This window comes from Clarias gariepinus, chromosome 4, assembly GCF_024256425.1.
Source record: "Clarias gariepinus isolate MV-2021 ecotype Netherlands chromosome 4, CGAR_prim_01v2, whole genome shotgun sequence".
NCBI classification, from domain to species: domain Eukaryota; kingdom Metazoa; phylum Chordata; class Actinopteri; order Siluriformes; family Clariidae; genus Clarias; species Clarias gariepinus.
Genome location: NC_071103.1, coordinates 12,376,044 through 12,435,495, shown reverse-complemented (window position 1 = coordinate 12,435,495; position 59,452 = coordinate 12,376,044). Strand labels below are relative to the sequence as shown.

Genomic DNA, 59,452 nt, shown 5'->3' with positions numbered 1-59,452 from the left:
CACACCACTGTATACACTCAACAAAAATATAAACACAACACCTTTGTTTCTGCTCCTATTTTTCATGAGATGGACTTAAAGATCTAAAATTCATTCCAGATACACAATATTACCATTTCTCTCAAACATTGTTCACAAATCAGTCTAAATGTGTGATAGTGAGCACTTCTGCTTTGCTGAGATAATCCATCCCACCTCACAGGTGTGCCACATCAAGATGCTGATCTGACATCATGAGTAGTGCACAGGTGTACCTTATACTGCCCACAATAAAAGGCCACCCTGGAATGTGCAGTTTTTTGCTTTATTGGGGGTCTGGGGACTCAGAACCGGTCAGTATCTGGTGTGACCACCATTTGCCTCATGCAGTACAACACATTTTCTTCGCATAGAGTTTATCAGATTGTCAATTGTGGCCTGTGAAATGTTGGTCCACTCCTCTTCAATGGCTGTGCGAAGTTGTTGGATATTAGTGGGAACTGGTACACGCTTTCGTATACGCCGGTCAAGCACATCCCAAACATGCTCAATGGGTGACATGTCCGGTGAGTATGCTGGCCATGCAAGAACTGGGACATTTTCAGCTTCCAAGAACTGTGTACAGATCCTTGCAACATGGGGACATGCATTATCTTGCTGAAACATGAGGTGATGTTCATGGATGTATGGCACAACAATGGGCCTCAGGATCTCATCACGGTATCTCTGTGCATTCAAAATGCCATCAATAAAATGTACCTGTGTTCTTCGTCCATAACAGATGCCTGCCCATACCATAACCCCACCACCACCATGGGCCACTCGATCCACAACATTGACATCAGCAAAGCGCTCACCCACACGACGCCACACACGCTGTCTGCCATCTGCCCTGAACAATGTAAACTGAGATTTATCCGTGAAGAGAACACCTCTCCAACGTGCCAGACGCCATCGAATGTGAGCATTTGCCCACTCAAGTCTGTTACGGCGACGAGCTGGAGTCAGGTCAAGACCCCGATGAGGACGATGAGCATGCAGTTGAGCTTCCCTGAGACTGTTTCTGACAGTTTGTGCAGAAATTGTTTGGTTATGCAAACCAATTGTTTCAGCAGCTGTCTGAGTGGCTGGTCTCAGACGATCTTGGAGGTGAACCTGCTGGATGTGAAGGTCCTGGGCTGGTGTGGTTACACGTGGTCTGCAGTTGTGAGGCCGGTTGGATGTACTGCCATATTCTCTGAAACGCCTTTGGAGACGGCTTATGGTGGAGAAATGAGCATTCAATGCACGAGCAACTGATTTGGTTGACATTCCTGCTGTCAGCATGCCAATTGCACGCTCCCTCAATGCTAGTGGCATCTGTGGCATTTTGCTGTGAGACAAAACTGCACATTCCAGAATGACCTTTAATTGTTGGCAGTATAAGGTACACCTGTGCACTACTCATGAAGTCAGATCAGCATCTTGATGTGGCACACCTGTGAGGTGGGATGGATTATCTCAGCAAAGCAGAAGTGCTCACTATCACACATTTAGACTGATTTGTGAACAATGTTTGAGAGAAATGGTAATATTGTGTATCTGGAATGAATTTTAGATCTTTAAATCCATCTCATGAAAAATCGGAGCAGAAACAAAGGTGTTGCGTTTATGTTTTTGTTGAGTGTATATGGGTAATTGAAGCATAAGACTTTTTAATAGGCCAATTTGAAAATACCAAAAATATGCATATGTTTGGCCTTTTTCTAAACATTTGGAATGTAGTGTACACATGCCTTTATAAAGAAAAGTTAAAAAATTGTCATTTTAGTGTTTTTACACTTAAGTTAATAAAACATAGCCTTAAAAAAAGGTCATCTGGGGCGACCGTAATATATCTCAGAATTCACATTTTTATGTATCATTAAGACTAGTTGAACTCATATCAGTAAGTAGAAAAGATAAACTTTAGTGCCCTTTCATTTTATGAAAACCATTATTTCACAAGTTTATTCTATAATATCAGAGTCTCCTTCATTATCCAGTTAAAATAAATGTTTCTCCCTATAAAAGGAATGGAAAATGGCTGAATTTAGAAAAAAATATATAAAATATACAAATAATAATACTTAAATAATTAACTCTGTATATAATTGATGTATAGAATATGAAAACTACAAATATAAGACATATATCTATCATTTAAAACACTCAGCAGTGGTCGCCCCACATGATACTCGGTCGCCCCATATGATGTTTTCAAGTTTACTCAAGTATAACAGGCTAACAGTTAGCCTCAGAAACCAAACTAGCTTCTTCTAGTGACAAAGCACTATCAAATTTATCATCAAAATGTAGATTTGTGGAAAAAAATTATAATTCACAGTTTTGGGGTGGTCGCCCCACATGATGACCAAAAGTGACTACGACATTACAGCAGTTAAAAAACAGCTTTTTCTTACTATATGAGAGAGACTGATTTACTTTAAAGTTGTTTCCAGGGGGTCTTCACTTGTGTCTGGCTGATGCAGTATCCCATCCTTGAGATGTTTTTTAAAATAAAGGTCCCAAAATTGTGGTTTGTTGATGGTCGCCCCGGATGAAATCGATAGAATCAACATAATTCGGACAACATTCGTTTGTATATCATGATAGAAATATATGAGCAAATGCTTTATAGTTTTGTCAATGGATGTAAAACATGTTTAAAATTATGCCAACTAGGAAAAGGGATATATTTAAGTTGATTTAAAGTGTTTTTAAACCAGTTGTCCTAACTAAAGTCAAGGCCGGACGGTCACCCCATATGGTGTTTTGGCACTTCGGATAGCAGAAAAATGATGAAAAACTTAAAAATTTGGAGAAGTTAGAGTGGTTTAGTAGGTAAAGAAGGTATAACAAGTAGATTAAAATTTTTATTTATTTTTTATTTTTTTCTGCAAAATAAAATTAACCCGGACAGAAAAAGGGGGCGTCACGTCATTGACCCATATACACACACGTACTGTATATATATACACTTATAATGTTAACTATGATATTCAATCATGATGGCGACACATTTTTACGTTTTTAATAAGATATGTTGCCATATTCACATCAGGTCATTCGCATAGTTAACATTATCAGATTATAAAGTAGCCTACTATTATGCAACCAGGGGGGGGCGCAATCCAGTGTCTTCTTGTGCCAGTCCCAAGTCTGGATAAATGCAGAGGGTTGTGTCAGGAAGGGCATCCGACGTAAAACATTTGCCAAATCAATGATGCGAATCAAGAATATAATTCCCATACCGGATCGGTCGTGGCCCGGGTTAACAACGACCACCACTGGTGCTGTTGACCTACAGGGTGCTGGTGAAAATTGAGCTACAGTTGGTCAAAGAAGGAGAGGAGGAAGGCGTGTCGAAAGCAGAGAGAGAAGAAGAAAGGCAAGAGTTTAGGAGTGATAGTAGGGACTTTGAATGTTGGGACCATGACAGGAAAGGGAAGAGAGTTAGTTGATATGATGCAGAGAAGAAAGGTGGATATACTGTGTGTAATGAGTGTACACCTTTAAGAAAACGTCATTACGTCATAACGTAGGTGGTTAGTAAGTCAGAGACATGACTAGCCTTTCTGTTCACATGTGCTCATGGCCGAATGTAAATAAAGTGTGTCCTGAGCTCTGTTAAGACGAGTGTGTGTTCATTCAAAATCATTACATGGTGTCAGAAGTGCTTAACGAGCGCATTGCCCCGAAAATATGGTTAAGTTCAATCCTCCGGAGTGTTTTTCATTTGATCGTCCGAATGAATGGGCTGACTGGAAGTTACGTTTTCAGCGCTTTAGGAGTGCTACCAAACTGGATAAAGAAGACGGTGAAGTCCAGGTCAGTTCATTAATCTACGCCATGGGTAACGAAGCCGAACACATATTTAAATCGTTCGCCTTTGATGAGGAAGGTGACAAGAAGAGATTCGACGTTGTGTTAAGAAAATATGACGAGTACTTCTTCCCTAAACGCAATGTGATTCATGAGCGAGCCTGTTTCTATCAAAGAGTACAATTGTGACTTCGGAGAATACAGAGATGAACACATTCGGGATCGGATAGTCGTGGGCATTCTTGATAAAGAGCTGTCGCCACACTGCAGTTAATGTCCGACCTCACGTTAGCTCAAACCATTCAAAGCGTGCGCCAATGTGAAGAAGTAGCACTCCAAGTTCACCAGCAGGGGGAGGCGAACGCTGCAGTACAAGAGATAGCACAAGGGAAAGCAGCAGACAAAGGAAACCAGAAATGGAAACCTAAAAGAAAATCTGACAAAGAGCAAGGAGAACCAAAATGTGGAAGATGAGGGAAGATTAAACACAGGTATCAGGAAAAATGCCCAGCAATAAAATCAGCATGCAATAAATGTAAAAAAATGGGTCATTAAGAAAGAATGTGCCACAGTAAATCAGTGAGAGAAGTGACAGAAACTGTTGCACAGACACCATATTTCCTGGGAGCTGTTACAAATTCACAAAATAATGATGAGCAGTGGACTGTGCAAATTCCCATTGGAAAGACACCAGTTACATTTAAGATTTATACTGGTGCAGACGCAAACATCATGTGTGAAGAAATATTTTGCACACTTAATCCCAGGAGAACGCTGGAGTGGTCTAGTGTTACACTGTGTAGTCCTGGAGGACGCCTCAAGTGCTTGGGGAAATTTCAAGCTAGTACCACATGTAAAGAAAGTGTGTACACATTTCCAGTGTATGTTATCCATGGACAAAATGTGAACAATTTGTTAAGCCGATCCACTGCATCCTCAATAGGAGTGGTGAAACGCATTGAGGAAATTCACAATGCATTTGGGGAGCATGGAACTCTCAAAACAGAACCTGTTAGAATCCAGCTTAAGGACAATGCTCAGCCATATGCGGTACACATAGCACGCAGAGTTCCACTGCCTCTTATACAAAAAGTAAAAGAGGAGCTTCAGCGCATGGAAGTAAATGGGGTCATTGAGCCAGTGACAGACCCTACAGACTGGTGCGCACCTATGGTGCCAGTGCTTAAACAGAACGGGAGAGTTCGCATCTGTGTAGATCTGAAAAAGCTGAATGAAGCTGTAAAAAGGTAAAGATATGTTCTTCCAACCGCAGAGGAGATAATGGCAAAACTAAGTGGTGCAACAGTCTTCTCATCTTTGGATGCTGCCTCAGGTTTTTGGCAGATACCATTAAACCCAGAAAGCAGTAAACTAACCACTTTTATAACACCATTTGGAAGGTACTCCTTTAAACGTCTTCCTTTCGGCATCACCAGTGCTCCAGAAATATTTCAGCGGAGGATGATGGAAACTCTACAAGGGCTTGAAGGAGTACTGGTGTACATGAATGATATATTGGTGCATGGAGACGCCATGGAACAGCATGATAAACGGCTTACCAATGTGTTGGAGAGAATTGAGTCTGCTGGGTTGAAGTTGAATCGTGAAAAGTGTCTGCTGAGACAACATCAGCTTCACTTCCTTGGTCACTTGATCGACAAATCAGGTGTGAGACCTGATCCTGAGAAGGTCAGAGCAGTCCGTGAGCTGTCTCCTCCACACAATGTTCAGGAGCTAAAACGGGTACTGGGGATGTTTAATTACCTAGGCAAGTACATTCCTAATTTGTCAACAGAAGGCAAACCACTGTATGACTTGTTAAGGTCAACAGCTACGTGGACCTGGGCCAGTCCCCAGGAGACAGCATTTCAGCGCATTAAAGACATCCTTTCTACTTCTCCAGTTTTGAAGTTCTATGATGTGACTCTACCTACTGCTGTATCAGCTGATGCCAGCAGTTACAACATAGGTGGCGTACTATTGCAACTGCATGAGAAAGACTGGAAACCGGTAGCATACTGCTCACGCAGTTTGTCTGAGGCAGAATCCAGATATGCCCAGATTGAGAAAGAATGTCTGGCGAGTGTCTGGGCTTGTGAAAAATTCGAAAAGTACCTAATAGGCCTTGAAAACTTCAAGTTGGTAACAGATCACAAACCGTTAGTGCCTCTTATGAATAAGAAGGACTTGGACAGTGTTCCGTTGAGATGTCAGAGACTACTCATGAGGCTAATGAGATTTAAACTGATAGCAGAATATTCTCCAGGAAACACTTTGGTGGTGGCTGATACACTATCCCGAAGCCCACTAGCCTACAAGGAAAAAGATCTTAACACACACACCAACGTGGAGTGTTACATTGCTGCTGTTGCTGAATGCATGCCTGCAAGCCCACCCAAACTCGAAGCCATTAGGGCTGCTACAAAGGCTGACAATAACCTGCAACTCCTACTAAAGTATATCAGGTCAGGATGGCCAAAACATATAGACAACGTTCCAGTGGCAGTTCGACAGTTTTTCCATTTCAAGAACGAGCTGTCTGAGCACAATGGAATACTGACAAGAGGAAGCTGTATGCTAATTCCAAACCTCTTGAGAGCAGATATTCTAAACAGGATACATGATGGACATCAAGGCCTGATAAAGTGTAGGGAGCGGGCCAGAATATCGGTGTGGTGGCCAGGCATCTTGTTAGAAATAAAAAAAAAGGTCCAGTCCTATCGAATATGCCTTGAGATGAAACAGACACAGCAAAAGGAGCCTCTCATCTCAACGCCTCTTCCAGACAGACCTTGGAAAAGGCTAGCTATGGACTTGTGTGAGTATAATAAGCACACTTATCTTGTTGTGTCAGACTATTTCTCTCGATTTCTTGAGATCCTTCACATGCCAGCAACCACTACCTCAGAAATAGTGTTAAAACTGAAGGCCTTATTTGCCAGGTTTGGCTGCCCTGATAAAATAGTTTCGGACAATGGTCCCCAGTTTGTGAGTGCTGAGTTCCAGGAATTTGCAAAGTAATTTGACTTTTTGCACATCACATCCAGTCCACACCACTCTCAAGTAAATGGACATGCAGAGAGAGGGGTGCAGATAGCGAAGAAAATTCTGCAACAAAAAGACCCTCTTTTGGCTCTGATGAGTTATAGGGCCACACCTTGCATCACAACGGGTGTAAGTCCGGCTGAACTTCCTATGGGCAGAAAGATTAAAACAACACTTCCATTGCATGAGACACATCTTCAGCCTCAGTGGCCAGATTTTAAAGATGTGAGGAGAAAAGATTCCATGGAAAAGCAAAAGCCAGCTTTCTACTTTAATCATCACAATGGGGCTAGACCTTTGCCATCGCTAAGGTCAGGTGATACGGTGCTCACAAAGTTGGATCATCAAAAGACCTGAGGAAAAGCTGCTGTGGTCAGAGGCGAAAGTACAACTCCTCGATCTTTTGTTATAGACACACATCAAGGAGCAACGTTGCGATGCAACCGTCATCACTTGCAGCTCTGCCCTTCCCCAGCAGAGGGAGAACAAATTCCGGTTCAACCAGAACAAATATATTGTGGCGTGGGTGGGGTTTGAGTAACAACCATCATGCTTTGCGGGAGGGATTGTTATGTGTTCACCGTGTTGGGGAAAGGTGTCTGGGGTAGTGGCTTCGGCCAGTGTGTGTGTGTATTGGGTGATACGTGAATGTGCTGTTTGTGTGACTTTTGGTGCTATGCTAAATAAAATACTCCCAGCCATTTGCATTGGGCAGCAAGGAAGCTCACTCGTCTCTCCACGCTCATTGGTAGCTGTGAAAAACGCTACAATTGGTGTCAGAAGTGGGATGGAGAGTAGCGGGTTACAGCGGCGACCGGAGCGGAGCTGCGCGTTCCAGGTTCCGGCACTGGACCTCGGAGGGCATTCCTCCAGTGACGCAGCACCGGAGCAAGCTACAGCTCCGTGCCCCGCCCGCCAGCGAAGCGACCTGCAGCTGCGCCTGCCGGCCTACAACGGCGCCGTCGATCCGCACGCGTTCCTCGCCCAGGTAGAGCTAGCCGCCGACTTCGCGGGCTGGTCCTCGGCGGAAACAGCCGTCCGGGTGGCCCTCTCGTTGGAGGGTGACGCGCTGCGGGCGTTGGAAGACCTCCGGGCTGATGAGCGGAAGGACTGGGCGAAGCTGCGGGAGTCGCTCCGCTTCCGGTTCAGCGCAGGTGACCGTAAGGAGGCCGCGTGCGAGGAGCTGGCAACCCGCGTGCGGAGCGCCTCCGAGCCACTGGGGGCGTTCGCCATGGACCTGAGGTCTCTCGCGCGCAGAGGCTACCCGGAATTCGGGTCCGTCCAGCAGGAGGAGCTAGCGCGCCGTGCGTTCCTGCGGGGAATCTGTCCGTGGTGGCTGCGCGAGCACATCCGGCACCGGCTTCCTTGGCTGAGGCGCTGCGCGAGGCTGAGCGCGCCGAACCCATCATGGCAGAACGCCACGGCGAAAGAGCCGAGCGACCTCCCGTGACTCAGGGCCGCTTGGTAGGTGAACCTAGCCGGGGACAGGGCAACCAGTCGCGGCTAGGCCCCGACCCAGCTTCCAAGATTCCGCGACGTCGCCGAGGCCAGGGACCGCCGGATTACCGCTGCAGTGTTTTCAGGCCTGAGGACAACGTACCCCAGCAGCCGTTAAAACTAGCTTCGGGGGGCGCCGAGGGAAAGCCGCCTCCCACAGCCTTCCTTGTTTCCCCAACTACCGGGTTCAACCTCCGGTCAGGACGTGCAGGAAATCGCGCGGGGGTCTACGTTGACTGTGGCCTGGACAACGTTTCGCTGCGGGCGCTTGTGGACACTGGCTCCACAGTTTCGCTGCTGCGCTGGGGAGTACTAGGACAAGGCGATCGCGGTTGTATGCTGCCGGCCCCAGCCGTGAGCATTCGCACCATGTCGGGGAGCTATCTAGAGATACGGGCCTGTCGCACAGTGCGAATACAAGTAGGTGCAATCATTCTTTTTCATCCATTCTTGGTGGCCGACATTGAGGATGATTGTATCTTGGGGTTGGATATTTTGGAAAGGTGGGGTGCAGTACTTAATCTCGTTGACGGAACGTTGCGTGGTAGCTTCGGGTTAGCCAGGTTGCTAGTGCCCAAAGCGCAGCCGGACATGTTAGTGGAGCACACCAGGGGGGCGGAACTTCCGGCGGGCGCGCCATGTAAACATCCGGTAGCAGACCGAACGAGAATAATGGCCGAGCTTATGCAGCGTAGTAGCGTAGGGCTCAGTCAGATACAGGCCGACACTGTGAAATCCCTGCTACACGAGTTCGCAGACATTTTCGCGGTTGATGAGCGCGAGTGCACACATACCAATTTGGTGCAGCACACGATTAATACGGGTAACGCGGCTCCTGTTCGGTTACATCCGAGACGTCTTCCCTTAGCTAAACGAGTTATCGCCGAACAAAAGCTACGTGAGATGGCCGACTCGGGCGTCATAGAGCCAGCGTCCGGACCGTGGTCTTCACCGGTTGTGTTGGTGCGCAAAAAGGACGAATCGTGGCGGTTTTGTGTCGATTACCGGCGGTTAAACGAGGTGACGCGCAAAGATTCCTATCCGTTGCCGCGTATAGATGACGCGCTGGAACACGTTGCGGGCTCGGCGTGGTTTAGCTCGTTAGATCTGCGAAGCGGGTACTGGCAAGTAGAGCTCGCCCCGGAAGCGCGACCTAAAACTGCGTTCTCGATCGGGCAAGGGCTATGGCAATTCCAGCGCATGCCGTTCGGCCTGTGTAACGCTCCAGCTACCTTCGAACGGCTGATGGAGAAGGTATTAGCCGATATTCCTCGCAACCGTTGTGTCGTTTACCTGGACGATTTACTGGTGCACGGCAGGGAGTTTGAGGTCGCTCTAGCTAACCTACGGGAAGTATTTCTGGCTATCCGGCGGGCGAATTTGCGACTCAACCCTAAAAAGTGTCAGCTACTGCGGCGAGAAACCGGCTTCCTAGGACATGTAATTAGTGCTAGAGGGATTGCCACCGATCCAACAAAAATAGCGGCGGTACAGAATTGGCCTGAACCGCTAAATGTGTCCCAGCTACGCACCTTCCTCGGGTTAGCTTCTTACTATCGCCGGTTCGTCGCTGGTTAGAGCGGTTGCAGGACTACGACTTTACTGTCCAGCACCGAGCTGGAAAACTGCATGGTAACGCGGACGCTTTATCCCGCCGGCCGTGTATCAAAGAGCGTTGTCGGCACTGCGAGCGGGTTGAAGAGCGCGTGCATGGTCGTGACATCGAACACTCCCCGACCCCCGTGAATCGGAACATTCTCCCTGCGCAATCCTCCGGAGTCTCCGTCGGTAATCCGCCATCTGAGCCAGTGTGCAGCCGAGTTACCGCGTCGCCTACAGCTTCGCCTGTAGTCGTTCCGCCTGTGCCACAGATGGACCGTGATCAGCTCATTGCCGAGCAGGAGAAGGATCCGGCACTGCAACGGGTACTGGGTTGGGTTAACGCGGGCCAGAGACCGGGATTATGCCGCGGTTGCTCACTTGGGACAGGAGGAAAAAGCTCTCCACTCGCAGTTTAATTGATTAGCGTTGCGGGGGGGTTTACTATACCGCCACTGGGAACGGCCGTGTGGCGCTGGCGAATCTTTTCAGCTGCTGGTGACTCTGCGGGCACGAGTGTTGGAAATGATTCACGGGCATGCGGGTGCGGGACACTTCGGAGTCACCAAAACGCTGCAGCGGTTGCGCGCCCGCTTCTACTGGCCGAGCTGTCACACTGATAGTGAACTCTTTGTTCACAGATGCGACGTCTGCACGGCAAAGAAGGGCCCTACCCAGCGCTCGCGAGCACCTTTGCAAGACTTTCGGGTGGGGGCAACTATGGAGCGTATGGGCGTGGACATTCTTGGGCCTTTTCCCATCTCCGATCGCGGGAACCGGTATGTGCTGGTAGCCATGGATTATTTCACCAAGTGGCCGGAGGCGTTTGCTGTTCCTGACCAGAGCGCTTCCACCACGGCCCGAGTGTTGGTGGATGAGGTGTTCAGCCGATTCGGCGCCCCGGAGCAGTTGCACAGCGACCAGGGGCGTAACTTCGAGACGGAGGTATTCGCAGCGGTGTGCGAGCGCCTCGGGGTGAAAAAGACCCGCACCACGCCCCTTCATCCGCAAAGTGACGGCCTTGTGGAACGCTTTAATCGAACGCTCACGACCCAACTCGCCGTGCTTACCAGCGACCGGCAAAAGGACTGGGACGAACATTTGCCTCTCGTGCTTTGGGCTTATCGCACAGCGGTGCAGGAGTCCTCACAGCTCACGCCAGCTGCGTTAATGTTCGGGCGCGAGTTGCGCACGCCCGTGGACCTTGTGTTCGGGCCTCCTCCACAAGTGGATTTACCCGCGAAGCCGGGGATGGATTACTTTTGTTCCTTAAAAGACAAATTGTTTCGTGTCCACGAGCTGGCGCGTAGACCCTTGGCGAACGCCGGGGTGAAGCAGCGCCGCTTGTATGATACTCACAGCCGGGGGCGAGACTTTGCTGCTGGGGAGCAGGTTTGGGTCTATTCCCCCGGAAGAAAAAGGGGGCTCTCGCCTAAGCTTATGTCGCACTGGGTGGGCCCCTGCACGGTCGTTGCCCAGCTCTCCGACGTAGTCTACCGGGTGCGGTTGATGGGGCGGTCGCGATTGGTCATGCTCCACCGGGACCGGCTCGCTCCCTACCAGCCCCACGTCAGCAAAACATCGAGCTCTGTGGAGGCCGGTCCGCCTTAAGAAGAGGGCTGCACCCCGCCTTCCCCCGCAAAAAGACTCCGGCGTTCACAACGCCAGCGCCGACCACCGTCACGCCTGCTAGACTGAGTTCGCCATGGTGACCGGGGACGGTCACAGCTCGGGTGGGGGCAGTGTGGCGTGGGTGGGGTTTGAGTAACAACCATCATGCTTTGCGGGAGGGATTGTTATGTGTTCACCGTGTTGGGGAAAGGTGTCTGGGGTAGTGGCTTCGGCCAGTGTGTGTGTGTGTTGGGTGATACGTGAATGTGCTGTTTGTGTGACTTTTGGTGCTATGCTAAATAAAATACTCCCAGCCATTTGCATTGGGCAGCAAGGAAGCTCACTCGTCTCTCCACGCTCATTGGTAGCTGTGAAAAACGCTACAATATGAACAGCTGAAAAAATTAAAATAAAAAAATCAATAAATATATGGTGAAAGGTGAAGGGCAATATATTGGTCTTAAGGGTTCATAGATTTAAGTAACAATGTTCTTTTATGGGTATAAAGTAAGCAGTAAGAAAACTGGAAATAAGGTTTTGTTGGAAGGTGTTGATAATTTATAAGATATTAGGAGCCAGGAATGTTAATGTTTAACTCCGTACTGTTAAAAAAAAAAAATAATAAAATAAAAGGGGAGATGTAATGAGTGTACACCTTTAAGAAAACGTCATTACGTCATAACATAGGTGGTTAGTAAGTCAGAGACATGACTAGCTGTTCTGTTCACATGTGCTCATGGCCGAATGTAAATAAAGTGTGTCCTGAGCTCTGTTAAGACGAGTGTGTGTTCATTCAAAATCATTACACTGTGTGTCCAGGAGACCAGGTGGAAAGGTAGCAAGGCTAGAAGCTTAGGATCAGGGTTCAAATTGTTTTACCATGGTGTGGATAGGAAAAGAAATGGAGTAGGAGTTATTCTAAAAGAGGAGTTTGTAAGGAATGTTCTAGAGGTGAAGAGAGTATCAGATAGAGTGATGAGTCTGAAGCTGGAAATTGAAGGGATAATGTTCAATGTTGTTAGTGGTTATGCCCCACAGGTAGGATGTGAGTTAAAAGAGAAGGAGAAATTCTGGAGTGAGTTAGATGAAGTGATGCAGAGCATCCCCAGAGGTGAAAGAGTGGTGATTGGTGCAGACTTCAATGCTCATGTTGGGGAAGGGAACAGAGGTGATGAAAATGTGATGGGCAGGTTTGGTCTTCAGGACAGGAATGTAGAAGGACAGATGGTGGTGGACTTTGCAAAGAGGATGGAAATGGCAGTAGTAATTACTTTCTTCCAGAAGAGGCAGGAACATAGGGTGACATATAAGAGTGGAGGCAGAAGCACTCAGGTTGACTACATCTTGTGTCGACATTGTAACCTGAAAGAGATCAGTGACTGCAAAGTGTTGGTAGGGGAGAGTGTAGCCAGACAACACAGAATGGTGGTGTGTAAAATAACCCTGGTGATAAGGAAGGCGAAGAGGACAAAGGCAGAGCAGAGGACAAAGTGGTGGAAGCTGAGAAAGGAAGAATGTTGTGAAGTCTTTAGGGAGGAGTTGAGACAGGCTATGGGTGGTCAGGAGGTGCTTTCAGTTGACTGGACAACTACAGCCAATGTGATTAGGGAGACAGGTAGGAGGGTACTTGGTTTATCATCAGGTAAGGGGAAAGTGGACAAGGAGACTTGGTGGTGGAATGAGGAAGTCCAGGAGTGTATACAGGGAAAGAGGCTAGCTAAGAAGAAGTGGCACACTGAGAGGACTGAAGAGAGTAGACAGGAGTACAGGGAGATGCAGAGTAAGGTGAAGGTAGAGGTGGCAAAGGCCAAACAAAAAGCATATGAGGACTTGTATGCTAGGCTAGACAGTAAGGAGGGAGAGGGGGATCTGTACAGGTTGGCAAGGCAGAGAGATAGAGATGGGAAGGATGTGCAGCAGGTTAGAGTGATTTAAGATAGAGATGGAAATGTACTGACAGACGCCAGGAGGGTGATGGGAAGATAGAAGGAGTCCTTTAAGGAGTTGATGAATGAGGAAAACAAAAGAGAACAAAGAGTAGAAGAGGTGACTGTTGTGGAACAGGAAGTAGCAAATATTGGTAGAAGTGAGGTGAGAAGGGTGTTGATGAGGATGAAGAGTGGAAAGGCTGTTGGTCCTGATGACATAACTGTGGAGGTATGGAAGTGCTTAGGAGAGGTGGCAGTAGAGTTTTTTGACAAGTTTGTTTAACAAGATCTTGGAGAGTGAGAGGATTTCAGAGGAATGGAGGAGAAGTGTATTGGTGCCAATTTTTAAGAACAAGGGAGATGTGCAAAGCTGTGGCAATTATAGAGGTATAAAGCTAATGAGCCAGACAATGAAGCTGTGGGAAAGAGTAGTGGAAGCTAGGTTAAGGGCAGAGGTGAGCATTTGTGAGCAGCAATATGGTTTTATGCCTAGAAAGAGTACATCAGATGCAGTATTTGCTTTGAGGATGCTGGCGGAGATGTACAGAGAAGGTAACAGGGAGTTGCATTGTGTCTTTTTAGATTTAGAGAAAGCGTATGACGAGGTGCCAAGAGAGGAGCTGTGGTATTGTATGAGGAAGTCTGGAGTGGCAGAGAAGTATGTTAGAGTGGTGCAGGACATGTTTGAGAGCTGTAAGACAGTGGTAAGATGTGCTGTAGGTGTGACAGAAGAGTTCAAGGTGAAGGTGGGTCTGCATCAAGGATCGGCTCTAAGCCCCTTTTTGTTTGCTCTGGTGATGGACAGGATGACCGATGAGGTAAGACAGGAGTCCCCATGGACTATGATGTTTGCAGATGACATTGTGCTCTGTAGCGAGAGCAGGGAACAGGTGGAGGAAAGTTTGGAGAGGTGGAGGTATGCTCTGGAAAGCAGAGGAATGAAGGTTAGCCGCAGCAAGACAGAATACATGTGTGTAAATGAGAGGGACCCAGGAGGATCGGTGAGGCTACAGGGAGCAGAGGTAAAGAAGGTGCAGGATTTTAAGTACTTAGGGTCAACGGTCCAGAGCAACGGAGAGTGTAGAAAGGAGGTGAAGAGGCGGGTACAGGCAGGTTGGAATGGGTGGAGAAAAGTGTCAGGTGTGTTGTGCGATAAAAGAGTATCAGCGAGAATGAAAGAAAAGGTGTACAGGACAGTGGTGAGACCAGCGATGCTCTACGGCTTAGAGACAGTGGCGCTGAAGAAAAGACAGGAGGCAGAGTTGGAGGTAGCAGAGCTGAAGATGTTGAGGTTCTCTTTGGGAGTGACAAAGATGGATAGGATTAAGAATGAGTTTATCAGAGGGACAACCCACGTTAGATGTTTTGGAGATAAAGTCAGAGAGGCCAGATTGAGGTGGTTTGGACATGTTCAGAGGAGAGATTGTAAATATATATCGGTAGAAGGATGCTGAGGTTGGAACTGCCAGGCAGGAGGTCTAGAAGAAGACCAAAGAGGAGATTTATGGATGCAGTGAAAGGGGACATGAAGTTAGTTGGTGTGAGAGAAGAGGATGCAGAGGATAGGGTTAGATGGAGGCAAATGATTCGCTGTGGCGACCCCTGAAAGGAAACAGCCGAAAGACAAAGAAGAAAGTAGCCTACTAATCAGGTAATTAAATTAATTTAATTTCAAGACAATTTAAACCAATGCATTGCCAGTTCTTTTATTGTTTTGTCCCTTTTAAGACATTACAAAAATCATATAAGGCTACGTTTACACTGTCAGGTAAATGTGACCCAATTCCGATTTTCTTGCTCATATGTAACACATATCGGATATGTTCTATGTCCGTGTAAACAGGAAAAAAAACGCATGCATTCTGATATTTCGAGATCGGTTGTAGAAATAAATCAGATATAAATCAGAGATGTGCTAATGTGATTGTCGTGTAAACAGACAGATCGGATTTACTGAGTCATTGTGTTCTGTACGTCATTAAAACTGCGACTTCTTCGCGGTTTAATGACGTAATGTTATTTTCCGGTGGAAGTGCGTGTGGAATTATAACATCGCAGGTGACATGTAAAAGGAAAAGCATCCAGAACGTGCACCCAAAAAATCAGATATAGGCAACAAATCAGAATTGGACATCGAGACCTGCAGTGTAAACGTAGCCTAAGAAACTTACTATGAATTTCAAAGCACGAATTTGGGCATTTCATTTCATCCTTATGAAAATAATATGAAGCACATATACATAAGTTCATTATGAAAGATCTGTTGTAAAACAAAAGTAAATTCATGTTTGCTTCAGCATTGGAAACAATATTGTTTTAGGCTAAATAATTATACACAATTCTCTGTCGTACTTGGTCTGGCTTTTAGATAAAGTCCTTCCATGCTCCATCTGGCGGATATTCAGTGAAGCACAACACATTTTTTTTATTTCCCAAATGTTGCTTACGGCAAGTCGCGGCACACCGCACGCCAAATTGCGGCATCTCACGGGAAAACACGTGCATTCTTAATGGCCACATCTGTAGCAATAATATGAAATGAATGATAACCTAAATCAGTGGTTCTCAAAGTGTGGGGCGCGCCCCACTAGCAATGAACGGGAGGGGAATTAGTGGAAAATAATAGGAATGTACCTATTCTAATTCATGCTTTTCTTTATTGACAATAAACATCGGACACTCGAAACTAAACAATCACATGCAAAGAAATGGATCATTAATTCAAGTAAATTAAAATAACATCAGAGAAAAAGTGGAACCATAGTCCAACAATAACGGTTTAACGTCAGCATGTTAATTGCAGAGGAACAATATATAAGGAAACATTCGGTATTATATATGTCATTTCATTTACTCCAATGTGTATGCTGATGTTTCTGTATTTTATCCTTCAGTACTAGTCTGGCATTTCTAGTTTCCAGTGTGGTAACAAAGTTGCTTTTTGATCCTTCAGGCGCTGAACAAAAGGGAAGATCAATATCGTTCTACGCTTTTTGTTGGTGTGCGGCATTTTGCGATGGTCCCTAAATCATTCGTTGCGCCGTATAAAATAATGGTGTTCATGCTTTTAAACATGTATAATTAAAGGCGGGTGTAGCTGAAAGACAATGTAGAGAGGAAATATATGTGGGTATCTTATTCGCGAATATCAAACTAACTTTACCGCGGACACAAACCGGTGTTATTCGCTAAAGTGCCCCCCTGCCACGGATTGCCCAAACCCATCCCCCCCTTCCCCAACAAATACACACGTAATCTCTGTCAAATATTATATTAGGACATACATTCTTAGGTTTATTATTATCAAATATATTATTAGTGGTGCTTGCAAATCATCACTATTGTTATCTTGCAAAATTCTTCCGTACAAAAGTTTGGCGCGTAACTAGTCCCGCACCGTTTGTCATAGACCCATGAGTGAGGTGTCAAATCGTGCGGCTTATACGGGAATGGGGTGCTATGACTTTTATAAGGGGTGGGCAATTAACCGGCCAAAAAATCCCATTGACTTAACATTGAGGCCAACTTTGACGGATTGTAGCGCAGAGAGTGAAATTTGTAGAGACGTCAGATTTACCACATTTGAAGAGGATTGCAGCCTGTGTCAGATGATACGCCGCACAGGGGAATAAGTTCGACCCCCGGGGCAAGAGAGGTCCCCAAAGTTGCCCCATAGAATTTGAATAGGGATTTTGGTGACTTTGCCCATTGACTTATAATGGGAATTTAAAAAAATTACTAGTGCCGCACCGTTCGTCATAGACCCATGAATGAGGTGTCAACCTGTGCGGCTTATTCGGGAGTAGGTTGCTTTGACTGTTTGAAGGGGTGGGTGGTTAATTGCCCCCGCAGGGGGCAATTAACCACCCACAGACTTAACACTAACAAAAACAACTTTGACTGAGTCCCGCACCGTTCGTCGTAGACCCACGAATGAGGTGTCAAACCGTGCGGCTTATTCGGGAGTAGGGTGCTCTGACTGTTTGAAGGGGTGGGTGGTTAATTGCCCCCGCAGGGGGCAATTAACCACCCACAGACTTAACATTGAGACCAACTTTGACCGAGTACCATGAGTGAGGTGTCGAACTGTGCGGCCCATTTTCGGGAACAGGGTGCTGTGACTTTTCTGAGGGGTGGGTGGTTAATTGCTCCCGCAGGGGGCAATTAACCGCCCACAGACTTAACACTGAGAACAACTTTGACTGAGTCTTGCACCGTTCGTCGTGGACCCATGAATGAGGTGTCAATGAGGTGCTCTGACTGTTTGAAGGGGTGGGTGGTTAATTGCCCCCGCAGGGGGCAATTAACCACCCACAGACTTAACATTGAGACCAACATTGATTTAACTGTGGATCTGACTGCCGTAGAGACACTCTTTTGCATTTATCATCATGCTCATGAGCCACGCCCCCTAGCACCCTCATCAGCATGCTGTTAGCATGATGCTAACGCGATTAGCATTTTGCTAGCATGATGCTAACAAAATTAGCATGTTTCTAGCTTTATGCTAATTTCATCAGCACATCGCTAGCATGATGCTAACGCTATTAGCATGTCGCTAGCATTATGCTAACTTTTCGCTAATCACATGTATAGAATGGTCCTAGCATCATGCTAGTGTAATTAGCATGATGTTTAGCTGATTAGCATGGTGCTAGCTTGATGCTAGCTATATTAGCATGTTGCTATCAAGATCCCATTGTCGTAGAGATATAGAGGGTCAGAGTTTCGCCACGGCAAGCACCACTCACATTTTCTTCAGGAAATGTACCCCTCTAGTTACTATTATAATTAACCCTAGGCATGTGACAGCCGTTGAGACGATTAATACAAATCCCCCAAAATGATTATTTTATGGCACATTTATTTTGCAGGGGTTTGTCAATGTACAAATAACAAATTATTTATCACAAATTACACTAAATAAATATTGTTTGTGGTGAAAAATTATAGGAAACGATTTTTATTATAAAATAAGCAATATAAAAATATACATGTTGTATATGAAAAAATATATATAATTTATATATTTTTCCCCTATACAACATTTTTTATATTGCTTATTTTATAATTAAATTCGTTTGTTATAATTTGTAATTTGTAAACCATAAACCTATGAATTTATGTTCTAATATATTATTGGAAAGAGATTATGTAGGGGAGGCAATCCGTGGCAGGGGGGCATTTTAGAGCATAACACCGGGTCAGTAGCGTACAGTGTGTAGTGAGCATAATAACGTCAATTGATACATTTGTTACATGGACCACAAAAAAGCAGGTGATTCAGCACTATCAGCCTAATCAACCAAAAAGCCTATGATGAAGCCTATATGTTGCACTTGGATTCATGGTGGTGATTGTGGGGGCAGAGGAGAGACCTGTGTGTGGCAGCAGACAGCATGAGACCCAACAAAGTAGGAAGACACTTAGAGACAACACACCCCAGTCACGTTAATAAGCCATTCGACTTCTTTGAAAGAAAGCTCTAGATAAATGACGAAGTAAGCCTGTTATATCAATTGCACGTGTATTTAATCTGTTTGGAACTTGCCGTTCTTTGATCTTATTGGTTTAGAAATTGATATTTCAATAAATAGTACACTTGGCCGTTTTCGTTATCATTTTGTTGACAAATGGGGCTTGAAAATTCGCCCTCACCCTCAAGTGGGGAATGACAGAAAATGTTTGAGAACCACTGACCTAAATAAATTTTATATTTTTTATATATGTATACCTGGATACAAGAAACCAAGAAATCTATCCAGAATTTGATTTTTCCTATGCTGATGTAAATAAATGTAGCACACTTCTGCCAAATTTAGTAGCAAGAAGGTATACTTGAAATAGACAGCACATATTTAAATATATAATGTTCCACAGCTTTATACTGTACGTCTCTGAAGATCTGACCTTTTTTTTCCAGATTATGTCTTAAAATCATATAGTCCTAGCGTTCTCCACATTCCACCTATGAAACTAAAAGTGTGATTAAGCAGCCTTTTATTTAAATACAATAAATAATGTAATACAATAAAATAGGGTTTAGCTTAATTTAGTGGATCAAGCTTTTTGCTGCACATGAAAACTAAATTATAACCCACCTAGTACAGTGATGCTAATGGATCCAGATGTGGAGTATCTAAGGCTCTGTTTGTTATGAGCCATGCAGGTATAATTGCCGCTATGACTGCTCTGAATGTTGCTCAGTTTGAGCTCTTGGCCCATTTCACCAAGCTCTGTTCCATTCACAGCCCACTGAAACTCAGCAGCAGGACTGGAATCAGCTGAACAGGTCAATATGAGGTTTGACCCAGAGCTGTAGGAAGGTCCCACTGGAGCTGCTACAACTTTGACATTTTCTGGACCATCTGTAATGGAACAGTCCATATTTACTGCTTCAGAACCATATTAGTTTTGTGGAGACTGAGTATATCAGGCAGGTTTGTTGGATAAAATGAATGTCAACAAGTCACATGATATGAAACAACTTACAGTAAATAGTAAGGCTCAATGAAGGACTCTTTGCATTGCTGATACTGTTAGATGCTTCACATTGGTATGGACCTGTGTCACCTCTGATCACACTGGTAATGGTCAGATTGCTGTTGCTGTTTGTTAGCTGAACTCGCTCCCCTGCTGTTACCTCAGAGCTGCCATTCAGCCAAATAAATGAAAGAGACGAGCCAGACGCAGAGCAGACGAGACTTACAGTGCTGTTAAACTCAAACAGTTCTGTGTTACTTTGTGTTATGGTAACACTGGAGGCTGGCACTGGGGATTAAAAACGTTATACATGGTTCAGGTGGACACAGTACAAATATGATCTGAATACTAATTGTGATCCAAACATAAGCATAATCACTGTACCATATCTTTTAGCTCGCATGATTTTAGACAGTTATCACTATTTCATTCAACAATACTGAAAAAGATAAAACTGAAATATAAAAAAATGGATGTACAACTGTATGTTGAAAGAAAATAAAAAAATAAAAAAACTTCCTGCCAGCTGATCTTTACAACAGTAAATCTGATATAATGCAAATTCAGATTTTTTTATGTGGGCACCAGTCACCGGTGTTAAGCTACCAGTCATGAAGCTCTCAAAAAAGGAGATTTTACTGTAGTATAGCAGTAATGCAGTATGGAAGTCAATCAAGCAAATAGGACAATAACACAACTGTTGTAGCCCATTGGTTGTGTATCACTTTATTTATAATATAATCATTAGAGAAATCTGTTACCAAAGTGATTCTAACATTCTACAGTTTCTGTATTTTTATAGTTTTCTGTTTGCCATAAAATTTATATTGAGTTTTCTGCTTTTAATTTAAATACAATGTTAAATGTTGTATCAATGTTAAATCAAATTAAACAACTGAATTAAATAACACTTTGTTTTTGAATCAGTTGGAACATCCAATGCATGTTTACCATCAACTGCTTGATTAGAACGGTAATGAAAATGCACTTCAATGTGAAAGATGAATATTCAGATTAAGCTAATGACATAATAATAATAATAATAATAATAATAATAATAAACCTCCCTGCAGTTTTATAAAAAGACAGTTTTGTTTACTCACCAAGCACCTGCAGTGAGGTCACATTTGTGAAAGTCCTTCCAGAAGTAGTGTCTAAAGTCAGAGTGTATAGTCCAGTATCACTCTCAGTCAGGGTCCTGAGCTCCAGAGATAAAGTGTTAGTGTCCAGATGAACTCTGTCAGTGTACTGTGATCCTGGTGTAATACTATCAGGAGGTCCAGAAAGAATGATGATGTCTGTGTTAAAGCTCCATTTGATATACCTATGGGGGTGTTCTGGAATACTGATTGGGGTAATCACCACTTTCTCCCCAACTGCTTTATTTATTCCCTCAGGTAATATCAGCTCTCGGCCAAAACATACTCCTGTGTGTAGAAATAAATAAGTAAAAACCTTACATATAATGCAACAACAATAAGAAGAGGAGGAGGATGAAGACAGGACACAGGCAGGTAGAGAGACTTTGTAGCTGCACTGCGTTTGTTGTTTAATTATTTTTTAATACTGAAAAAATGCCCGCTACATTTACTAATCTATTATTTTTCATAACTATACGCGTATTATAGTGCTCACCTGTGCATGTCAGCGAAACAAGAGTGCAACATACAACGTGTAAATCCATCAGGAAAGATCCGGAGCTCCACCGCCGCTTCTCAGTAAGTTAAGTGTCTATACAGAGAGATTTGTACTGATGTGACCCGAAATGAAGAGAACAGTGTCGATTAAACCGAGTTAGAAAGCAAACGGCTGGAGAAGTGAACAGAGTGAGCACACGAGTGGGCAGGTCTGTAAGCAGGTCAATAAAACACACAAATATATAATGCAGCATGCAGTAAGTCTTATTATATCTTTAGTATGTATGTATGTCTTAGTTCTCTTTAATCCATGTAACTTCTGGTCTCTGAATCTACCCAAGAATCCCCGGGACCTCCTACGTCATTTCTTGTAAACAGCCACAAGGGGGAGACAAACAGCCATTAACATTATCTACATATACTAAATTTTAATATACTAAAAATACATTTATTAACATTAACAGACATTAATTACACAAGACTTTTGGTGACAGCAATTCTAAATGCTAAAGCTGATTGGCAAGTGGTGGTCAGATGAGGATCAGAAGCTACTGAGTATTTTTTCCAAGACATTTTTATGTTATTAGCAATTACTTATTCACTCACTAACTCACCGTCTATATACCACTTTATCCTGTTTCCAGGGTTGCTGGGGGCCTGGAGCCTATCCGAGGAGACTTAGGGCACAAGTCAGGGTACACCCTGGACAGAGTGCCAATCAGTGGCGGCTGCTAGCTTTTGAAACAGGGAAAGCTCATATTAGGCCTTCATCATAAAATTCATTATGTTATTTGTACGGAAATTCTGCCCTCCGTTCCTTTTGCAGAAAATGGTCTGTGACCCTGTCGTACCAATTGGCCATCTTTTCCAGGACAGCAAGTTTGCTCAAACAATCTTGGCCCATCGTGTTGCGCGTGTATGACTTGACCAGTTTTAAACAGGAGATGCTCCTCTCTACACCTGCTGATGTAGCGCCAATTATTGCCACTAACGACAACAGCTTGTATAACGGAGGCATTGCACTATCCAACTACATGTCTTTAAAAAACACAAAGAAATCACACAGCTTACCCCTGCTCCTGTAAGTCATGATCGGAATATAGTACTTGAAGTTCAGATCGCAGTCTCCCTGAGTCAAAGAAATGGCCATAACTTTTCAGCACACTTTCAAATGCCTCCTCTGGAAACACTTGTCTCATTTCATCAAATTTTCCTGGATTGACTAATCCTAAGAAGCTCGTGGTTTCCAAATTTGAAAAATGCTGAGAAATCTGCTCCATGAGATTGTCTACAATGGCCATGTACAAATTCCTGTAGTGGTCCTTTGGATCCTGTAATTGTGACAGACGGCACTTTCTAATAGGTTCATCTCGAGGGTCTGATGTAAGATTTGCTGCTTTTGAATAAACTGCTTGATAAGCCTCCTCTGACCTCTTCTCCTTGACAAAAGCAAGGAAAGACCCAATTCTTTTTTTGCAACAAAGAACATCCATAGCCCTTTGCTGGACAAAATCTGTCTCAGAGAATATTTGTTGATATGTGTACAACATGAACACAAACTTAAAATCCTCCAGTTTCATTATGAAGCCTTTGGCAGCATCTAATGTGTCATCACCCATGCTCTCATCCTGGGTAATTTTGTCAAAAGTCTGCAGGAGGCCATCATAATTGTTTGCCACAGTGATCACTATCCGTGATGTAAAATTCCATCGAGTAGGAGCATTTCTGGGCAATCTTGAAGACCCTGCAGACTCAAGAAAGACATCCTTTTTGTCGACTTTGAAAAAAATGTGGTGAACCCAGAGAAAGATGCAAAAAATATTCTTGACTCATGCAAGTATTTAGCACCCTGGGACAACACCAGGTTCAGTATGTGTGCATTGCAAAGTACAAACACTGCATTAGGGGCTATTACTTTAACTTTGGCCTGTAGGCCGTTGAGAGATGAAGCAAAGACAGCAGCCCCATCATAGGTTTGTGCCACATTTTTTTCTCTAAAACTGTAGCCCTGCATGTTCTCATTTAAAACTTTAAACACAGACTGAGCATCTCAACCCCCTGACACATCCAAAAATCCAACGAAGCACTATTGAATTTTACCTGCACTATCCACATATCTAACAATGACAGTTGGGCATGGCAAGATATGTCAGTTGCTTCATCCACCTTCCATGCAAAAAAAGGAGCAGTCTGAATTTCACCTTTTATATGATCAGAAACAGTGGCTGCAAGAGCATACAGTAGATCAAGTCATTTTGGATTGAGTGGGACATCCCAGAAAACACAGCTAATGACTGAAATTGTGTGGCCAAGACAGCGTCATATTTAGCTAATGTTTCCATAAATTCCCTGTAATTCCCCTTATTTGCTGATTCACTACTCTCATCATGCCCCCTGAATGCCAGCTCCTAACGGCCAAGCAAGGAAGTCACATCAATTAGATGGTTTAGGGAGGCCCTGTTTTTTTTTTTTTTTACTGTTTTATTATGTTTTGCCAACTGAATGCAAAGACCTTCATTGATTGCATGTTCAAACCTGACTCAGATCCCCAAAACCCACGTTTGACCAAATACATCCCATTCCCTGAGAAGGTTTCGTCAAGAGGCATGGCCAACAGTAAATTTTTTTTGTCACAGCACTTCCAGTCAGCCAGTTCACCTTGTCGTACCAGGAGAGCTGAAAAAGCCTGTTATTTTTTCCAGATTTTTGCACCAGATCAATCTTGGGCATTGGTCTGCCCTGCCGTTCAATTCTGAGTCTCTTTTCATAAGGAAGACTACTAAATGGTTTTGTTTTGCCAAAAGCAGGTCAACAATATTAGCACCGTCTGCATCTGCCATTATGCACACCTTGATAGCTGGCTAGTTTCCCCTTCCACAAGCTACTTTAATTATATGAACGAACTAACTTTAAAAGGCTGAAACAAGGAGCAAAGTCAAGAACGCTATAATATGTTTTTTTTTTTTATTATTTAAAGAATGATTTGTACAAACAAAAATGGTTTATATCACCAGCAAACAATACAGAGTGTAGCAGTCCGTCGTACTGCACGGAAAAGTATGACAAGAAAATCGTGTCAAACAATCTACGTACAATAAACACCTGATTCTGAATGAGCTAGTCATAAAGTTGAATGTGTTCTAGCGCACTTTTATTAAAACCAATATAAATACGACAGTGTCTTAGAGCAGCCGTCACTGGAGCCAATCCATCTCAGGGCACATACTGTACACATACACACTCTTAAAACTTAGTTTTGAGAGAGAGAGAGAGAGAGAGAGAGAGAGAGAGAGAGAGCAATAATCGAACAACCTGCTTCATGTGAAAAACCTTGGTCCCAGGAACTTCTTTAATGGCCAAAACATGTGGAAATGAAGTGAGGTCAGGACTGTATGGGGGATGTGGCTATAGTTCTTAGCCCAGTATCTGTAATGTGCAAGTGGTGTTTGTAAAGGGTTGTGTGTACAGTTCCATACTTTCCATTGCTTTGGACAGCTGACCCTAAATATTTAAACTCCTCTACCTTCTGGGTCTGTGCAACTGAACCTTTTCACCACCCTCTGGCATTGCCTCTTCTCTCCAGTGCATCCCTTCACCTCTCTAGACTCATCACAACCTGCTTCCTGCTCTCGCTGTTGATCACAATATCATCCGCAAACATCATATTCCATTGGGACTCTTGTCTAACCTTATCTGTCAACCTGTTTATCACCACATACCTACAGTACGGCTCACCTCACCTCTGTAACGCTGTCCTTGTACATATCTACAGTGGTGTGAAAAACTATTTGCCCCTTTCTGATTTCTTATTCTTTTGCATGTTTGTCACACAAAATGTTTCTGATCATCAAACACATTTAACTATTAGTCAAAGATAACATAATTGGACTGATAATTTGATGATCAGAAACATTTTGTGTGACAAACATGCAAAAGAATAAGAAAATAATAGTTATAAATAAATAGTTTTTCATACCACTGTATGTGAAGCATCACATTCATGTACTCCTCTGCCACTCCTGACTTCCTCAAGCAATATCACAAATTATCTCTGGGCATCCTGTCATACTCTTTCTCTAGATCTAATAACCACACAATGCAACTCTTTCCAATGTTCTCTATACTTCTCCAACAGCATTCTCAATGCAAGCATGCCATCTGTGCTCTTTCTTGGCACACTGCTTCTCACAGATAATCCCCTCTCTTCTATAGCTTTCACTATCCTTTCTAATAACTTAATTTAGTGGCTCATCAGCTTTATGCCTCTGTAGTTGTTGCAGCTCTGCACATCTGCCTTATTCTTAAAAATTGGAACTAAAACACTTCTCCACTCATCAGGTTCATGTACGTTCAATCATGGAAGTTAAATCACATGTCTGGCATACATTGTCAAAGCTGAAATTATATTTTACACAAAAAACATATTCACAGACAGCCCGATTCTTTTCAAAGGTAAAGTGCACAGGTTGTACCCTAATTACGATTGAGTAACGTTCCAGGAGCACATTTGTACTGTAAGTCGGATTTGTTCTTAAATCAAAGGGACAAAGGGAGCCTTGGACACAAATATACAATGTAAAGCATACCAATCCACTTGACTAAATCTCTGTCCGCTTTCCCCACACTGTTATCATGTGGCCAAAAGCGATAACCCCACACATGTAAATAAATCACACACTGAGACATTACATTGTTATCTCTGCGCCTTTAAATTGCGAGGAGAATCCTGGATGCTTTTTTGTCTCAGAACGAATTTTCCTATAAAAATAAGAGAAACTTGATTCTTTCCACAACCCAAAAATAATATTAATGCAAAATATAAGGTAAAAATATAACTAATTAACCTGCACTTTACCTTTGAAAAGAATCGGGCTGTGTGTGAATGAGACAAGAGAGAGGAGAGAAGAAGGAGAGCTACAGTGGAATGGTTTCGATCAAACCATATTCACGTGTTAGAATGGCCTAGTTAGAGTCCAGACCTAAATCCAATTGTAAATCTGTGGCAAGACTTGAAAATTGCTGTTCACAGGCAATCTTCATCAGATCTGACTGAGCTTGTGCTATTTTGCAAAGAAGAATGGATGGTGATGGAGATCCTGTCAGGCCCTGCAGCTTTCCATGCATTGATCCTGCTCAGTACTGTGCTGACAGTGGAGAGTGTGAGTGGCTGGTAGTCTGCAGGGAGCTCAATTTTGAAAGCAAATCTAAAAGGTTTTTAGCACATTGAGAAAGGAGATATCAGTGGACGGGGGTGAGGGGTTGATGGGCCTGTAGATGCTGATGGCCTGGATGCCTTCCCACATCTGCTAGGCATTGGATTTGGAGAAGTGTTCTTCAATTCTCAGCTTGTATTTCGTCAGTAGCAGTACTTGGACATCTTAATGCCCCTACTTAGATTGGCCCTGACTGAACTGTAGGACTGTGCATAGTCAGATCTAAAGGAGGCGTTGCGAGCCTTCAGTAAGAGGCGAACCACTTTGTTTATCTAAGGCTTCTGATTTGGGTACATAGTAATCCGAGGGTGACACTGTCTGAGTGGTGTTATTATAGTCCTGGATAGAGGAAGTGTAGCTTTCAATATCGAAATGAGAACCACAGGTGGCCTGGGTGGCAAAGATGCTCCAGTCAGTGTGTTAAAACCAGTCCTGAAGTTCAGAGTCAGCCCCCACTGGCCACACTTTGATTGTCTTTGACTGTTGGTCGCACACATTGGATGAGTGGTGAATATGAGAGGGAGAGTAACAAAACGTTAAGTAAAAAAATTTAAATAACATTTATAATCTTCCTTCCACTTCACAATTATGTACCACTTTGTTCTGATCAATCACATACAATCTCAATAAAATACATTTATGTTTGCGGTTGTAATGAGACAAAATGTGGCAAAAGTTCAAGGGGTATAAATATTTTTGCAACGCACTGTATGAGGTCAGGCACTGACATAGATGTTGGACTTGAATTCACACATACATACTGTACCACTAACACACTACACACACACACACACACACACACATACTACACACACAATACACACATACTGTATACTAAACACACGCACTGGTTACGGTGTGTGTGCCTCAGAGCCTTCACAGGGGATTTTTGCTGCATAGCTCATACACACTTGCATGTATACAGTATATGTCTATGGCAAGCCTTTTTCACATTTATTGGACGTTGGAGATATCAGAATAAATGCTAAAAGGGCTTTTCAGAAGCTAGCATAAAATGTTCCACATGTAAAAATTTTGCAGCTTATGGATTTTAGTATTTATTTGATATAGCCAATATCAAGTCCACTTTTGATCTATGGCAAGCAGTTTTAGCATGCCATACAGTAGATTAAAATAACAGTATATTACTTTGACCAATGGAACTCTGTCTCAGAGTTGAGACATTTGTGATGGAGAGAGAAAGACAGAAGAACCAAACAGCCAGGCAGCTCAACTGCGTGGTTTTGTGTGTGAGTACATCTCCACTGTGTACACTAAGGAAAAACAGTGATCGATGCTGATGCAGGCCAGCAGGAAGATACCGCTTTGGTTTCTGTAATGTAAAATGTGGAATTAAAACAGACCGCAGCAGGACAAAATGTATTATGTATGTTCTCGATACCTGCACAGAACAAGAGCAGTTTTTCTATGTGCTCCTAGTTGAATTTCCTAGATGAAAATTAATAGCAAAGAACAAAAATAATGATCGTTAAAGATTGTTATGGAAAACAAAACAAACAAACAAACAAACAAACAAACAAACAAACAAACAATAACAAGGTTATTCAATGAGAGCCTTAGCAGGAATTTGTGATGTTGTGTTTAACATCACAATATATAGCATCACTGGTATCACATGATTTAAAAAAGCCCAAAAGTTCTGGAAAATATCCTGTGACTGATGAGACAAAAGGTGGAGATACTGTATCTGGTCAACATATACAGTAAAATGTCATGTTTATCGCTCCTAATTATGCTCCTTTTTAAACAAGTTACTGTCTTTGCGTCCTGTGGACAGTGACGGAGGTAAAGAAAACCCCAGAGACCTCCATTACAGGACTGTACATACAGGCTGGGTTTAGTTTTTTCTTGTGTTTTAAGTAGTTTGGAACTTCTTTATGAAGGCAGCTCACAAAATAAACTCACTAAATATTACTAAGTGACACTGACAATACAGATAGTACTGTGCGTAGTCCTTAAATAGGATGATGAATAATGCATTTCTGAAGAAAAGTTTAGGATTTAAATGAGTGATGTTTTACCATATGATTAAGCTTAGTTTTATACATGTGGTTCTTGTCTACTAAAACACCCCTGGACAAAAAAAGTGCTAAAAGAGTGACACTATTTTCTAAAATGGCTCTAGAATATTTTACTGTTTGTATCACCCCACTAATTTTCAATTTTAGCAATAGTTTATTACATTTAAACTGTTACTACTCTAACTGTGGGATGTCAGCTAATCCATTGACAAACATTTGGCCATAACTGAAATGTCAATTATTTAGTATCAATTAACTAGTTATAAATGATCACATAATCATCAATCTGGCTACTGTAATGAATATCAGCACACAAACTGCAAGTTCTTGTTTAATGCCAAAACCCAGTATCATGCTGATATTCAGGATAAAAGCACAATTGCTCACCATGCTCATGAAATATTGCTTAAATACAGTATGACTAGTTGCATGGGTTATTCTGAAGTTGACTCTACATCAGTGTACTTTCTGTATTTCTCTAACCAAATATTTAAAGTAAACTTATTCTAGTTTTAAATTAATTTAAGTAAAGCTGCTTATCTCATCATTCTTGAACAGGTGTGTATATAATAAACCTGGACAGATTTCTTCCAATCAGTTTTCATATACTGTATTGGTTCCTAGGCCGTATTTAAAAGACAAAATGTCAGTATAGCAATAGCTAACATTATCAACATTGTGTCATGATTTCAGGGTAAGAAGGTTTAGAAACCGAGTCTTTATTTTCACCAATGCAGCGGAAAAAAAGGAAAAAGCCACGAACAAAGGAAACGAGTCCCAGTCCTCCAACTGGGTCTGCAGGCTGGCATGTGTGTCTGAAGCCGAAAAGAAAACAAACAAACTAATAACAGTTTCAACAAAAAGGGCTGAGAACCTCTCAGCGCTGACCTTGAACTTGGTCCTGATAACCGAGAAAGTCCAGGCTCCGTAGACACCGCTCAGTCCTGAGGAAATAGCAAACTGGAAATCGAACATGCTACGAGAAACAACATGAAGTGACACAACGGTGGACAGACAGGGGGCTATGGGTTCGGCTGACTTAAATAGGAGGAAACACAGGGTAGACACAGGGAATACTAATAATGATACTAATTTAGTGACATTGTAAAACACATACACACAGACACATTAAAGGGAGACAAAGAGTCAGCTCAGTAATCCGGGGAGCCGGATCTGTTGACTTGGGGCCGGGATGGCACAGATGTGACGGGCCTGCAGCTGTGTGGCAGTTGCATAACAATGTCTGAATGCATAGGTCCTTAGGTACTGGTCATCGTTGCGGTCTGTCACTCGTGGGGCTCCACTCCTGGGTCTGTCATGAACTCCGCCAGTAGTTTTGATGCAAGTCTGCTGATGACACTTTGAGACACACCAAGTTCACAAGCAACATCTGACTGTCTGCCACCGACCCGAAGGCGAGCCATGGCCAGGTGGCGCTGCTCGTCCGTTAAGTGACATCGTGTGTTCATGGCTGTTTGAATGATGAACTTGGAATGACCTACTGACAATATTAGCTTTTTATACCCACAGAATGTTGAAATTGATGCCACATTGAAAAAGGTTGTCTTTTGGGATTGGCCCCTATATAAGGCACACCTGTACCCAATGAGACCATTACATGGAAAACACAAAATGAGGTGTGTCTATTGCCCCAATACAATTGCCTCCCTATCCCAAAAATGTCTGACTTAAAACAAACACTGTATACCTAACTTATTGTAAGTAGTGTAAAATGCTTTTTGTAAAATGTAAAATTGCTTTTTAGTTTGGCCTTAAATAATGTGATATTAGAAACAGCCCTAAGATCAGGTGGTAAAGCATTCCATAATTTCAGGCCGGTCACCGCAAAGGCCAAATCACCCAAACGCTTATATTTTTTAGGAGTTATTTTTTTATTTTGTCAGTTAACTATATTCTAAATAAACTATAAACAAAAAAAAAATTTTTTTTTTTTTTTTTGTTCTCAAATTATTTTCTTGCAGCACACCCCTCTGTCACATACCTGACTGAAAGGTTTATTACAGTATGTCTCTGTCTTCCCTGGTGTGAATTACAGCATTATTCATGATCATTTATACCTTTTCGCATATGGCCTTTCTAAACATAAAGAGTCTTAGAAAATTTAAATATAATAATAAAAATATATTGTTTTCTGTGAATGCATGAGCAGGATGATTGTCACATTATTTTTAAGTAAAAACTCTAGGCTACAAGATCGAGTACAAAAATGTTACGGTTTGTGACCTTATCTCAGTGACTTCTGTTTTATTGTTTTTAATAACCACTCAAAACTGTCATTTTCTCCAAAATACTAACTTGTACATATATGCCGCTCATATATTACTGTAGCCTAGTTTGTGCTGAATATAGTGTAATCAGAGTTTACACTTTAGCCATTTACAGTGGAATCTTGGATTACAAGAATAATTTGTTCCAGAAGCATGTTCATATATCAAAATACTCAAAGTGTAAATAAATCAAAGTGAATTTCCCTATAAGAAATAATGAGTAAAAAAATAATAGTGCACGTATGCACTATGTATGTGTGCGCTGTGTATGTGTGTGTTTGTGCGACACACACATACACTTCCTCCTCTCTTATTTGAAAGGGGGGAGGAACTACTGTACGGGATAACTTTCACACACAAACACACACAGACACACACTAATGGAAACCCCTGCATAATCAGGAAAATGAACAAGAAACATCTCTGACACCCGACTGCACGCACACTAACGGACTGACTGCTGTAAAGTAAAAATAAAACAAATTAACCTGCACTTTACCTTTGAAAAGAATCGTGACAGAGCAGTGTCTCTATTAGTGTGTGTGTGTGTGTGTGGGTGTGTGTACGCGTGTGAAGCCCAAGAGAAGGAGGGGTGTGTGTGAAGGGACACGGTGTCCAATGACGTGCGCACATCTACATGCGAATCAGTGCAGGCTGACACAGAGAGAAAATGGGTCTTTAACCTCTCTAATGAGACTTTCTTTTGCTTTACACACGCACACACGTGTGTTATAATAAACAGTACACGCATGCTGTACACACACACATACAAACACAAAATAAAAGAAGCTTTACACACACACACGCACGCACGGATGTTGATTATACCAGTGAGAGACGTGCACTAAGACCGAGCAGGGAAGACAATTACCCACGATTTCGCAGCACAAGAGAGAGAAAAACAATTGGCTCAGTTGTGATCATGTGACGCTCGACATCAAAATAAGAAGAAGCGCATGCGTGCTATATAATACTCGGTACTCGTAAACCAAGACTTGCTCATTTTTCAAGTCAAAACTTATAAAAAATTTTGCTTGTCTAGCGGAACACTCGCAAACCAGGTTAATTGCAATCCGAAGTTCCATTTGTATATGTTTATAAGTAACTGAAAAATACACAAATGTCAGGACATGACAGAACTTCTTCAAGGCCTCAAAAAACCTGCAGACCTATTGATGCTGACATGAGCCAAGACCGGCCACTCCCAGCTCCCACAGGTGGGAGTATCTCCTGACGTCCATCAGCTGGGTGGCTTTCCTGACTGGGACGAGGAGCCTTATCGTTGTCTGCTCAGCTGCCTTTTTCTCTCTAGGATATGCTCTGGTTTAAAAAAAGATCTGATAAATATTTTAAAAAGTATTTAACTCCATGGCTTTGTTTTATTAATACCGACTACTTTTCATAAATATTATAAACATTCTGTATTATGAGTATTTAATCTGAAATATTTATTAGTAAAACTTTATGGAGAAGTTATCTTTTGTGGCCCACCTGCAGCAGCATCATTGCCCACACTTTGGGAAACACTGGTCTACAAGGATCTAAATGACTATCAAGTCAAGCAGGTGGTACCGAAAATTTACTTCAATTAATGCATAGAGCACCGGGTTCACATAGCAAAGACTGTACAAAGAATGTAAGGACTCCAATCTGCATTGTGTGTAATTACTGCGACAACTGACACCATTTCACACCTTGGGTGAAATATTTAATTCTAATAAAAGACATTTAAATGTAGGGGTCAGTTTCACAGCATTCTTACAAGACGTCCCATTACAACCACTCTTGCTTGGCGTGAATATTAATAATGAATGTTTTCAACAGTAAATATACAACAGAGTTTGCAAATGACAACAATCTACAGAGGCGATTCTAGGTTCAGAGCTTTGGGGGTGCTGAGCACCCAGAGAGCTGCCCAGCAAGGCAAGATACACTTTACTCGTCACAATGAGAATTTTTCCCTGCCTCTTTCAGTCCCCACATCCTTAAATGTCTCCAGTTGTCCCGAGTTCTATCTGACTGTCTCCTTTGTGCATTTAAACCCCTGTTTCTCCCTGTCCTTTTCGTCTGTTGTCTTTGTCTCCGTCATCAGTCATCATTTTACCATCTCTGTGCAAGTCTGCAAATTTCTTTATTAAATCCTAAGAGTTTCTCTGTGCCTGGGACTGGGTCCTTGTCAAAAAACATGACATGACTGTTTTGTACATTTTAACAATTTAATTCCAACATTTGTGTAAGAAAAGCAAAACACTTTTTTAGAAAAGTCTTTAACAAGACCATCAAATTTGATAAAGGTTTCTTTTTTTTAAAATGCTGCAAAAGACCACTACTGCCAAAGAAGAATGGATTGGAATAAAAAAAATACATATGCTAACCATAATTACTGGAGGAGAGTAATGAATGATGCTAATAGTGAGTAAAAAGTAAACGGAGTGCATTTTTTGGACAGGGGTTCACTTTTAATGTGTATGTATCATATAATACAGATACATAAAAAATACCCTCAAAAATAGAACAGTCTGTGAAATACACAAATGTACAAAATATTAATGAAAAAAAAGTATAAAAATGGAGGCAACTTTGCCTATGGTACAATTTATGCAATGTATGAAAAAATCTTTACTGCAGATACTACTATGGCTCAGCAGATTTTTTATTTTTTATTTTAACCTATGTCGCCTCACCTTGTGGCTGGCAAATCTGTCTATCACTTTTTGGTGGTCAACTCTCTCAAGCATCTCTTTCTCAACTGACATCACAGCCAGGTGCTGGAGTCTGCTTTGACCCATGGTCCTTCTCAGCCAGGTATGGAGCCGACGCAAGACACTGAAAGATCTCTCACAGCTACAGCTGCTAACTGGGATTGTTAAGGCAACCTGAATAACAGTTTTCAGTGTGGGGAAGATCTTCTTATCCAGAAGTTTGTATAATGTTAACGTATCTGGAATGGCACCAGCCTCACTCTGGAGCTTCAAAAAGTTTTTGGCAACTGCAACTTCCTCTAACTGAAGTTCAATATGGTAATGCAGTGCCAGGGCTGACAAATGAGGCTCAGACAAGAATTGGTTTGATGTTGGACTACACGCCTGAATCCCATTAAGCAATTCCTGACTAACACCAGAAAAACGCTTCTCAAGTCCAGAGATCATTCTATCCAGACAAGGAAACAACAATTTCCTTTTGAGCTCTTCTGACACAGAAGAGCCACAGACTTCACTGCTTGCTCCACAGGTTGACTCAACAACAAATCCATCCATTTTCTTTCGTTTCTGCCCTGTCCAGAAGACTGCTCCAAAACAGCTATCTGGTTTGCCTCACACAAAGACTTTGTCCTTGAATGAATATCAGTAGCAGTGGCATCACTGCGCTTCTGCTTCAGAGTCTCAACCACCGCATCTTTGTATGTCTGTGCCTGGGCAATTTCTATGGTCTCCTTTTGTAGGTATCTGTGTAAACATGCGGTTACAGACAGCAGATCCTTGAAAACAATCAGCAAATACACGGAGGAGAATTTACTGAGTTTTGCCTTTAATCCCACCTCAATAGGTGTGTTGATAGTGGAGAGGCACTCAATTATGGCAGGGAAGTTGTTAAGCACAGCCGTTACTGAACGAACTTGGCATGCCCAGCGTGTGTTTGACAGTTGCACAAGTTCACTTTGCTCCAATCCTAATTTCTTCTGAGTGTCCATGAACTTATGATGGTTTACAAGAGACGCACTAAAGAATGAATGGAGACTTTCAAGCATGTTAAAGAACTCTACAGTTTCAGAAACAGCTCTGCATGTGTGACATAGGACGAGATTTAACTCATGTGCATAGCAATGAACATATATGGCCTCAGGGTGCTTCTTTTGAAAATGGGATTGCACCCCCCCAACTGTTCCGCTCATGACAGCTGCTCCATCATAGGTCTGTGCCACACATTTCAACTGCTCAATTCCCCTTTCTTGCAGCTGATTCTCAATAGCAGCATTTATTGAGGCAGCATCAAACTTTGGCATCTCTGTCAGGGCTAGGAAGCTCTCTTTAACTACACCTTCCACAGACACATACCTCACACAGAGGGCCAACTGTTGTGTCTTTCCATCTCTGGCCTCATCAGCCATAATGGCATACATCTGTGATTCCGTCATCTCATGAACAATTGCTGCAGTTACCTCTTGTGAACAACATTCAATCATCTCATTCTGACTACTACAAGAGATGTATGTTGTGTTTGATGGGGGTGTGTACCTCTGCAAGAATGGATCAAACTTTTCCAAAAGTTTTATGCACTCATGGAAATTCCCTTTATTGTCACTCTCTTCTGTTTCATCATGACCTCTAAATGATATTCCTTGCTTCCCCAAAAAGCAGGTCACTGCCACAATGCGCTCTAGGTACTCCCTTCTTTCACTTACTTCTGCGGCACTTGCTGCCTCTATCTGTTCCACAATATTGCCTTGTGACAGACTTGCTTTGTAGCTGTTCCAACAAACTACACTGTCCTTGTGTGACTGAGTGGATTCATGTTTTTAAAACTTGCTCAGTGCCTTTTGCCAATTACTGACTCCATCGTTCACTAATGTGTCATACCTAAGACTTTTGCCAAAGACTCGACAAGCGTAGCAGAAAGCAGCATTTCTTTTGGAAGAATATTCTAACCATTTAAAGACTTTGAACCAGTTTTCTTGGAAGGATCTTTTTTGTGTGCCAAACTGAGTGAGAGGGTACTGGGACAGTTTTAACTGTTTAGGACCAGTAGCTGTTTTCTGCCCTGTCTGTCTCTCCTCATTTCTTTCCCTGGTTGGTTCTTTCTGCCTCTCCTCATCTTGTTCCCTGGTCTGCTTTCTCAGAGTCTCTCCCTGCTCTTCGCCTCCTTGTGTAATGATTTTAACCAAACAGTAAATCAGTAAAAAAAATATCGATAAATAGGAAAATATAATGAAGTTGTCCTGTTTACATTTTAGAATGAAGTCTAATGATATAAGATCATGATTCTCAAACTGTGGTACCTGGTACGTCAGCTTCCCATTGTGTTATTTGGAGGAAAGTTATAAGAATTTTTTGAAAATAAAAATACTTCAAACATGTACAATTCAATCAAAAAAGTACAAAACTTTGAATAAAAATACCCAAAGTATACTAAATTCATATTTCGAATATACTAAGCATTGTCTTCCCTTTTCTTCTTGTTTCAATGCCTGCTAAATTGTCACGTTCTTAGGATGCTCATTCTGACTTAATGCACTTACTTTTTAGCATAACTTTTCATTTTAGGAGCAGATTGGAATTTTGTCTTGTAAGATTTCTGAGTTTCAGGCTTTCATAGTGGTACTTGGGAGAGCTTAACATTTTCTCAGGTGGTACACACTGTAAAAAGTTTGAGAAACACTGATAAGGCAAGTTTATGTGCTTTTGGAAAACATTTAAAGCTGTTGTACAAAATCTGTGAAATAAACTAGCTTAAAACATTCTTAGTATATATATATATAAACTGAGCACTCTGCTTCTCTTTACAACTCCTCACTCCACCAGGACCACTGCTTGGCACTTTCTGATAGTACGTAAATGTGGGGGGCAGTCATACAGACTAGACGGTCCAAAAGTTGACCTACCTACTATTGGCTGAGGTTTTGTAGATTTGTGGCTGAACCACATAAAAATATATCATTAATTTTATTCTGCCCAGTTAATGATAATAATGTTATGTTGGAATATTGTTAAAGAGGGGCAAAAACTGCTTTAACACAGTTTGTTTTGCAGATTCTGTATAGGAGCTATAATATAGAGAGAACACAACTTCCAGATTGTATGAGTAAAATTAGGATCTTTTTCTGTCAGTTTAACAGTTTCTGTTTTGCCTGTCACTGACTATTCCCTGTTTGTTTTCTTACCTGGTTCTTCCTGACTTTGTACTTTCTCCTCATGGTCTGCTCTTTCCTCTTTCCCTCTTTCAACTGACAATCATACACAAATAGATTGTATTCAATTAGATAAAGATTTACATTAATATAAAAATACTATTAACATCACTAATAAAAAACTCTTCTCTCAGTGTCCTTTCAATCAAAAGGCAAATAATCAAACCATATGTACATTTAATAAAATATATGACTATTGAAACACTGATCCAACATTATTCTTGATTGACAGATCATGATCTACTTTTACCTGAATGTCCGTCATTTTTTAGGAAAAATTTCCTTATATCCATTATGAACCTGTGCAAAATACACACACACACCAAAAGTTATAAAGTTAATAGGCATCCAAGTAGCTACCTTAGGTTTAATATTCGGAACATAAAAAAATAACCAGCTTCTTTCGTTCCACTTCAAAGTGGACTGGAAAAACGGTTGGAAATTTTTAGTTTTTAGATTGGGAGCAACAGGACGGTCAAAATGTTGCTGATTTTCCTTCAGAGTAGGGCGGATTGTAGGGTAGCAAACATCGTCAGAAAACGTGTTTTCAACACTGCAGTTTACCTGTGAGCGTGATGTTTTTCAGCTAATAAGAGACATGGTCTGACTCCTACTACCTAACTATATAAAGAAAGAGTTACTGAAGGTTAAATGCAGCTAACATGTCCTGTTTTAAGCCAAGTACTCACAACACTGCTCCGATGCGTCTCAGCCGCCTTTGCTCTGACAGGAGCGCTGGAGCCAATCAGAGTAGCGCAGAGTGAAGCTGGAACGAACCATTTTTGGGGGCTGGGGGGTGATCTATACTAGTTATTAAAATATTACATCTGAATGATTTTTAATATTTTAATAATGTCTCACATAAACAGCATGAACTGTCAAATAAGTTACAAATCTTTAGAAATCTTTGGGGGTGCTTTTATTCATTTTGGGGGTGCTGAAGCACCCCCAAAAATGGGCTAAAATCGCCCCTGACAATCTATAATAGAACATGTACCTGATAAAAGACATTTAAATGTAGTGGTCAATTTTACAACGTTCTTACAAGATGTCCTACAATGGCAGGTGCACAATGACTATTACAATATAATTCTTCAACAAAAAAGAAGAAAAACAATATATACAGTATCATCAAAATATAAAAAGAGGACAAAAAAATATTTTTTTAAAAGCACTCACCCATTACAACCACTCTCTTGCTTGGCATGAATATTTATGACCTAGGACCTTTTTCGACCCTGTTACACTCCCCCCTACTGAATTCCACTTGCTTCCACATAAAACACGAATGCCAAACTATCACTGACCACAACATACTGTAACAACATCAGGTACATAAACTATAAGAACCATTGTTAGGTTTAATTTTTGCACAAATTTGTTTGCCCGATCGACCGGGAAAGACAAACAAACACATACACGCAGCCAAGATGTCTGAAGGTCTCTGTTTATTCTCAGCAAAGAGAGCACATTTAAACGGTGCTACGTCCCGAACATCAAGAGAACCAGTCATTAACATGTCAGTCATAAAGGGACCCGGAGACAGACAGGAGAAAGGAAATACATTTACCTTCTCCTGATTAAACAAAAGGGTTCTAGCAGACAAGAGCCATTTGGATGTATATTTGTCTGGGTACAGGATATAGAATGTGTTACCACAGAAGGCATAAAAAAGCACAGTGAGGGGTCTGTTCTCAGGACACAAGAATCTACTTATTAGATTCTTACAATATTATAAAACCTTACACCGTCTCTGTGTGCATGGAGTTTGCTTGTCCTCCCCATGCTTGGTGGGTTTCCTCCAGGTACTCTTCCCACAGTCCAAAGACCTACAGGTTAGGTTAATTGGTGTTTCCAAATTTCCTGTAGTGTGTGTGTGTGTGTGCGCGCGCCCTGCGATGGAAGAGAAGGTCTTCATGAAAGCGAGTTTCGTCATGGTGCTTTATGGGTTTTGCCAATGCACTTGAGAATACTGTTCTTGCAAGAACTATTCCAGAAAGGCTGACCTCCATGTCTTAAAATAACAGCTGACTGTTGTTGTTACAGTACATAATTACCTAATTTCATATGTGTTTTTCATAGTTTTGAAATCCACAATATAGTTATAGAATAAAGAAAATAAATCACTAAACAAAAACAAAGAAATTTGCAAGTGATGCCAAAATTTTGAGCGGTAGTGTCACCTTGCACTTCCAGGTCCTGCAGGTTAAATTTCCACATCTGGTCTGTGTACATGGAGCTTGCATGTTCTCCCTGTAGTTGGTGGGTTTCCATGTTGTCTGTTTTTCTCACAAGTCCAAAGACATGCAGATTAGGCTAACTGGCATTTCCAAATTGGCAGTAGTGTGTGAATGCGCATGTGAATGTTGACCAGAGGTCCTACCACAGTTGTACAAATGGGAGTAAATACAATTGTCACTATTGGCCTCCACAGTCCCTAGTTGGACTACAGAGGTGCCTCGATGGATGGATGGATGGATGGATGTGTATATAAGCAGTTATGATATACAATACACCTTTTAATTCGTCATGTGGGCATGCTTATAATCATTAGGTGGCTCCAATGTTCTTTGGTTATGCTCTCCTGTGACATTTTTGGAGACATGCCCAATATTGCCTGCTCCCAAATTCAGAGTAATACAAGTGTATGTTCAATATCAGATGGGTCCAGCGGATCCTTGGTCCCTGAGAAATAAATCTTCCCTGTGGAAAGTTTGCATGCAATGCCTATAGCACAGTGCAGTCCATCACATCAGGTTTGCTCAATTTGCATGTCTACTTCGGGTCAGTTTGGCCCTGTCAGGCTCATAATTACATATACAACTGCAAAAGGAGGTCATGCTTATTATCAGGTGTCTGACCTTATTTGCCATTAGTCTCTAAAGATAAGGTATGTTCATCTGATTATTAAATTTATCTGATATCTTAGTTTATATTATATAAAGAGCATTCTGCCTTTTATGGGAGCAATAAGCTATTTTATATAATTTTGAGTAGGACCTAACGCATTAGAGTACTTGGATTACTTTTTTGATGTAACAAGTAATCTAATGTATTAGGTCCGCCATTTAAGTACTCAGTTATTTAGTTATTTTTTCACATGTAATTCGTTATTCAGACAATTTATGTAATCCGTGAGCCAGACAGCAGTCATTGGCAATCCGTCATTGTGTTTGTGTGAAAGTTGTCCTACAAGCCCCGCCCCTGATAACCCGCCCCCTCTCAGTTATTCCTGCTGTTATACCCCTATCTCACTTATGCGGTTTGAGTATGCGAGGACTGACGCGCGGAAAGATGAAAAAAAAAACTTACAGTAAATTATAATGAACTGTACTTACGGCCACCGCGCGAAACCGTGTAGGTGAGATAGGGGTATTAGTAGTTAACAGATTATGGGCCAAACTTCGCTAAGTGATGATGGTAGAGTAATTATAAAAGGTCTTGACTAAAAGTTCATCATCCATGAGGAATCACAAAGGAGTTTCATTTTCTGCAATTGAAAAGTACTATAACTAGTTACTTTTATCAGAAATGAAATGCTGTAATATAACTGATTATTTTTGAAGACAGTAATTTTGTAACATAATTAGTTACTTTAAAAAGTAATGACCCCCAACACTGAATATAGCACTATAGTCACTACAGTTAGAGAATCACTGATTATATATAAACAGCTATATAATTTATGTTACCAACTCACTTGGAAATTACTTAGGATAATAGCCTCGACAGCTAAGTCTAGAAGAATTTTAAAATGCTAAAATTTTAATTAAAAAGATTAGTCTAGAGACACATAACTTAGAAAGTGATTTAAAATTTTGCATAATGTAATGTCCTATTATTTTAGCCAATGTAGCTTTTTAACAAGTTTTAGCAAGACTTTGTCCTCAGACAGTCTTTTCCCATGTACTTTTGGACAAGGTTGCAGTGATAATGCAAGTCTCACTGTAAGTATGAAAAACTTCTCTAAGAGCTAATTTATTGCTGTAATGCAACATGAAGAGATGGGGATATATTGTAACAGTGGACAGAAAATGCAGACCAGAAACCTGGTTCCTAAAAGTCTTAGTTCTGTTTCATGAGTTTGTTAAATGTCTTAATTTTGAGCAGAGTAGAAGTTTCAGTGAAGCTTAAAAATATTTTCCATATACCCCCCCCCCAGCCCCCCCCATCTAGATAATTTAATTAAAAACTTTGATCATCTGAGGTGTTGCTATTATTAGCCATTTGGTCTTTGATATTTAAGAGAAAAAAGGTTTGTAATTTTTTTTGTCTGGAGTGACAATGTTTATTATATTGTTATATAATCAAAAATGCATCATTATTAATAACATAGGGCAAGGGTGGCTCAGTGGTTAAGGTTTCGGGCCACTGTTGGACCTTTGAGAAAGGTCCTTCACCCCACAAGTGCTCAGATACAATCAGGAGTTGCTGGAAACCCAATCCTGTAAATAATTCCCACAGAAATGGTGGATGTACAGGTATATATGTTGCCTGATGTGCCGGGCAGCCCGTAACTATTCATTTATAACATATGTTTGCAGTAAGAAGAAACAAACCTTTACAGCTATTACATGTGCATTTAATCAATTTTGGTCACTCCAGAATAAACTTTATAGGTAACAATTTTACAGTATTATTCATACAAGTCATAGGTAACAATGCAGGAACTAACAGGAACAAATGAACAGTTTTTCTTTAACAGATGCCACACAAGCCCTTTCGGTTCCTGTCCAATAGCTTATTAATTATTTCTGTAGAAGCTTGCAGCAAAATGTTACCAGAATGGATATTATTTAGGTTATATGCTATAATTTCACCATCCAGTTTGTTAGGAACACATGTACAGTTATCTAAATCTGAAAATATATATATATTTTTAGAAACTGCTAATTACCTGAGATATTTGCACATGGCAGTCCTTAGAGTTTACTGAATCTCATTAGACTACTGTAAATCTGGATGATTTTATGCAGAGATAAATGATGGTGCAGGTGTATAGATGTTCCTTATAAAGTGGATGTTAAGGATTTGTGCTGTATATATTTATAGAATTTTCCTTCATAATTTTTCTAATTAAATGTACAGTATATAACATTGCTTTTAAGGAAACTACATTTTAATACTTTTGCACCTACTATGAAGCAAAAACATATAGGAACTAAATTCAGACTCAACACTGAAGGTTGCATTGAAATAAGACAACAATAGATACACAATCAAGCAGAATCTGCAAATAAAAATATTTGGATAATATTAAAGATTTCAAGATTCTTTTCTTCCACTGGTTGATCAAATTCACAGTCCCCCCTTTTTTAAGCAGGGATTGGCAGACTTGGTCATTGTGGTCCACATTTTAATGCTGTAGCATCATTCTATATGTTCCTCACATCAGAATAAATGATTTGAGCTGCAGGATTAGATGTTGCTGTCTGAAAAAGATGAAGTGTCATCAGCTGCAGGTTGCAGTCCTACTAAACTTTAATAAAACTAGAAATTAGATTATAAATTAAACAACTAACAAAAAGCTGCAATCCCCAAATCTATCAAAATTAGTAGTCTGTTCTAATGACATGACAGGTACAGTAAGAACAACAAATAATGCAATTATGCATAATGAAATATTCACAGATTACACTGCAACTAGAAATGTGGCAGACTATTTTGTTCTCTCTTTATTTGTTGTCTTATTTATACTGTAGTAATGTGTAGCACTAGAAAATAAAGAAATTTATACATGAAAAGGTTACAGTTAATATTATCTGATTGCTTCAGCGCAGTTGCTAGGTAATCATAAACACACAGAAGTGTTAGAGTTTATTTAAAGAAGAGTGATTAACTCCTGCCCAGTTTGTATCTGCTAAAACATTCTTTAGCTTTTTTCCTATATAATTTAATAAAAGTGATCACTGTGTCCATAGCTACCAGAGTGTGAAATGGCTCTGCCTATGTGGTGTATGAGGTCAAAGTCCTTAGTGGCTTTCGGGAAGATATCTATCTACAGTACAGTGGAGTCTCTACAGGAAGAGCCTTTGTCATAATTTGATTTCCAAGTACTTATAAGAGTCTCATAGAAACTCTTGTCTTACAACTGCACTGCATGGTGTATGGAGCACAAGACTGGAAATTTAAGACAGTAACTTACACGCTGACGTTTCTTTGGTATTGCTGCGGGGAAAAACATCTAAAGCATTATTATCATTATACAATAGAATATTAGAATGTTTTTAGGAACCATTGGCCAATAATAATAGGAATCCTTTTTTTGTCACAATAAATATTATGTTCTCCAAAATAGGTCCATATATAAATCTCATATTACTTTACTTTGGTGATTTAATCTATATTCTATGAAATGTATTGTGTTTTGTACAAGTAAGTTTATTTACATTTACATTTACATTTACATTTAAGCATTTGGCAGACGCTCTTATCCAGAGCGACTTACAGTTTTATCTCATTACACATCTGAGCAGTTGAGGGTTAAGGGCCTTGCTCAAGGGCCCAACAGGGGCAACTTGGTGGTTGTCGGGTTTGAACCTGGGATCTTCCGAACCGTAGTCCAATGCCTTAACCACTGAGCTACCCCTTGCCTATTCACATGTATAAATGACTAAAATACTTTAAACATACCTGCATTCTTCATATTTTCTCTAGAGGTTATTTTTGGCCTGCAAGAGTATTTAAGATTATATAAATTTGTGATACAACTTTAGCAAAGTAAAAAAAATAAAAAATAAACTTTGTGTAACAAAAGTTTTACATTTTGTTTAGAAAATAATACTTTGCATTTTATTCAGCTTATTAATTATTTCTGTAGAAGCTTGCAGCAAAATGTTACCAGAATGGATATTATTTAGGTTATATGCTATAATTTCACCATCCAGTTTGTTAGGAACACATGTACAGTTATCTAAATCTGAAAATATATATTTTTTAGAAACTGCTAATCACCTGGGATATTTGCACATGGCAGTCCTTAGGGTTTACTGAATCTCATTAGACTACTGTAAATCTGGATGATTTTATGCAGAGATAAATGATGGTGCAGGTATATAGATGTTCCTTATAAAGTGGATGTTGAGGATTTGTACTGTATATATTTATGGAGTTTTCCTTCATAATTTTTATTCAGCTGTAAATTAAACTGGTAAATGCTGGAAAACAAAATACCAGAACAATAAATTTAAACTGCATCTGCTCCTGACTTACAGTAAATAGCAGAGCTGGATCAACTCATTTATACATGGCCCATCCCACAACATATGTAGATTACTAAACAATATTTCTACATCTCGCCCTAATTTGAAATGATTGTTGGCCCTTTTTTGTCTCAGGCCCACTTCAGAAATAGTGATAATGTTGTGAGAACAAAGAAAATTAGCTATTAAAGTTATGGACTAATGTACTTACATTTGTTTTTCACAAAGTAGAAAATCAAACCAGTAATACCAGCAACACCTAATAAAAGTACAATAACAATTCTAGCTATAGCTTCTCCAGAAAGAGAATCTCCACCTCCATCAGTATGCCTTCCTTTTATAAGAACACAAAGAAATCATCATATCAGAGTAAATAGTGTTCACCTATTACAGAACAAACATTTGAAGGTCTGAATTCATAATCTTTATCAGGGCCTGTTTATAAACTGTCAAATTAATAAGGTCTAATACTACTGAAGAACAGAACAAATTTAGAGAAAGTCTACATTTGTAGTCTACAAGACATGAAAGTCTACAAGACATCTTGATATAAGAGTCAAATATTAGCATTAATCGGAATCTGACATACAGAATGTCCTTATTTAACCTGACTAACAGAAGTGAGAGAACATGAGAACATTTTGCCACATTTATACAATTGAGCAGCTAAGGGTTAAGGGCATTGGCAGTATACTGGGATTTGAAAACAAAACCTTACAAATGTTTAAACATTTACAACTCATTATACTGTATTTGACTTAAAGAACCTCTATTAAGCACCATACCTCACATCAAAGAGACCTCCTGCCTATTGTTAATAAGAAATATTATTAAGTTTATGGGTAACAAATCAAAGTAATTAACAGATGTTGTGTGCATGAGTGTGCTTAATGAGATCCGTTCACTAAATGGGCAAATTTCTTTGGTGAACTGTAAACTGAATGTCATGTCATGAACATGCAAGGGTTATTTTTGTTTATTTGATTTCTAATATTGCTAATACAGACTTGCAAATTAATATCAGCTCCCCAATGCTCGCAAATCTATTTTTGAAAGATAGTGAACAAGCGAGCAAAAGAGAGAGTGAATGAAATGCTCCATCTGTCAAGATGAGTCTTGTTTACTATTAAAAAATGCACTTCACCCTAAAACACAGTAAAGTGTCCTCTTGGTTGTGATAGCAGTCAAATTAATGGCAGTTTTGTTGGCTGTATGTGTCTATTGACAATGCTGGGTTTACTATTTATGGGGGAGTTAATGCTTCAGTCCTTCATTAGCATTATGCGAAACGTATGTTTGCACAGGAAATTTTGTATATGCAAATAATATGTTCCAGCCAATCAATTTTTTTTCCAAATTTTAGCGCTATAATTCTAGTTTACATATACTGTAAAAACAATTAAAACATTTAGTAGTAAAATGATAAAGTAAAAGAATGAAGTAAAATATGAAATAAATAGACAGTAAACCTCACTTAAGCCTAATTTATGATTTCTTTTGGCACCAGCTGCTTAAAAAATGAAACTTTTTTGCAAAATGTTCTTAAGGTGAAAATTCGCAAGGCAGGGCTTTTGTATCCTGAGGTACCACTGTATTATGTTTCCTCTAAATATGTTAGTAGTCGCATGATGGTTGATGTTATCATGTGACCATCAGAAGAAAGGCATATAAAGTATATATGTGTATAAAATTTTTTGGGCCCGTATATATGACCACCCCTATATAGGCTCATCAGGTTTTTCATAGTTCTTTTCAGAAACCAAAGTCTGAAAAAGAGGAGATCACAATAGCTGAGATACATTCCTCTCTTTGTTAATTTGCCATGCAGGTATAATTGCCACTATGATTGCTCTGAATGTTGCTCAGGCTGAGCTTTTGGCCCATTTCACCAAGATGTGCTCCATTCACAGCCCACTAAAACTTAGCAGCAGGACTGGAATCAGCTGAACAGGTCAATATGAGGTTTGACCCAGAGCTGTAGGAAGGTCCCACTGGAGCTGCTACAACTGAAATTGTCAGGACCATCTGTAATGGAATAGTCCATATTTAGTCAGTTGTGGAGCCATATTGGTTTTGTGGAGACCAGTTAATATATCATGCAGATTTGTGAGGTCAATTTTATGATGGTCAACAAGTCACATGATGGTAGATAACTCACAGTAAATGGTGAGGTTCAATAAAGGACTCATTGCATTGCTAAAACTGTTGGATGCTTCACATTGGTATGGACCTGTGTCACCTCTGATCACACTGGTAATGGTCAGATTTTTGTTGCTGTTTGTTAGCTGAACTCGCTCCCCTGCTGTTACCGCAGAGCTGCGATTCCGTCAAATAAATGAAAAAGCCAGACGCAGAGCAGACAAGACTCACAGTGCTGTTTGAACTCGACCAGTTCAGTGTTACTTGGTATAATAATAACATTTAAAGCAGGAATTGAAGATTTAAAAGTAAGAAAATGGTTCAGATACAGTACACAAGACTTCAACAGTAATGACCTATAATCAAAGTAATCACTGTGCCACCAATATTAGCTCTTCATATTTTAAATAATAATCACATAAAAGCTTTAACATATGAATTATGTTAAAGAACTTTGAAGAACAACTGTACACGTATTAATCCACTGTGACTTTTGAAACAAAAAGAAATACTTGGAAAACCAGGGAATAACCAAACTGCTCTAAACACTAAAGTTTATAATTTACTATAACACCAAATCATTTAATTTTACATTCAACAATGACCAGGATACATCTGTTTTAAATATGTTCTTATAAACAGACTTTTAAACAATATTTAAATTAAGATGGTTCAAAATATCATTTCATCTATATCAGGATGGCTACAGAAACATGGGCAATTATCAAACAGTCTAAAGCCGACTCTCAAATCTCTTCATCCTCCCTATTTAACTGCACTACATTGTTTCTGGTAATAAATTGTTTTACTATCCATGTCAATTCAACATGCAGCTACACAGGTAGCTATGGTTGCATTATTAGAGAAGTCATAAAGCAATCACTTCTACTGTACAGTAAAGGTTTTTCTTGTATTCACAAAATAAGGAAAACATTCTTCCCACAGTGGTTAAAATTAAATGTTTTGTTTACTCACCAAACACCTGCAGCGAGGTCACATTTGTGAAAATGTTTGTAGCAGTATCTACAGTTAGAGTATATGGTCCAGTATCACTTTCAGTCAGCATCCTGAGCTCCAGAGCTAAAGTGCTAGTGTCCAGATGAACTCTGTCAGTGTATGGTGGCTGTATAGTAATTCCACCAGGAGGTCCAACAAGAATGGTGCTGGTATTAAACTTCCATCTGATATACTGAAGTGTGGTATTAGGAATATAGATTGGGGTAATCACCACATTCTCCCCAACTGTTTTACTTATTCTCTTAGGTAATAACAGCTCTTGGCCAAAACATACTCCTGTGTAAAGAAATAAATATGCAAAGCACAAAAACAAAACAACATTTCTGTAACCACATGCACACATATATAATGCAACAACAACAATATAGTTGCAAGCAACAATGAGCGGGCCCAAGCACCCTGCGCCATCGCCACCCGGGTTCACCGCACAACCTCTATTTTGTTTGAGCGTGTTAAGACCTACAAAAAAAACATTGCTGCCTGGGTGCACCGCACAACTTGCACATGTCACACACTATATAGGGCTGATGTCAGCTTGGGCCCTAAATATTTGTCATGTCAAGTGTGTGTGTATGTGTGTTTGTGTGTGAGAGAGAGAGAGAGATGTGTGTGTGTGTGTGTGTGTGTGTGTGTGTGTGTGTGTGAGTGTGAGAGAGAGAGAGAGAGAGAGAGAGAGATACACATAAAGTTATTAATCACTTTTTAGCATAGGTTTAAGGCATCGTCATGGCTGACCTATTTGAGATATCAAAAATTCCTCTGCAATTTTACATCCTCAATGTCTTTAAATCACATCTGCCCAGTTTGGTTGCGATCATATAAATTCTCTTTGACGAGTATATCAAAATCCATCGGGTGCGTTTTTGCGAACGGCCCAAAATAACCGGCCTCCTGGTAAGTTTAGCCCAGGACATGCAGCGTGAATGAGCTCTAAATATGTTTTATGTGCCTATGTGAAAGTGTGTATGAGCTATGCAGCAAAATCTCTTGTGAGGGCCCCTGAAGGCCACGAGCATACCCCCAGGCATCCTAATGGCAGCAGATTCCAACCTGTTTGCCAATTTTCATGATTTTTTTAGCATGTTAAGCCCCCCAAAAAGCCCGAAAGTATGGAAAAAATATGTATATAATAATAATCCCCAGGAAAACAAGAGGGTCCTGCGCACCCTATAGTGCTCAGGCTCTAATAATACAGAAAAAGAGAGAGTAAAGAAACAAAACTAAATTAAAGTTTCCAAAAAAACGTAAGTTTCAGATTAAGACCCTCTAAGGCTGCAGGTAGAGAGACTTTGTGCGCTGTACTGCATTTGCTGTTTAATTTTTCTTTCATGCTGAAGAGAGGTTAGCTAAAGTTACTCACTATATTATTTTTCATACAGTATAAGAGCAGACATCACAAAATATATATATTTTTTACATCAACAAATGTTAACAATAATAAAGGGCAAGTAATTAATTATTTAAACTATTCAGAAATTACTATTCTGACAAAACTATTAAACTGATTAATAATTACAATAATTAACAATCATTACCATCATAATCATAGCACTTTTCACCTTAAATCCAAAATTATATATAAAGTCATGTTCAAATGTTTGTGCTCCCTCTTTAATTATGTGTTGTTTTTGTGTAAAAACATAATAAGAATCATCTGATTTATAACTTTTTTACTGTGCCGTTATTATTAAAATAGAGCCAAAAAGAAAATAAAAAAAAAAACAGCATGTAGGCAACACTAAATACCCTCTCCTTACTTCCACAGGATTTAGGAGGGTAAGTTAAAGCCAGATGCTGCTATCATTAGCCCTTTATTAACTGATTATCTGCAGGTGTGCAGATCTCTATAAAAGCAGAAATTTCGGCAGTTTCTGGTCTGGGGCAAGTGTGCATTAAAATAACAAGGATAATCCCTGGATGGTGCCTTGCTACCATAGATTATTTCTTGGGGTCTCTGTTAGCCCTGTTAAAGGCCCTGTTTGCTCTAAATGCGATTATGACCCTGAATATCCTCGTAGCTTGGAGAGCAGTGTGGTTCCTGACAGGTGGGGAAAACCGCAAGGTACTTTCCTAAAGCCCTGTCCCACCTGTGCCACGCCCTTCGTCATGCCTGGCCCTCACAGCAAAATACTGCACCCTCGCTGCAAGGCTTTGCAGTGTTCTACAGTATGCCACTGGGGATATGCTGTTGTTTCTGCTGGAAGGGTTGAAGAGCAATGCACTGTGTCCAATGCCTGGTTGTGGAAACATGCTTCCTCCGCCTCCCGGGTTTAAGGACGCTGTTCTCACTCTGCTGCCCAGGTTCAAGTACTTCATATTTGCTTCATCGCCCAGGTTCGAGGACATTTTATTTGCTTTACCGTTCTAGTTTAAGGTCTGTTTTTGCTTTGCAGTTCAAATACAAGGACATTGTGTTTGTTCTGCCGTTTAGACTTGATGATTTTGTTTGCACTGCTGTATGAGTTAAAGGAAGATGTCCAAGTTCACAGTTCTGTCTCCATGCCAAGCCCCCACTCAGTCCAAATGACACGCACCATAGCCTCTGTGTCAGAAGGCCAGAAAAAAGCAGGGTTGTCCTAGACCAGTGGTTCTCAAACATTTTCTGTTGTTCCCCACTTAAGGAGGTGGGCGAATTTTCAAGCCCCAACAAAATGATATTGAAATCGGCCAAGTTTACTATTTATCGAACTACCAATTTCTAAACCAATAAGATCAAATAACACCAACAGATAAAATGCACATGCAATTGTTATAACAGGCTTACATCGTCACTTATCTAGAGCTTTATTTCAAAGAAGTCGAACACGCTTATTAACTTGACTGGGGTGTGTTGTCTCTAAGTGTTTCCTAATTTGTTGGGTCTCATGCTGTCTGCTGCCAGCGGTTTAAGACACAAAACACACAAAGGTTGCTTTTTTGTGGTCCATGTAACAAATGTATCCATTGACATTATTATGCTCACTACATACAGTACACTACTGACCCGGTTTGTGTCCGCGGTACAGTTAGTTTGATATTCGCATCTTTGAATTCAATAGCTGTGTAAATAAACCCGCACATAAGATACCCACATATATTTCCTCTCTACATTGTCTTTAAGCTACATCCGCTTTAAATTATACATGTTTAAAAGCATAAACACCATTATTCTCTACGGGGCAACAAATGATTTAGGGATCATCGCAAAATGCCGCACACCAACAAAAAGCATAGAAAGATATTGATTTTCCCTTCTGTTCAGCGCCTGAAGGATCAGAAACTTTGTCAACTTTGTTGCCACACTGGAAACTAGAAATGCCAGACTAGTACTGCCTGATAAAATATTAATTTTTAACATAAATACAGAAACATCAGCATACACATTGGAATAAATGAAATTACATATATAATACCAAATGTTTCCTTATATATTGGTTCTCTGCAATTAACATGCCAACGTTAAACCGTTATTGTTGCACTATGGTTCCACTTTTTCTCTGATGTTATTATAATTTACTTGTATTAATGATCCATTTCTTTGCGTGTGATTGTTTAGTTTCGAGTGTCCGATCTTTATTGTCAATAAAGAAAAGCAAGAATTAGAATAGGTACTTTCCTATTATTTTCCACTAATTCCCTCCTGTTCATTGCGCCCCACCTGTCATGTCTGTATTCCCCACTAGTGGGTCGCGCCCCACACTTTGAGAACCACGGTCCTAGACCAACAATGATCCTCGGGAGTAGTGATTTCATGCGGTTACATCAGGGATTTCACGCATGGACACTTTTTGTTTAGTGTGAATTGGGGACTCTTCTGGGTTCTTGCTTCACTGTCTAGTCTAGTGTTGTGATGGGAAGTGTGAATAATTTTAGTGACTTGTTTTTTTTATCTTATTTATTAAAATAAATTTCATTTCATTTTTTTATTTCATTTTTTTGATCAAAAATAAAATTTTATGTTAAATTTTCAATAAACAGGACCCCAACACATCTACATACACACATTTTGAGTCTAGTTCCAGTAATGAAAAATTACAATGCAGCTAAGAACATATGATAAACAGAATGAGCAGCTCACCTTTCATATCTTCTAGTCCGAATCATTCGTCATTTTGTCACGTGACTCCCTATCCAGTGCATTACACAAGAAACAGAATTCTTCTCAAGCAGTTCTTCTCATGTGTCTTCGAATCTGAGTCGTAACTACTAGTTTGAGTAACTAGTTACTAGTAACTACTCATTTCTGTTTCCTGTACATAACCTACAGAGTTTTTGCGATGCTTTGCGCATGTGTTCCTAATTGAAAATTTATGAATTACTCTGAGACTACTCATTCTTCTGAGCCACGTTAATGACACGTTCAAAAATAAATAGGGGTTTCTAACTTGTAAAAATTACTGTATGAACTTAGTATGTCTAGAAGCACTTATGTTTAATCTTTCATGAAATGACAAGCAACGGCCACCTGCAGAAATTCTCTGATGACTCTATTGGTGGGATGTATCAGGGATGGACAAGAGTTGAAGTATAAAGGACTTCTAGACAGCTTTGTGAAGTGGTGCACCGGAAACCATCTGCTCCTAAACATTATAAAAACCAAGGAAATGGTAGTGGACTTTCGGAAGTGTAATTAGAAACTGTAATTAAACCTGTTACTATCATGGGTGAGGAGGTTGGGGTTGTGCACAACTACAAGTACTTGGGTGTTCACTTGAACAGCAGATTGGACTGGAGGACCAACACTGACGCTGTGTATAAGAAGGGGTTGAGCAGACTTTATTTCCTGAGGAAACTCAGATCCTTTAATGTATGCAGCAGGATGCTGGAAATGTTTTATTGGTCTGTTGAGGCTAGTGCCTGTTATAGTGCTGTGGTCTGCTGGGGGAGCAGCATCAGTGCCATGGATGCAGGCAAGATAAATAAAATCATCCGCAAGGCTGAACACAGTGCAAGTCCAGTTTGAGCCAGTGTTTACTTTATGACATGGTGCTGCATGGTGCTGTAAATAGTGATTAGAAGATATGTGACCATAAAGGAATGCACATGGCCAGCAACAATATCTACTTTGGCTGTGACATTTAGTCAGTGATTGACTAGTATTTTTCAAAGCCCAGTGATAAAAACCTTCCCCCAACCTATTATACCACCTTCACAAAACACCTGAGAGGGTACATTAGTTTTCCCTTTTTGATAAAAAGAGGGAAAAAGCACATCTCACCTAAGTAATTATTCCACCAATGCTGAAGTAACTAAAAGCATAATTTAAGTGGGTATTTGGCAAAAGTCAATGATTTAATTGTCTTAATTATTTTGAACAGCAAACCACTGGCTGAATTTCTTTAATGTAGATTATTTTTAAAAATACATAACAAATTTCGGATGTTACTGCCTTCTCGTATAATGCTAGAACTTAAAAGTATAAATGGTTGTAAATGTTTTTTTGCTTGTAACCAAGTGCTTTAAGGTTCTGCTTTAGAACCTTATAAAGAGAGAGAGATTTACCTGTCATTAAAAACAGAGTGCAGCATACACTGTGTAAATCCATCAGGAGAGATCCAGGACTCCACCACTGCTTCTTAGTAAGAGTGTCTACAGAGAGATCTGTGCTGATTAATTACCTGATGGGACCAGAATAGTGTTTGTTAATTATAACGCAAATGGCTGGAGAAGTTGACAAAAACAGCCTTCAGGGAGGGAAAAAAACGTGTCACATTTAGGTTCTGCTTTTGTTGTTGTTGTTGTTGTTGTTGTTGACTTTACAGTCATGTGACGAGTAATTATGTAAAATGCTTAATTATCTTTATAGAGATTATACAATGTCTACCAGAACGGATCAGGTGGCTCACATTTGGTTCTTGTAATTGTGTTTTTTTATTTTATTTATTTTATTTTATTGTGCTTTCTGTTGTTGTTCTTGTTGTCATAAAAACAAAGTAAATTTCTTTTTCACCCTTCTTCAATACTTCTGCACTAAATTGCACTACAGTCACTGATCAGACATGTATTACATATGGGATCAACATAATTTTATTAGTCAATTAATGTAAAGAGAAGATGCAATGTCAGCAAAGAGTAAAAAGCAATGAAGAACAATGTTCCACACTGAAAAAATAAAACCTTTACCAAAGTCCTCTTTCATCATTTGATCTCTAATGAAATCATAAGTTTTTTTTTGTTTTGACCAATAAGGAAAGTATTTCAACTGGGGTACTTTTTTTCATCATGTACTATCCCCAGTAGAGTTCAGTCTTTCCCTGTACACTCCTTTAAACCTTTTTCGCCTCTGCAAACTCTTCACTTGCCCGAGCTGTTTCGTGTGCAATTACATTGTCTGCTGTACATCTGACTCACCTCTTCCTTACAGCTGAATCCGAACAAACCTCTGTGGGCATTACTCAGAAGATCAACTTCTTAAAAGCCACCAGTGTTGTCAAAAAGTGACCCAAAGTTATAGCCATCACAGGCAGAAAACACTTTCCAGATAAAACTCACTGCAGCTGTGTCTATTGTAGCGTTTTTACGCCGGAAAGTATGGTGGAGAGGCGAGTGAGCTTTCTTTGCTGCCCAATGCAAATGGCTGGGATTATTTTTATTTACTACACACCGGTGAACCAGCAGCATACAACAACAACACACATATCACACATACCCTGGCTGAAGCCACTAAACCGAACACCTTCTCCCAACAGGGTGAACACATAACAGCCCCATCCCGCAAAGCATGATGGTTCCCAAGCGAAACCCCGCCCCCGCCACACTATGATTGTAACATTTTACATTCAGACATAATGTTCCTAAACCTCACTCATCACACATATCCAGTCTCTCATTAAACATTTCACCAGACATTCCCAAACAAACCAAAAGCCTCTCCAGGGTTAACACCACCAACAAGTAGTGATTAGTTGCGAATCAATTGAAAAATTAAAGGTGAGCCTGGAGACTAAGGATACTAACACGTATATGTTTATCAACCCAAGAAGAGGTTTTAAAGCCATAGTTAATTTTTTGGGACGTTAATATATCCAACGCAGTGTTTTTATACTGGTTTGCTTTGTTGGCTTGTGACTAGCAAAGTTAATACCCAGTCAAGGAACCAACATCAGCCATTGAGGGTTGCATGAGCGAGTGCACTTCTGGTGCTGGTCACAAGCCTAGGTTAATTGCGGAGGGTTGTATCAGGAGTTGATTTATCTTGGTCAGGTCTAGGCTCATCAATGTCATGTTGCAATAAAATAAAGGCAGCTGACTCCTGAAATGTTCTGAATGACCAGGTTAAACCATCTATTGATTTTTTTCGTCCCTTATGGCAAGGGCATATTACAGGATGACAATGCTAAAAATCATCAAGTTCAAGTTGTGCTAATTTCTTAGAGCATAAGAAATCATTTACACACATTAATTGGCCATCATTGTAACGACGCGGGTCTCACGAGGGGGGCAGAACCCGCAAAATACTTTGCCCTGTTTGGAACAGGCAGATCCGCAGGCTGCTACCACACAGAGTTCTAAACAGGCAAACAGGCACCTGGTGTGTATATATAAGGGTCCTAATAAGAAGGAGACAAAGCAGAACACAGAAGATAGAAAGACACATACTTTTTATGTACAATACAAAAGAAAAAAAAAAAAAACAATAAAAAAATTCCTATGTTTCAAAGTCCTCCCACTGTAGCTATGAGATAGTTTAGGTATAGGGAAGGGAAAAATAGGTCACTTGCTGGATGTCATAACACTAATTTGGATTGACTACCAAAATGGCTCCTCGTGTTGACTGAAATAAATGATATGAACATATTTTTATTTTTTATCCTTAGTATTTTTTAAACATACCCACCAACAGAATAAGTGGAGCATAAAGGAGTGGACTTCAGTATTTATTCAAGGAAAATACCATTCAGTTGTCTACAGATCATATTAGGCCTATAATATAATTATATTATATTATTGTATTGTTAAATGTTTAAAAGAAAAAGAAGTTAAGGCATGGATTCAGTGTGTCTTTGGCAAAAGTTGATGCATTTATTGTCTTGATTAAAATAAGAACTAAGGGGATAGAGTATTTTGGAGTCAGCAATGCAGTGGTTAAATGCATTAAATAAATAAATAGAAAATTACAGTACTTAAATCTAAAGTTAAAAATACAGTAGATCTCAAAATGTAAATGGTTGCAAATTTTATAGAAAACATTTCTACAAACAAAAGTGTGAAAGGAAACTTCCACTTTAAAAAAAAAAAAAAAAAACAATGTTTATTGGATCATTAGCTGATTTTGACATCATATTTAGAAACAAATGTTCAAAGTGTATAACTGGTAAATTATAATGGTAAAACGTAATCTATAAAAAATTAAAGAACGTTTTTTAAAACTAACATACAATATAACATACAAAAGAACAGTTTTATTAACAAATGGTAAGCTTAATTATATCAACTTGGAGCCATCAAAACTTAAACATGCAATTAAAAAAAATAACTATATTTTATAAGAGTACAATAAAAATCTATATAAATGTTAGTAATTAAATAATTAAATTTAATAGAATTGTAGTTTTTTACCGATACACCAGTGTCTCTCTCTCTCTCTCTCTCTCTCTCACACACACACACACACACACACACACTCAGTACTTAAATGACATATTTAAATGCCATTATAGTACACCAAATTACTATAATGGCATTTAAAAATCTATTTTTTACTCTTTTGCACTCCAGCATAGGTGAAGCCACAAAGTCTAATGAAAAAAACAAAGCTTCTTCTTTTCGCCATTATTTATAGTGCGCAGGTGATCATACGTAGAATTATAATATTTCATTTTCATGATAAATGTAACAATACACGGCATTAATCATCTAAGAGATAGTAAGGGGAATGGTTTTTGTATATATATATATATATATATATATATATATATATATATATATATATATATAATATGTGTGTGTGTCTGTGGGTGGGTGGGTGTTTGATGAGATCGCCAACCAGAAGCAAGAACACAGCAATAATACAAAAATACCACTTTATGTTTCTGCCATTCACTGGATGTTTTTTCTTAGTTTTTTCTTCATGAGCTGTTTCCTGTTGCCACACAATTGTCTAATTAGAGTATATAATTGCATGAGTGAGGTTTTGGCTTGCACATGATTCATATAAAGTGTTCAGTTAAATAAATATAGGTGCTCAGTTTGCTGCTATGATTTTCTTTAAAATACCATCACTTTCTAAGTTAAAATGTGTCTCTAGACTAATCTTATTAATTATAAAGTCAGTATTTTAACTTATACTTAGTTGGAGATGCTATTATGTAAAGTAATTTACAAATAAGGCGGTAACAAATTATATGCAATAGCTAAGCAGCTGAAGGTAAATAGGGTCAAACAATGAATTACAAACTTTTTTTTCCCTAAAATATCAAAGACAAGATGCCTAATAAAAGCAATAAATTAGATGTTCAAAGTTCTCTAAATAATCTAAATACAAGTGTGGCTAGTATATAAGGTGTTCTGTTTAATATTTTTAACATTCACTGAAACTTATACTGTCCTTTGATTATTTTATTTTTATGTACTCAAACTTGAGACATTTAATAAACTGCATGAAAATAGAGCTAAAAACAGTTTCAGCAACCTGATTTAGTAAACTGATTTCCTGCTGTTTAGATTGGACAGTAAATGGGTTTTTAGACATCTAAAGAAGGAAACTGTTACTGTAATAGTTTGGTTGTGGTGGTGAAAACAATGAATATGGGAACGTGAGAAAAAATCAAGTGTTTATAGGCAATGCAATGCAAATGGTTGAACACAGTGTAACATTTAACATCTTTTTTTTCCTTTATGTTTCACACATACATTTAACTGTAATGAATTAGCTGTCAGAGAAGTTTCATACTTGCAATGAGACTTACACCATCACTGCAACATTTCCTTGTGCAAAATGATATGGAGAAAGACTGTCTGTGGACAAAGTCTTGCTGAAACTCTATTCTTTTAAATATTGTAGTGACTATAGTCCTATATTAAGAATCAAGATTCAAAGAACTTTATTAATCCCATATTGTATTACATATTATATTGGTATTTAATATTGTATGTATATAATATTGGTATGTAATAATATATATTGTGTTATTGTTACTGACAGGGACTATTCACATAGTGTACATGTTACAGAGAAGAGTTGTATAATTTTATGGCCATTGGGAGAAAACATATCCTGTGGCGCTCTGTGAAACACTTGGTTAATGAAACACATATTACTGTACGATTAGGACATAAGGGTTTTTTTTCCATTTGTGAATGTATTGTAATGTTCAGTCATAAGGGGTAGGTTATTTAAGTTGCTAATTACATTTTTATTTGAGTCTTATAAATAATAGACTGTTATGAATTAGTAATCATTAAACAAAAAGCAAAAAGCATTAAACATGTTTATCATTCTACATATTGTATGTAGTGAAAATATAAGTGATTGGCCTGGTGATATTTAGAAGTTTTCAGACTCCTAATCTACTGATCATCATCAGTTATTTCATCAGTTTTCACTGTGAGTCTTTGCTTAATACAACTTGACATGTTTTAAATAATGACTAATATAATAGTTGCCAAGTGAGCAGTAACAATGCCCATGTTTTAAGCATTTTCTTTCAATCATTTAAAAAGAGGTACTGCTACTACTAAAAAAAAGAGAAAAAGAAAAAACATTTCCACATTTACTTGTAAATAAATGTCTACCTTTGCTCATACTGTATTGTTGTTAGCGTCTTTCAAATATATTAATAAATGTGGAAAACCATAGTAAGATTTTTTTTCTTTGCTAGTGAAAGTGGTTACCGCAAGTGAGTTGATCTGTCTGTGTCTTCCATTTTGTCTTTCTACTTACAGTACTTGTCTATCTGCATGCCTATCTGTCTGGCTGATTTATCTGTCTGCTTGCATGTTTATGGATGTGTTTTAGTTCTGTAAAATATAATGTAAACTCGTTCTATTCTATACATTAAAATACAATAATAAACATGTAAGGGCCATATTTCATTCTTGTGATTTGTTGTTGTTTATCTTATTTCAGTTTATTAGTTAAACATTAAGCATTAAGTATCATAAATATAATTTGTATTGTGACATCATTTCATGTGTTGTTCTGTGACATCATCCCACAGTTATGCAGTTCCATGTCTATCACGCACGTTAGTTGTAGTTGTTGTTAAGACACGGAAGGATACAGAAAGGTTTGGAGCACACAAGCTTTTGACCGTGATAACGTGAGACAGTAAGCTAAAAGGAATACAGTAAAATAAGTTGTTGTAACTGTAATCTATCGAAGCTACAGAACACAGCAAGCGACTCGTCGTGACTACAGTGGATTTATGCAAGAAACTGTAACAACCGTTGTTTTTGATGTTGAAAATAAACAAGAGACAAAGAAATCAACGAAACGTCTGATGTCGTCAGTGACACTGTGTAACTAAAGACACGCGTCAGAACTTGTGAATAACATGCACCTACATTAAAGTCAAAAGCTTGCTCCGCCGCAGAAATGAAGATAAGTGACTTAAGATTGTGAAGAGCGCGCGTGCGACTTCAAAAACGCGCATCAACCGAAACCGAAAGCGAGAAGAGGACTTGCCTGCCTTAAACTTCACCATGTCACACGGCGAGGACGACGCCGCTATCGCCGAATTTGAGCAGGTGATGGTGCTCGACGAACTGAAGAGCGCCAGAGAAGGCAAGTGGAGTCAGTTGACTGTATTATACAATGAACTAGAGGCGCTTATGGACAATGCTTGTAATTTGCATGACGTTAAAGCCAAGCGCCGCCAATACAAAGCGCTGCTAAACGACTTTATTGAAAGTAATGTAAAAGTGCGATCGTGCGCAAAGGTTGAAGAGCGTGAAACCGATCAGCACCACTGGTATCACCCTAGATTAACGCGCTGCTCAGAATTCATGGTAAGAGTGGAGTCGTGGATCGCCGACACTAGTAATCGCTTTAAGCCGTCTCAAACAGTTGACGATGGAGTTTCGCCAAACGACAGTGTGTCAATG

General features: G+C 40.1%; 1 protein-coding gene across 1 annotated transcript; it reads right to left on the bottom strand.

Moving 5' to 3' along the window:
- Positions 1-19,592: 19,592 nt before the first annotated feature.
- On the bottom strand, positions 19,593-52,952 carry LOC128520035 (carcinoembryonic antigen-related cell adhesion molecule 5-like). The gene is made up of 4 exons (XM_053494042.1): positions 52,910-52,952; positions 47,387-47,704; positions 19,995-20,273; positions 19,593-19,870 (listed from the first exon to the last, which is right to left on the bottom strand). Exons 1-4 carry the CDS (start codon positions 52,950-52,952, stop codon positions 19,593-19,595), a joined length of 918 nt encoding a protein of 305 aa, XP_053350017.1.
- Positions 52,953-59,452: the final 6,500 nt, after the last annotated feature.

Bases quoted from the DNA above. Each gene is read 5' to 3' on its own strand.
- LOC128520035 (XM_053494042.1), bottom strand. From the start codon at position 52,952: ATGGATTTACACAGTGTATGCTGCACTCTGTTTTTAATGACAG. The intron at 47,705-52,909 runs GTAAATCTCTCT...TTCTTTACACAG, and splicing joins CACTCTGTTTTTAATGACAG to GAGTATGTTTTGGCCAAGAG. The intron at 19,871-19,994 runs GTAAGTTGTTTC...GTTCCATTACAG, and splicing joins ATTGAGCCTTACTATTTACT to ATGGTCCAGAAAATGTCAAA.